This window comes from Vicia villosa, unplaced genomic scaffold (genome assembly GCF_029867415.1).
Source record: "Vicia villosa cultivar HV-30 ecotype Madison, WI unplaced genomic scaffold, Vvil1.0 ctg.001519F_1_1, whole genome shotgun sequence".
Taxonomy (NCBI): Eukaryota; Viridiplantae; Streptophyta; class Magnoliopsida; order Fabales; family Fabaceae; genus Vicia; species Vicia villosa.
Genome location: NW_026705649.1, coordinates 224678 through 296766, shown reverse-complemented (window position 1 = coordinate 296766; position 72089 = coordinate 224678). Strand labels below are relative to the sequence as shown.

At 34.0% G+C, this 72089-nt stretch overlaps 1 protein-coding gene and 4 pseudogenes across 1 annotated transcript; all 5 read right to left on the bottom strand.

The window, feature by feature from the left end:
- Nucleotides 1–17426: 17426 nt before the first annotated feature.
- LOC131635629 (uncharacterized) lies at nt 17427–18107 on the bottom strand. Its single transcript, XM_058906264.1, has one exon. The coding sequence runs from the start codon at nt 18105–18107 to the stop codon at nt 17427–17429; it is 681 nt and encodes a 226-aa protein (XP_058762247.1).
- Nucleotides 18108–18394: 287 nt separating this feature from the next.
- On the bottom strand, nt 18395–38764 carry LOC131635628 (uncharacterized; annotated as a pseudogene).
- A 5011-nt stretch (nt 38765–43775) lies between these two features.
- On the bottom strand, nt 43776–51392 carry LOC131635627 (uncharacterized; annotated as a pseudogene).
- A 152-nt stretch (nt 51393–51544) lies between these two features.
- Nucleotides 51545–54908, bottom strand: LOC131635626 (uncharacterized; annotated as a pseudogene).
- Nucleotides 54909–55060: 152 nt separating this feature from the next.
- LOC131635625 (uncharacterized) lies at nt 55061–57972 on the bottom strand (annotated as a pseudogene).
- Nucleotides 57973–72089: the final 14117 nt, after the last annotated feature.

Sequence of the window (72089 nt, the reverse complement as noted above, 5' to 3'; positions counted from 1 at the left end):
TGAAACATACATTAACATACTTATACCATCATCATCATCATCATCATCAATCTCATCATCATCATCAATATCATCATCATCATCAAGTATGTTCATATATATTAGCATCATTCAATTACAACTCAATCATCATCATCCTCATTAAAGAATATACATGTATTCGCATCAATCATAATCATCAATAATAATTAACGTACATGTATCCACATCATTCCAAAACAAATCAATCATCAAATAGATCATTTTATAAGTTTCATTTAGCTCGAAACGGCACATCAAACGGACCAACGGTTAAAAAGTTATGCATCTTTGAACTTTTTAAAATATCCCAAACACTAACAGCACGCGGCGCCATCTTAGTTCGCGGCACGAACTGAGCGTCTCAAAAATCCTTGGCTCTCTGCCAAGCTGTTCACGGCGCAAACATATGCACGCGGCGCGAAACGAGAAAAAGTTACGCCTTCCTGGCGCCAACACTGGTACGCGGCGCGACCTGTGCGTATCACAACTTCATGGCTTTCTGCCCATCTGTTCGCGGCGCGAACCGGTAATTTTCAGAAACCCCAACCTGCAGAAAACAACATTTTATACCTCCCAAATGCCCTCAAAATCATACCAGTACGAGTTTCAGAAAATGAACCAGACATACAACACAAATTGCACATTAGAGTACACGATTCAAGCATCAATTAACATCATAACATCATACAATACACATCATGGATTCAACAAAGGGATCAAACATCACACAATTCAACCCAATCCCTAAACCTATCATATGACTCAATTGATACAAATTCCACATCTATTATATTCTATTAACTCCTAACCCGATAATAGATGCTAATCAGATAAGTCCCCCCTTACCTTAGCCAAATTCTTGAACTCTTCCTCTTTCTCTGCTTCTGCACTTTCACGTTCTTGCTCTCTTCTCCTCTTTTGCTCTTTTCACGTTCCTTTTCCCAATTTTCTTCTTTTTCCTTCTTTTATGAAAAACAATATAATTTCAGTAAGAAGGCCTTGTGACTCACACCCCTCTTTTTACTAACACTACCTCGGCCCAATTCTATTATTTTCCATAATTTTTAGAGAAAAGCCAAGATAATTCCAATAAAATAATTTAAATTCTAACTAAATTAATTTAAGGAAAATTACGGATGTTACAACTCTCCCCCACTAAAAGAGTTTTCGTCCTCGAAAACATACCTCAAGCAAATAGTTCCGGATAGGAATCTTTCATCTGGCTTTCTAACTCCCAGGTAACGTTCCCTACAGCTAGTCCTCCCCAAGCTACTCTGACTAAAGCTATTTCCTTGCCCCGCAATTGCTTCAGTATTCTATCTTCAATCCTCACAGGCAACGTTTCAACCGTTAAGTTGTCTTTCACTTGCACATCATCCACTTGGATCACGTGAGACGGATCCGAAATGTATTTCCTCAATTGAGACACATGAAATAGGTCATGCAAGTTTGCAAGCATCGGCGGTAAAGCGACACGGTATGCCACTTCCCCCACTCTTTCAGAAATTTGAAGCGGCCCAATAAAGCGCAGAGTCAACTTCTTTGACTTCAAAGCTCGACCAATACCTGTCATAGGAGTAACCTTCATAAACACATGATCTCCCTCTTGAAACTCAAGTGTCTTCCTCCTTTTGTCATAATAACTCTTTTGACGACTCTGAGAAGCTTTCATCTTCTCTTAGATCATCTTAATCTTCTCCGTAGTCTGTTGTACAGTTTCTGGTCCAATCACAGCACTCTCACCAGCTTCATACCAACATAATGGAGTTCTACATCTCCTACCATACAATGCCTCAAACGGAGCCATACCGATACTCGAATGAAAACTATTGTTGTAGGTAAATTCAATCAAAGGCAGATAACTATCCCAAGCACCTCCTTTTTCCAACACACAAGCACGTAACAAATCTTCCAACGACTGAATCGTCCTCTCAGTCTGCCCATCCGTCTGCGGATGATAAGCAGAACTCAATCTCACCTTAGTACCCAAAGCCTTCTGCAAACCTTCCCAGAACTTAGACGTAAATCTTGGATCTCTGTCTGACACGATACTTGAAGGAATACCATGTAGACTAACTATCTTCTCAATGTACAATTGAGCCAGCTTTTCCATCGGATAATCCATCCTTACCGGTATGAAATGAGGAGACTTTGTTAACCTGTCCACAACAACCCAGATAGCTTCACAATTCTAAACCGTCCTTGGCAAACCAGAAACAAAATCCATTGATATGCTATCCCACTTCCATTCAGGAATAAACATCGGTTGCATAAACCCAGATGGAATCTGATGTTCAACCTTTGACTTTTGACACGTCAAACAAGAATACACAAACTCGACAATTTCTTTCTTCATTCCAGGCCACCAAGATAGCTTCCTCAAATCATGATACATCTTGGTAGCACCAGGATGAATACTTAATCCACTACGGTGTCCTTCTTCCAAAATGCTTCTTCGAAGTTCAGCAACATCAGGAAAACAAACTCTGTCACCAAACCTCAGTATACCATTCTCGTCAACTCTGAATTCACCACTCTTGTCTTGGTTAATCAAAGTCAACTTGTCAACCAATTCGACATCAGCCTTCTGACCCTCTCTGATCTCTTTAAGAATACCGATGGTCAGCTTCAGCATACCCAACTTAACACTAGTAGGAGTACCTTCACATACCAAACTCAAGTCTCTGAATTGTTCAATCAAATCCAATTCCTTCACCATTAACATAGACATATGCAAAGTCTTCCTACTTAAAGCATCAGCAACCACGTTTGCCTTACCCGGATGGTAATTCAAACTAAAATCATAGTCTTTAAGGAATTCCAACCTCCTTCTCTGCCTCATATTCAGTTCTTTCTGATCAAAGAGATACTTCAGACTCTTATGATCACTGAACACCTCAAATTTCGAACCATACAAATAATGTCGCCACAACTTCAAAACAAAAACCACCGCTGCCAACTCTAAATCATGAGTCGGATAATTCCTTTCATGCACTTTGAGTTGTCTCGACGCATACGCAACCACTTGTTGATTTTGCATCAATACACCACCCAGACCCATCAATGAAGCATCACAATAAACCACAAATGATTCTATTGGATTCGGCAAAATCAAAATAGGAGCTCTAGTCAACCTCTTCTTCAGCTCTTGGAATCCTTCCTCACATTTCGAATCCCAGATGAACGATTGACCCTTCCTAGTCAACTAAGTTAACGATAATGCTAACTTTGAAAAACCTTTAATGAACTTCCTGTAATAACCCGCAAGACCAAGAAAACTACGGATTTCGGAAAATGACTTCGGAGCTTCCCACTGAGACACAGCTTCTACCTTCGTAGGATCAACAACAATACCATTCTTAGAAATCACGTGTCCATAAAACTGACTTCCTCTAACCAAAATTCACACTTCGACAGTTTGGCAAAAAGTTGCTTCTCTTTTAACAGCTCTAACACAGTTCTGAGATGTTCTGCATGTTCTTCCTCGCTCTTGGAATATATTAGGATATCATCTATAAACACCACCACGAACTTATCGAGATAAGGATGAAAGATCCTGTTCATATACTCCAAAAAGACACCAGGTGCATTAGTAACTCCAAACGGCATTACCGAATACTCATAATGCCCATACCTTGTCCTGAAAGCAGTCTTCTGAATATCGTCATCTTTCACACGAATTTGGTGATACCCAGACCTCAGATCAATCTTACTAAACACACATGCTCTAATAAGTTGATCCTTCAAATCATCAATCCTCGGCAAGGGATACCGATTCTTGATAGTAACCTTGTTCAATTGTCTGTAATCCACACACAACCTCATTGAACCCTCTTTCTTCTTCACTAGCAACACAGGCGCACCCCATGGAGAAACACTAGGACGAATGAATTTCTTCTCAAGTAATTCTTCTAACTGCTTCTTCAGTTCAGTCAACTCGGACGGCGACATACGATACGGTGCCATTGACACTGGACTAGTTCCCGGAATCAATTCAATGGAAAACTCTACTTCCCTTTCTGGTGGTAATTCATTCACTTCTTCCGAAAAAACTTTTGGAAAGTCACATACCACTGGTAGTTCGCTACTCACTACTTTTTCCTTCGAATTCACCAATGCCAACAACATAAACACCGTTGCACCACCTTTGATAGCTTCATCCACCTGTCTAGCTGTCATTTCCAGATCATCAGAATTAACTTCTTCAGGAAAAATTACCGTCTTCGCAAAACAGTTGATGTGAACACGGTTAAATTCTAACCAGTTCATTCCCAGGATTACATCGAGTTGTTTCAACGGAAGGCACACTAAGTCCATCCCGAATTCTCTACCAAAAATGTCAACCGGACAATTCAAACATGCAGACGAAGTAGTTACTGAACCCGACGCAGGAGTATCAATAACCATACTTCCATTTATTTCAGATATTTCTAAATTCAACCTCTTAGCTAAATCCAAAGAAATAAAAGATGTTAGAACAAGATTTGCTCTGATCAATATTCTTAGTTTTGATGATAACAAGGATATGAATTTCGTGTGAGATAATGTGGTACTCTAATACATTGCAATTTCCATTTCAGGAAATATATAAAGAGTATGCACAAATCAGCGCTCAGAAGCTTTGTCTCAGAAGGTTCAGCATGCAACATCAAAACATGGTCTGGCAAGACATCAGAAGATGGTCAAGGCAGAATCAGAACATGGGTCTATGGAAGCATCAGAAGAACTTGAGGTCAGAAGCAGAAGCACTGAAGTTCTCATGGTATCACGCTCAGAAGCACTTCAAGGCCAGAAGACAAGAAGATGCTATGCACCAAGCTGTTTGACTCTGATGATATTCAAATATTATATTCAAACATCAGATCAGAAGAAAGTACAGGTGGCAGGCTACGCTGATTGACAAAAGGAACGTTGGAAGCTATTAAAGGCAACGTCAGTAGACACAGCGTGAACAAGGCTCGAGGTAGTTGACAAAAGCGTGAAACATTAAATGCAAAGCTGTACGGAACACGCAAAGCATTAAATGCGCTCAACGGTCATATTCTCAAACGCCTATAAATATGAAGTTCTGATGAGAAGCAAGGTTGACGATTTGCTAACAATTAACTTGCTGAAACGCTGTTCAATCCAAAGCTCAGAAACTTCATCTTCATCAAAGCTCACTACATTGCTGTTGTAATATATTAGTGAGATTAAGCTTAAACGTTAAGAGAAATATCACTGTTGTGATTATAGCTTTTCATAAGCATTTGTAATACTCTTAGAATTGATTACATTAATTTGTAAGTAACTAGAGTGATCAAGTGTTGATCAGGATACTCTAGGAAGTCTTAGCTTGTGTCTAAGCAGTTGTAATTAGAGTGATCACGTGGTGGTCAGGATACTCTAAGAAAGTCTTAGCTTGTGTCTAAGCATTTGTTCCTGGAGTGATCAGGTTGTGATCAGGATACTCTAGAAGACTTAGTCGCAGACTAAGTGGAAAACCATTGTAATCTGTTGCGGTTAGTGGATTAAATCCTCAGGTGAGGTAAATCACTCCGTGGGGGTGGACTGGAGTAGTTTAGTTAACAACGAACCAGGATAAAAATAACTGTGCATATTGTTTTTATCGTTCAAGTTTTTAGACTACACTTATTCAAACCCCCCCTTTCTAAGTGTTTTTCTATCCTTCAATTGGCATCAGAGTGTCGGTTCTAAGGTGCAAGCACTTAACCGTGTTTAGAAAAGATTCAGGAAGAGAAAAACGCTTCAGTAAAAGATGGCTGGTGAAATTCCAACAAATACAGCTGCATCTACATCTGGCTCTTCTGAGCAATACAATGGTAACAATGGTTATACTAGACCACCAGTATTTGATGGTGAAAACTTTGAATACTGGAAAGATAAACTGGAAAGTTACTTTCTTGGTCTAGATGCTGATCTATGGGATCTTCTGCTGGATGGTTACAAACATTCTGTTAAAACTACTGGTGTAAGGCTCACGAGAAGTGAAATGACTGATGATCAAAAGAAAGATTTCAAGAATCATCATAAATGCAGGACTGTTTTGCTGAATGCTATCTCTCATGCTGAGTATGAGAAGATATCTAACAGGGAAACTGCCCATGATATATATGAGTCATTGAAAATGACCCATGAGGGAAATGCTCAAGTCAAGGAGACTAAAGCTCTTGCTCTAATCCAGAAATATGAAGCCTTCAAGATGGAGGATGATGAATACATTGAAAAGATGTTTTCAAGATTTCAAACTCTGACTGCTAGATTGAGAGTTCTCGACAAAGGCTACACCAAGGCTGATCACGTAAAGAAGATCATCAGAAGCTTACCCAGAAGATGGGGCCCAATGGTGACTGCATTCAAGATTGCGAAGAATCTGAATGAAGTTTCTTTGGAAGAGCTTATCAGTGCCTTGAGAAGCCATGAAATTGAGCTGGACGCAAACGAGCCTCAGAAGAAAGGTAAGTCTATTGCATTAAAATCTAATATTAAAAAATGCACTAACGCTTTTCAGGCTAGAGAAGAAGATCCTGAAGAATCAGAATCTGAAGAAGAAGATGAATTGTCCATGATCTCCAGAAGGGTGAACCAACTCTGGAAGAGCAAGCAAAGGAAGTTCAGAGGCTTCAGAAGTTCAAAGAAATTTGGACGTGGACAATCTTCTGGTGACAGAAGATCTGACAAGAAGAAGGCTGTCTGCTATGAGTGCAATGAGCCTGGACATCACAAGAATGAGTGTCCGAAACTTCAGAAGGAGAATCCCAAGAAGAAGTTTCATAAGAAGAAAGGTCTTATGGCAACATGGGATGATTCTGAATCAGAATCAGGATCTGACTCTGAAGGAGAGCAGGCAAACTTTGCGCTGATGGCGACATAAGATGATGGATCAGAATCTACATCAGAATCAGATTCTGAAGAGGTATTTTCTGAACTATCTAGAGAAGAGTTAGTTTCCAGTCTAACAGAGCTTCTTGAATTAAAAGCTCATCTTAGTATCAAATACAAAAAGCTGAAAAAGCAATTTGAATTTGAAACTAAGAAGCTTGAGTTGGAAAATTCTGAATTAAAAGAAAAAGTTTTAAAATTATCCATAATGTTGGATCTCCTTCTAATTCAGAAAAATCCACTCCCAGTCTGAATCATATTCTGAAAGAATATGATTTAAGTTTCAGGAAGTTCTTATATAGAAGTATTGGCAGAAGTCAGCTAGCTTCTATGATATATGTTGTGTCTGGAAACAAGAGAGTTGGCATTGGTTATGAGGTTGAAATCCCATACAAGCTTGAATTTGTGGATGATATGAAAATATGATACAAGCCTCTGTATAACCAATTTAAATTTGGCCACTCTCATGATATTAAGCACACATCACATGCACAAAGTTTTCACATAACACACACCAAGAAGCATGTGACACAACCTAAGAAATATCATGGAACTCAGAATAAGAAATATCATGCTGTTCCTCCTGTTAAATATTTTGCTAAACCCAAGTTCAATCAGAACTTGAGGAGAACTAACAAGAAAGGACCCAAGAAATTGTGGGTACCTAAGGAGAAGATAATTTCTGTTGCAGATATCCTTGGCGGCAAAAAGGACAGAAAGCAAGATGTCATGGTACCTGGACTCTGGGTGCTCGCGACACATGACGGGAAGAAAGTCTACATTCCAAGACCTGGTGCTTAAACCAGGTGGAGAAGTCAAGTTTGGAGGAGATCAGAAGGGCAAAATCATTGGCTCTGGAACCATAAGTCTTGGTAACTCTCCTTCCATAACTAATGTACTTCTTGTAGAAGGATTAACGCATAACTTATTGTCCATAAGTCAATTAAGTGACAATGGTTATGATATAATCTTCAATCAAAAGTCTTGCAAGGCTGTAAGTCAGAAGGATGGCTCAATCCTATTTACAGGCAAGAGGAAGAACAACATTTATAAGATTGATCTTTCTGATCTTGAGAAGTAGAAGGTGACTTGTCTTATGTCTGTTTCTAAAGAGCAATGGGTCTGGCACAGAAGATTAGGACATGCTAGTTTGAGAAAGATTTCTCAGATTAACAAACTAAATCTGGTCAGAGGACTCCCAAATCTGAAATACAAATCAGATGCTCTTTGTGAAGCATGTCAGAAGGGCAAGTTCTCCAGACCTGCATTCAAGTCTAAGAATGTTGTTTCTACCTCAAGGCCGTTAGAACTCTTGCACATTGATCTGTTTGGCCCAGTCAAAACAGCATCTGTCAGAGGGAAGAAATATGGATTAGTCATCGTTGATGATTATAGCCGATGGACATGGGTAAAGTTCTTGAAACACAAGGATGAGTCTCATTCAGTGTTCTTTGAATTCTGCACTCAGATCCAATCTGAGAAGGAGTGCAAAATCATAAAGGTCAGAAGTGATCATGGTGGCGAATTTGAGAACAAAATCTTTGAGGAGTTCTTCAAAGAAAATGGTATTGCCCATGATTTCTCCTGTCCTAGAACTCCACAGCAAAATGGAGTTGTAGAGCGAAAGAATAGGACTCTACAAGAAATGGCCAGAACCATGATCAATGAAACCAATATGGCTAAGCATTTCTGGGCAGAAGCAATAAACACTGCGTGCTATATTCAGAATAGAATCTCTATCAGACCTATTCTAAATAAGACTCCTTATGAATTGTGGAAGAACAGAAAGCCCAACATTTCATATTTCCATCCTTTTGGATGTGTATGTTTTATTCTGAATACTAAAGATCATCTTGGTAAGTTTGATTCTAAAGCACAAAAGTGTTTCCTTCTTGGATATTCTGAACGCTCTAAAGGCTACAGAGTATACAATACTGAAACATTGGTTGTAGAAGAATCAATCAATATCAGGTTTGATGATAAGCTTGGTCTTGAAAAACCAAAGCAGTTTGAGAATTTTGCAGATTTTGATATCGATATATCAGAAGCAGTAGAACCAAGAAGCAAAACTGCAGAAGCTGGCAGTCTCAGAAGCAATGGATCAGAAGATCAAGTTGCTGCATCTTTAGAGAATCTGAGAATTTCTGAAGAACCTACAGTCAGAAGATCACCTAGACTTGCCTCAGCTCATTCAGAAGATGTGATCCTTGGGAAGAAAGATGATCCCATCAGAACAAGGGCATTCCTTAAGAACAATGCAGAATGTCAATTAGGTCTTGTTTCTTTGATCGAGCCAACTTCTGTTGATCAAGCTCTAGAAGATCCAGACTGGATAATTGCCATGCAAGAAGAACTAAATCAGTTTACAAGGAATGATGTATGGGACTTGGTTCCTAGACCAAAAGGATTTAACATCATAGGTACTAAGTGGGTTTTCAGAAATAAGCTAAGTGAGAAAGGTGAAGTGGTAAGAAACAAAGCCAGACTGGTTGCTCAGGGTTATAGTCAGCAAGAAGGGATTGATTATACAGAAACCTTTGCACCAGTGGCCAGGTTAGAATCTATTCGTCTATTAATTTCTTTTGCCACTCAACACAACATCACTCTTTATCAGATGGATGTCAAGAGTGCCTTCTTAAATGGTTATATAGATGAAGAAGTTTATGTTCACCAACCTCCTGGTTTTGAAGACTCCATGTCTCCAAATCATGTTTTTAAATTAAAGAAATCATTATACGGATTGAAACAAGCTCCCAGAGCTTGGTATGAACGTTTGAGTTCTTTCCTTCTGGAAAATGGTTTTACTAGAGGAAAAGTGGACACTACTCTCTTTTGTAAGACATTTAAAAAGGATATTTTAATTTGTCAAATATATGTTGATGATATTATCTTTGGAACATCTAATGCTACACTTGGAAAGGAGTTTGCTGAGTCTATGCAGGCTGAATTCGAAATGAGCATGATGGGAGAACTCAAGTATTTCCTTGGGATTCAAATCAACCAAACTTCCGATGGAACCTATGTTCATCAAACGAAGTATGTGAAAGAACTTCTGAAGAAGTTTAATTTTCTGAAAGCAAAGAAGCCAAAACTCCTATGCATCCAACATGTGTACTGGGTAAGGATGAGGTAAGTAAGAAGGTAGATCAGAAGTTGTACAGAGGTATGATTGGATCTCTTCTATATCTAACTGCTTCTAGACCTGACATTCTCTTTAGTGTTTGTTTGTGTGCTCGATTCCAATCAGATCCAAGAGAATCTCATTTAACTGCGGTTAAGAGAATTCTAAGGTATCTGAAAGGTACTACTAATGTTGGTTTAGTCTATAGAAGATCTAAAGATTACAACTTAGTAGGATTCTGTGATGTTGACTATGCTGGAGATAGAATAGAAAGAAAGAGCACTTCTGGAAGTTGTCAATTTCTTGGAAGTCATCTGATAACATGGTACAGCAAGAAGCAAGCTACTATTGCCCTCTCAACAACAAAAGCAGAATATGTTGCTGCTGCTGGTTGTAGCACACAAATGCTCTGGATGAGAAGTCAGCTGGAAGATTATCAGATATATGAGAGTAACATTCCTATTTTCTGTGATAATACTTCTGCTATATGTTTATCTAAGAATCCTATTTTACATTCAAAAGCTAAACATATTGAGATTAAACATCATTTCATAAGGGACTATGTTCAGAAGTGTGTTATATCTTTAAACTTTGTGGATACAGACCATCAATGGGCTGATATCTTTACAAAACCCCTTGCTGAAGATAGGTTTAAGTTCATTCTGAAGAATATCAGTATGGATTTATGCCCAGAATGAGAAGATGAGAAGATCTTATGTATGAGTATCTTCTGAAATGAAATTGGATTTTTGTTTATAAGAAGTTCTGATTGAAATCAATTAGAAATTATGATTCAGTTATTACTAACGTTTCATTGTCTAAGTTGATTCAGAATCTCTTTTAAAGCAAAACAGCTGTAACTGGCTATCCAGATGGTAAACACGTGTTCACTATTTCTGGACAAGCGTGCGTGCAGTTGAGGGGACGTCCACTTAGGTAACTGTGCAAATCACGTCTTTTGTCATTATTATCTCTCCTCACGTCAAATAACATTAAATGCCATTCATCATTTCTTTTATTGTCCTTTATGTTTTTATATCCGTCAAACGTTTCCCTTCCCTAGAACGTTTTCCTTCCCCACATTCCCTCTATTTATTTCTCCATTTCTTTGCATTCTTCAATCAATCTTTATGCTCTCGCTTTCGTTCTCTCACTTTTCTATGAATATCTTTTGCATAAACCCTAGTTCATTCTTCATCGATCTAGCGTTTATCATGAATTCTTCGCCTAGTTCTCTTCATCAAAACTTTAAACCAGTTGAAGAAACTAAGTCTCAACAGTGGCTGATCTATTTGAATAGAACGGATGGAAGGGTTAATAGGCTACAGGATGAGAAACATATCTCGGGATGGCATTCCAAATTTTTCTCAAGTCAGATCTCTTCTTTGATGCTGTTATCAACATCTATCCAAAGGAAGAAGACTTTCTTGAGATATTGGATGAAGTTAGGTTCCAATAAGGACTTAACTTCTATGTTAAGGGAAAGCCCATCTGAGAATACGCTCTCTCCTGGTGAACTGTTCTCGGTTCCTCTTTTGTATTCATTTACTTCTTTCTCTGGGAGCTGCTCAAGCATGCAGAGTTTCAAGATTTGATGACCAAGCAAGAGCAAGAACATCGCTGGGATTCATGATATGCTGGCTTAGATTAGGACTAGGCTAGGGTTGTAGTCTTTGTGTCCTTGTAGTTTTCTTTGCTTGTTGCATCTGTGTATCAGCATACATCTTTTGTAATCCTACTTGGTTAATCAATGATAAGCTTATTCTGCATAACTCTTGTACTTCTGCTTTTTATAAATGATTATATGTTTCTTTCCTTTTGTCTCTTGCTTTACATCTGAATCTTTTATGCTTTTTGATGTTATGACAAAAAGGGGGAGAAAATATATGATAAATGATCTGATTAATATTATCAGTTACCGAGTAAAAAGACCCCACATTTACTAACAGAAGCTGCAAGCTTCATATGTTTCTAAGTTGTGTTGTTGCAGGAATCAAAGATTCAAGATCAACATAAGAAGCAACAAGATGAATCAAGTTCTTGGATTCTTGAAGCAAGTTGAGTGCTAGGAAGCTTCAGAATCAGAAGCAAGAAGGAAGAATGATCAGAAATATCTCTTGGATTCTTGAAGCAAGCTGAGTGTTAGGAAGCTTCAGAATCAGAAGCAAGAAGGAAGAATGATCAAAAATTCTGATAATAGAATATGATCCAAATCATTGTCTATTTGCTCTGATACATTGTCAATTGGATCTGATATATTCTATATGGCTTATATGGCTCTGATACATATTTTGTGTTCTGATACACACTTTATGTTCTAACTCATTCATGCTGACTTTTGTCGTTTAGTTTTGTTCTCTGTAACATTTCAGGATGTAGAGATGCTCTGATGATGCTCTGGTACATTCAACAATGTTCTGATACAATCTAGCATGAAGTGATGTAAGAAGAAATTCAAAGCTCTAAAGCTATCCGAGGGAAGCAGAAATCAGAAGCTGTGAATGTTCTAAAGATCCAGAAAACTCAAGTTCTGAAGCTGTCCTAAATGGAAGCATGAATCAGAAGCTGTGAATGTTCTGAAGATCAAAGAAATTCAAGTTCTGAAGCTGTCCTAAATGGAAGCAGGAATCAGAAGCTGTGAATGTTCTGAAGATCAAAGAAATTCAAGTTCTGAAGCTGTCCTAAATGGAAGCAGGAATCAGAAGCTGTGAGTATTCTAGGGATCTAAAGAAATTCAAGTTCTGAAGCTTTCCAATGGAAGCAGAAGTCAGAAGCTATGAATTATCAGAAGCAAGAAGCTTATGTGATCGTCTCTACCGAAATAATCAGGGAAGTCTTTTATTATTAAAGTTCTTCGAGTATTTATTTCAGGGGGAGATTATTCATCTCAGGGGGAGATTGTTAATCTCAGGGGGAGACATATTCACATGCTTATGCTATAGCTGTGTAATTTGTCTTTAGCCGTCTGCTCTTTCTGATCGCAAATTCATATCATTTATATATGTTTTTGTCATCATCAAAAAGGGGGAGATTGTTAGAACAAGATTTGTTCTGATCAATATTCTTAGTTTTGATGATAACAAGGATATGAATTTTGTGTGAGATAATGTGGTACTCTAATACATTGCAATTTCCATTTCAGGAAATATATAAAGAGTATGCACAAATCAGCGCTCAGAAGCTTTGTCTCAGAAGGTTCAGCATGCAACATCAGAACATGGTCTGGCAAGACATCAGAAGATGGTCAAGGCAGAATCAGAACATGGGTCTATGGAAGCATCAGAAGAACTTGAGGTCAGAAGCAGAAGCACCGAAGTTCTCATGGTATCACGCTCAGAAGCACTTCAAGGTCAGAAGACAAGAAGATGCTATGCACCAAGCTGTTTGACTCTGATGATATTCAAATATTATATTCAAACATCAGATCAGAAGAAAGTACAGGTGGCAGGCTAAGCTGACTGACAAAAGGAACGTTGGAAGCTATTAAAGGCAACGTCAGTAGACACAGCGTGAACAAGGCTCGAGGTAGTTGACAAAAGCGTGAAACATTAAATGCAAAGCTGTACGGAACACACAAAGCATTAAATGCGCTCAACGGTCATCTTCTCAAACGCCTATAAATATGAAGTTCTGATGAGAAGCAAGGTTGACGATTTGCTAACAATTAACTTGCTGAAACGCTGTTCAATCCAAAGCTCAGAAACTTCATCTTCATCAAAGCTCACTACATTGCTGTTGTAATATATTAGTGAGATTAAGCTTAAACGTTAAGAGAAATATCACTGTTGTGATTATAGCTTTTCAGAAGCATTTGTAATACTCTTAGAATTGATTACATTAATTTGTAAGTAACTAGAGTGATCAAGTGTTGATCAGGATACTCTAGGAAGTCTTAGCTTGTGTCTAAGCAGTTGTAATTAGAGTGATCACGTGGTGGTCAGGATACTCTAAGAAAGTCTTAGCTTGTGTCTAAGCATTTGTTCCTGGAGTGATTAGGTTGTGATCAGGATACTCTAGAAGACTTAGTCGCGGACTAAGTGGAAAACCATTGTAATCTGTTGCGATTAGTGGATTAAATCCTCAGGTGAGGTAAATCACTCCGTGGGGGTGGACTGGAGTAGTTTAGTTAACAACGAACCAGGATAAAAATAACTGTGCATATTGTTTTTATCGTTCAAGTTTTTAGACTACACTTATTCAAACCCCCCCTTTCTAAGTGTTTTTCTATCCTTCAAAAGAATGAGTTGCTCTAGTATCAATAATCGCAACTAAAGGTGTGCCATGAATAAAACACGTACCTCTAATTAGCCTATCCTCTGGAGTACTCTCTGATCCAGACAAAGCAAAAACCCTTCCTCCCGCTTGGTTCTTCTTCGATTTAGGACATTGTGGGCTAATGTGACCTTCTTCACCATAATTGAAACAAGTCACAACCTTCTTCTTATAATAGCGGCAACATGACCCACTTCTTCACACTTGAAGCACTTCTTCTGGTTCAGTTTGCATTCATTCCTACGGTGCCCGACCTCACCACAGTTATAGCACCTGACAAAAGCACCGGAGTCTCCCCCACTAGGCTTCTTCCAACTACCAGTCTTTGAATTACCTCTACCATATGGCTTACTCTTATCCATAGGCTTCTTCCCTTTTCTGTCAACTAACTCGCGAGAGTGAGATGACTTCAGCTTAAAATTATCTTCTTCAAAGATCCTACTACAGTCCACCAAATCTACAAATCTCCGAATCCTCTGGTACCTGATTCCTTGCTTAATATCATCACGGAGACTGTTCTCAAACTTGACGCATTTCGAGAATTCACTAGCTTCATCAATGTTGTAGTGAACGTAGTACTTAGCCAACTCAACAAACTTCGAAGCATACTCTGGTACTGTCATACTACCTTGAAATAGTTCCAGAAATTCAATTTCCTTTCGACCTCGTACGTCTTCAGGAAAGTAACTTCTCAAAAATTCTCTCTTGAACACAGCCCAAGAAATAGCTACACCGTCAGTTTCCAGTTCAGCCCTGGTAGCCATCTACCAGTCATCAGCCTCTTCTGACAACATGTGAGTACCATATCTCACCTTCAGATTCTCAGCATAATCGATGACTCTGAAGATCCTCTCAATTTCCTTAATCCACTTCTGAGCACCTTCGGGATCATGCGTGCCTTTGAACAACGGAGGATTGTTCCTCTGAAAACTGTTCAGCTGTCTGTCAGCACCAATCACAACTCCATTTGCATTCCCTCCCAGCACACCAGCAATCATGCCCAGAGCCTCAGCGATAGCATCGTCGTTTCTTCCTCCTCTTCCAGCCATTGCTCTGCTTAAATCACAACCAATTTAATCAGAACAGAAGTATCGACAGTTAACTCATACTAGTAGCATACACAGGAAAAACTTACACTAAGACTCTGGTCATAACGACTAACTATGCTCTGATACCACTATTGTAACACCCCTTAATAACCCCGCGGCAATTAAAACAAATCATTCAGAGTACATGAAATAAGGGTGCCACAATTCATAATAAAATAAACATCATTCAATCATGTCATGCATTCACTGAGGTAATCATCATTAATTAAAAATGTTTCATGTTAACACAACGGAAATTAAATCAAACGGACTAAGTTTAACACCTTTAAAACTTATCCTTCTACACATCAAAACATAACTAGAGTTATAAAACATAAACTCTAAACATCGCGTCCCCAGTGCTACAACTATCAGAGCATGACACCTGACGCTAACTAAATAACTGACTCATGAGCTAATCCTCACCGAGTCGAACAGCCGCTATCCTCAATCTGAAAATGACAACATGTAAGGGTGAGTCTCATCATAATTAAAAAATGTTATAAGGTTATAAAGCAATAACACATCACAGTTGCATCGTCCACCCAATTGCATCATAAACAGACATTCAAACAAGATTCACCATCACAACAAACAACCAACACATCATCAATATTTACAACACTGGAATACATCCAACCATGTTATAAAGATATGCATATGTATGAACTGACACTATGCATGTGGTACCAACATCATCAAATGGGAATAACCCATGACCGATACAACATCATCAAGATACGGCCCTGCCAGCACAGATTCCACACAATAGGAATCATGCCCTTCACTGATCCAACACATCATCATGGATACAGCCTCATCAATGAATATGAATGAATGCAACATACATTAACATACTTATACCATCATCATCATCATCAATATCATCATCATCATCATCAAGTATGTTCATATATATTAGCGTCATTCAATTACAACTCAATCATCATCATCATCATTAAAGAATATACATGTATTCGCATCAATCATCATCATCAATAAGAATTAACGTACATGTATCCACATCATTCCAAAACAAATCAATCATCAAATAGATCATTTTATAAGGTTCGTTTAGCTCGAAACGGCACATCAAACGGACCAACGGTTAAAAAGTTATGCATCTTTGAACTTTTTAAAATATCCCAAACACTAACAGCACGCGGCGCCATCTTAGTTCGCGGCGCGAACTGAGCGTCTCAAAAATCCTTGGCTCTCTGCCAAGCTGTTCGCGGCGCAAACATATGCACGCGGCGTGAAACGAGAAAAAGTTACGCCTTCGCGGCGCCAACAATGATACGCGGCGCGACCTGTGCGTATCACAACTTCCTGGCTTTCTGCCCATCTGTTCGCGGCGCCATCCCAGGTGCGCGGCGCGAACCGGTAATTTTCAGAAACCCCAACCTGCAGAAAAACAACATTCTATACCTCCAAAATGCCCTCAAAATCATACCAGTACGAGTTTCAGAAAATGAACCACACATACAACACAAATTGCACATTAGAGTACACGATTCAAGCATCAATTAACACCATAACATCATACACATCATAGATTCAACAAAGGGATCAAACATCACACAATTCAACCCAATCCTTAAACCTATCATATGACTCAATTGATACGAACTCCACATCTATTCTATGCTATTAACTCCTAACCCGATAATAGATGCTAATCAGATAAGTCCCCCCTTACCTTAGCCAAATTCTTGAACTCTTCCTCTTTCTGTGCTTCTGCACTTTCACGTTCTTGCTCCCTTCTCCTCTTTTGCTCTTTTCACGTTCTTTTTCCCAATTTTTTTCTTTTTCCTTCTTTTAAGAAAAACAATATAATTTCAGTAAAAAGGCCTTGTGACTCACACCCCTCTTTTTACTAACACTACCTCGGCCCAATTCTATTATTTTCCATAATTTTTAGAGAAAAGCCAAGATAATTCCAATAAAATAATTTAAATTCTAACTAAATTAATTTAAGGAAAATTACGGATGTTACACCAACAATGTTTGGACATGTGACCCCATTTTTCGCAGTTATAGCACTACACACCTTTAACTTTTTTATCTTCTTTGTACTTTCGATAGTTTCCTCCTCCCTCTTTTTTGACTCTTCTCCTTTCAACAATCCTAATCTCATGCGCCTCCAACGAGCCAACCAGATTCTCTAATTTTAGATCTTCTACTTTGTTGGATTCTTGAATAGCTACGATAACATGATCAAAGTGAGAGGTCAACGTATGCATTACCTTCTCAAATATCATCTTATCTGTTAGGGTTTCACCACAACTCTTCATGAGATGGACGAGTTTCTGCACCTTCGACACATACTCTGCAACCTTTTCGTCTTTTCCCATCGACAGCAATTCATATTGTCGACGCAAGGTCTGCAACTTGACAACCTTGACTTTCTCACCTCCTTTATAATACTTCGCCAGAATATCCCATGCCTCCTTCGCCAATTCAGCATGAGAAATCTTGTCGAAGTTCGCTGAATCTACTGCCGTCTGAACGCAATACGCAGCCTTGCAATCTTTCTTCTTGACTTCGTTGTGGATTGTTCTTTGTGCTTCGGTTGTATCTGCAGCCAACACAAGTACGCCGCCTGTAACCACTTCTAGGGTTTCATGGAAGCCAAACAAGGATTGCATTTGTTTCTTCCATCGAATCCAATTATTGCCGTCAAGAGGTGGAAGAGAATTCGGAATGCCATTAGTACCATTCATCTTTGCAGCAATTGATTCACGTTCCCTGGAACAATAACCGGAAGCTCTGGATACCAATTTGCTAGTGCGTGAGGCACTTTTAGTGAGGAGAGAAAGAAAGAATAATAAAGGAAATAAGGATTATATTATTCACTTGAATTGTACAAATAAGAATACAACCTATGACTATTTATATATAACCCTAATTAGGCTTGGACTTATATAACTTAGATTATATTTGATATTATTATATTAGATTATATTTGATATTATATTAATAATATCAATCCCACTAATATCTCAACAAATCAATAATAATATCTCAACAAAGGGCAGCTGATAAGAGTGGATGTTGTTGGACCTTCAAAGCTAAGTTGGATCTCCGATACATGAGTATCCTGATAACCATCATAAACACACACTAGTCTTGATTCCACTGAAGTATGTGTTCTGATAGCATCAATAATTACACTAACATGATAAGGGACTCCTTTTGCATGGATACCTTCTGCAGCAAGAATCGTCTTGATATCGTACTGGGAAGGTAGATCCATGGCACGAGAGAAGTAGTTGAACTGTGTGAATGCGGTGCAGCTGCCATGACTATTCCATTGATCACTCCAGAAGCCTCTGTCAGTGTTTCCTAGCACTACATTAGGCCAGGCAGAGGTCAACCTGTTTTCCAAGCTTTGAATCTGTGAAGTAATATCATCAACAAACATGAATATTAATGAACAAAACAAAAAATCAAAATGGATAATTAGATATTTTAACTCACATTTCTCCTAGCAAAGTTATTGTTACAGTCTGTTGAACCATAACTGGTGTAGTTAGAGGGCCAGAGCCCATGTATGTTAAAGGTTGATGGGAGATTTGAGACACATCTCACTTAAGGATCCATGCATACCCGTTTTGTCCACTGTTTAGAAAAAGTAAAGTAGTCAAATGGAACATTTTGGTTAGACTGAGGTAGATTATATTTGATATTATATTAATAATATCAATCCCACTAATATCTCAACAAATCTAATAATATCTCAACATTAGTAACCGGGTAGTTTGGAGGCTGATAGTATTCAACTACATCGGCATACATGTGTTCTAGATAGCTTGACAACTCTTAAGAGTTGCTCAAGGGGCTGCAGGAAATAATAACATCAATATATTTTATTTTTATAAGCTAAACTAAAATTAGGCAAAAAGAAAAAGATCTTTGTACCTGCGAGTGATGAATTTTTCATAGCAAGTCTCATTGGCTTCCTGAAGAAAAAAACAAAATGGGTACTTATAAAGAAATATCGAAATTATCTAATGTTTGTTTGTAATAAAATGTTTAAACACCTTTTATATTGGTTGAAACCTAAGACGAAAGATGGTGTAGCCTAGTTATTTTCCAAATAAAGGAAACAATTAAGGATGGTACCAAAAATAACTATTAAGGGACACAAAAAGTTACCAATGTATTAGTCATGACTTGGTTTATATATATATATATATATATATATATATATATATATATATATATATATATATATATTGTAGCAACCTGCCTTAAAATTGAAGGTTTAGAGTCGCCACCTATTCTGAAGGGCGAATAGAAAACCCTACGCAGATATGAGATTCAGGGTAAGTTATTATAATCAGGTTGAGGGAAGGTGTTAGGCACCCTCAACCCTTTCCTAAAGGCTAACATTGTAAAGATAAGGTTTATGGCATTATAAGGTTTATAGCTAATGAATTGAAAAGGGTAAAAAATAAGATTTAAAATGAATTGAAATTTTAAGGGGGGAGACTCGCCTTGTTACCAAGTGCCTACGTACCTCCTTATGGAGGATCAGAGTCAACGTAGTTCGGGCACATGATTGTACGCCTTAGAACTGATTATGAAGGTGTTTGAAGTTGTTTCAAAGGCTTTCTGAGTGGCCTTATCGCAGTTGTTGAAATACGAAGTTCGAAGGTATTTTGAATTACCTTGTCGTAGTTGTGAACATCGCAGTATTTGAAGGGATGTAAATCCGTGGTATCGTGGTTTAGTGTTTTAAGTTTTTGGGCGTACAACCCTGATTTGATATGACACTGTTAGATGCGGTGATCAATAGATTTGATCAGTATAGCTAACAGATTAATAGGCATTGCTGGTTACTCAGATCGATAGATTGATCGTCGCGGGCAGCAAATTAAATGTGTTTTGAATTTTATGTATTTTTTATCTCTCGTCTAATGCGACTAATAGATTTAGTCGGGTCGAGGAGAGAATGAATTTTATATTTTTATCTCTTGTCTAATGCGACTAATAGATTTAGTCGGGTCGAGAAGAGAATTCATTAAGGGTTAATGTTCTGCCAAATGGCAATGGGATTGGGCAAACCCTATTACTAACACCTTTATAGGTTTTTTGTGATTTAATATAACAATTAAAATTAATTAAATAAATTAAATCGAATAAATCGAAATAATCGGGGAATGTAATTCTACATAATCATAGTCTAATCCTAATTTAATTTCTAACCTTAATTAAAATAAATTAGTTGAATTAATCATAATTACTTAATATTTAATCTAAATAACTAAATAATAAAGTAAATAAATAAAACCTGGTTTAGATCCTATGTGAGTGATCCTTGGAGCCCCATGGTACTCCTTCAAACCTGATGCGTTGGATCTGCTTCCATGATGATCCAGTGGTTGATGATTGGAGGCGCATGGTAGTCTTCAGGAGGGGGTGTGCCTAGGATCTGCAGTTGAAAGGAGAAAGAAGAAAAAATACAAGTAATGTCTGGGGGCAGAATCGAACCTGCGTTTGTGTGCATGAGAGTCTCAATACGCACCCCCTTTCCACCAAGCCACTTCTCATTTGTTGATAATAATATCAACGCAAACATTAATATACAAATATCATTCACCCAAAATTTGAAACGGAAACAAGTTACGCGCCCAGGTTTCTTCATCTTCAACCTTGGGTTTTTTTTCTGAAAAAACAGACTTTTGCCTACAGTTTTACCTATGTAGCCATAGCTCCTGCGGATTATAAGTAATGCAACACACAAGGAAATCACATTGCAAGACCATGGATCGATTGGGTCCACCCCTCTGAACACCATCGTGGCACTATTTTAGGCTAATTTCAACCGTAACTCAGTGTCCCTAATTTGTAGTTCACCAAACCTAACAATGGCGTACTATCATACACGCAGCTAAGCTTCAATTAAATGGTACCAACAGCTTGCAAACATCATGGTAAACAATATTTTGCAGTCGAATTTCACTTATGACGAGTAAAACTTTAAAATCGATAATCACAAAAATAAAAGCAAACCGTGATGAACAGTGGGGTATTCTTGATGCTTTAAGCCTGGGACCTGATCTGAATCGCTCCACTACTTCCCAAAGATTTTGTTTTGACGATCAAAAGTCCTTTAATTCTCTTGCAATTGTAAAAACGATTTTGTATTTCTTAGACATAATTCAAGCATAGGCTCAAGTTTCTGCTCCACCCGAAAATCCCCCCTATGCATCTGCAATTGTTCTGTTTATATAGGACTGAATTAGGTCACAATCCTTGGGCTGAATCTTGTTAATTTGTCAAATTAGTGTTTGATTGATTCTTGAATAACAACTTTCCAAAATTATCTCAATTTACATATTTCTCTCCAAATCTCTTTGCCCATGAATTTGCACCATATATTTGACATATTTGATTAATTGGAAGATCAATCCTTGATTTTTTTTTAACAAATTATCTCATATTTTTATGTGAATTATTAATATTTAATTGAATTAAAATTCAAATAAATAAAAGTAAATATTATAAAAATAAGAATAATCATTTAAAAAATCATTATAAGGCTCATAGTCCAGTTGGAAATCCATATCTTAGACCCATTTAATCACAAACTTAAAATTCATCACTTTGTTTTTTTTTTTATGAGTTTCTTGAATTTTAACCGTTGAGCCTTGAACCCTTGAAGATGAAATAAGACGGGCAAATTTTGGGGTATGACATATATATATATATATATATATATATATATATATATATATATATATATATATATATATATATATATATATATATATATATATATATATATATAACTTGTGCGTGCGCGCGTAAATATAAAATTTGTTTTTGGTGTGTTTTTACCAAGTTAACAAAAATGTTCAATAATAAAAAGAGAAAATAAACATAAGGAAAGAAAAAGACATACCATTGATGTAAAGATGACGACCATTGTACTATCTGATATGTCCTTTAGAATTTTGAAATATACTAAAACAATATGGGATTTAGTTTTTTACTTTTTGTATGGCATCACCATTTCAGTGTATGTTTAAATTGTAAAAAAAATCATATTAGTTATAATTTCAAATAGAAATATGCAAGAGAATATTAAAAGTATTAATATATTTAAACATCATATACAATAAAAATAACTAATGAGTTAAAAAAAATTAAATTAAGTTTGGTTACTTCGATAAAATATATTTATTACACATGAATATAAGATTATATATACTTGTCATTCCCAACTTACAATAGACTCAGTGTTTCCTAGCACTACATTAGGCCAGGAAGAGGTCAACCTGTTTTCCAAGCTTTGAATCTGTGAAGTAATATCATAAACAAACATGCATATTGGTGAACAAAACAAAAAATCAAAATGGATAATTACATATTTTAACTCACATCTCTCCTAGCAAAGTTATTTTTACAGTCTGTTGGACCATAACTGGTGTAGTTAGAGGGCCAGAGCCTATGTATGCTAAAGGTTGATGGGAGATTTGAGACACATCTCACTTAAGGATCCATGCATACCCCTTTTGCCCACTATTGAGAGAAAGTAAAGTAGTCAAATGGAATATTTTGGTTAGGATGAGGTAGATTATATTTGATATTATATTAATAATATCAATCCCAGTAATATCTCAACAAATTTAATAATATCTCAACATTAGTAACCGAATAGTTTGGAGGCTGATAGTATTCAGTTGCATCGGCATACATGTGTTTTAGATAGCTTGACAACTTTGAAGAGTTGCTCGGATGCAGGAAAGAATAACATCAATACATTTTATTTTAGGCAAAAAGAAAAAGATCTTTGTACCTGCGAGTGATGAATTTTTCACTAAGAGTGAAAAGACCGTTGGGCAGAGAAGCTATTTTGTCAATTTCATATCAGGATTTTTGTATTGTTTCATAGCAAGTCTCACTGGCTTCTTGAAGAAAAAAACAAAATGGGTACTTATAAAGAAATATCGAAATTATCTAATGTTTGTTTGTAAAAAAATGTTTGAACACCTTTTATATTAGTTGAAACCTAAGACGAAAGATGGTGTAGCCTAGTTATTTTCCAAATAAAGTAAACAACTAAGGATGGTACCATAAATAACTATTAAGGGAGACAAAAAGTTACCATTGTATTAGTCATGACTTGGTTTATATATATATATATATATATATATATATATATATATATATATATATATATATATATATATATATATATATATATATATATATATATATATATATATATATATAGACTGTACGTGCGCGCGTAAATATAAAATTTGTTTTTTATGTGCTTTTATCAATTTAACAAAAATGATCAATAATAAAAAGAGAAAATAAACATAAGGAAATAAAAAAACATACCATTGATGTAAAGATGACGACCATAGTACTATCTGATATGTCCTATAGCATTTTGAAATATACTAAAACAATATGGGATTTAATTTATACTTTTTGTATGGCATCGCCATTTCAGTGTATGTTTAAATTGTAAAAAAAAATCGTATTAGTTATAATATCAATTAGAAATATGCGAGAAAAGTATTAATATATTTAAACATAATATACAATTAAAATTACTAATGATTTTAAAAAAATAATTTAAATTAAGTTTGGTTACTTCAATAAAATATATTTATTAAACATGAAAATGAGACTATATATACCTGCCATTCCGAACTTACAATAGACTCAGATATATGTGTAGAGCGGTGAATTTGACATTTTCCATCATCATGATAAGCCACAACGCCTATATATATCTTATCAAGAATATTATTTCCAAAAGAAGCTTCATTGATTCTATTACATATCTTGTAACTAGATAGTTAGGAGGCTGATTGTATTCAGTTGCATCGGCATACATGTGTTCCAGATAGCTTGACAACTCTGAAGAGTTGCTCAAAGGGCTGCAAGAAAGAATAACATCAATACATTTATTTTTATAAGCTAAACTAAATTTAGGCATAAAAAATATCTTTGTACCTGCGAGTGTTGAATTTTTCACTAGGAGTGAAAAGACCGTTGGGCAAGGAAGCTATTTTGTCAATTTCAAATCAAAATTTTTGTATTATTTCATAGCAAAATTCATTGGCTTCCTGAAGAAAAAAACAAAATGGATACTTATAAAGCAATATCCTAATTATTGTTTTTTTAAAAAAAAACACATGACCAAAAAATCTTATTTAAATAAAAAATAAATACTGGTAAATTACTTTGAAATCTCTTGAAACAACATCCTTATAAGCTTTTGGCTGTATAATATCATCAATGTAGAGGATTGGTGCTGATGAAGCCAAAACACCAATAAGCAAATGCGAATACAGTAGTCTAAACCATGAAGCAAGCACTACGTATAAGATATTTCAATAAGAGTGCAATATAAAGATATGAGAACAAAATGGAGTACTAAAAGAGTTTTAAGAGAAATGTCCACACTTACAATTTTAATCCTGAAATAAATGTTTTTTTATTTTATATTTGGAGGACTATAATGCAACCACAATCATACATACCATGTTTGAGGTTATATGTATTGGTTACATCTATTGTATTTCTCTACATTATTATTAAGTGTTTGACATTGCTACAATGGTAAATTTAAAATTTTGATAAATATTTTGAGATCTAACTTCCACCATATGATCCTCCAATCACAACTACTGGAGAATTTTGGACTTGTAATGTTTCATTAATGTGTATGAGCACTTCTGAACAATCTGCAAGTGCATGAGCCGAATCAAAATATCTCAGAGTACTTGCATTCTTGAATGCTTCTTCCTTCGATCCAAATCGTATTGATTTCCCATATTATCTATGCTAGTTGAAATTATTAAAAAATGTTAAATATAAATATAATAGTTGAATTAGATATTTCAATACTAAAATAAACCTTTAATACCTTTATGTATATTAGGAGAGCTTTACACGAATCTGCGTTGTCCGTCATAAATTATACATCATGAGGACTACGATTTATTGCATCTTCCGCACCCAGGTAGGCAAATATGGGAGCACTAGAATTTGCTCCACTCCAATACTCGAAGTTGATCAAATATCTTTGATCAAATTTAATAAAGCTTTATAGTCTATGATTGAAATTATCTAATGTTTATATGTAATAAAATGTTTGAAAACTTTTATATTGGTTGAAACCAAAGACGAAAGATGGTGTAGCCTACTTATTTTCCAAATAAAGGAAACAATTAATGATGGTACCATAAATAACTATTAAGGGACATAAAAAGTTACCAATGTATTATTCATGACTTGGTTTATATATAAATATATATATATATATATATATATATATATATATATATATATATATATATATATATATATATATATATATATATATATATATATATATATATATATATATATATATATATATTATGCGTGCGCGCGTAAATATAAAATTTGTTTTTGGTGTGCTTTTACCAAGTTAACAAAAATGTTCAATAATAAAAAGAGAAAATAAACATAAGGAAAGAAAAAGACATACCATTGATGTAAAGATGACGACCATAGTACTATCTGATATGTCCTATAGCATTTTGAAATATACTAAAACAATATGGGATTTAATTTATACTTTTTGTATGGCATCGCCATTTCAGTGTATGTTTAAATTGTAAAAAAAAATCGTATTAGTTATAATATCAATTAGAAATATGCGAGAAAAGTATTAATATATTTAAACATAATATACAATTAAAATTACTAATGATTTTAAAAAAATAATTTAAATTAAGTTTGGTTACTTCAATAAAATATATTTATTACACATGAAAATGAGACTATATATACCTGCCATTCCGAACTTACAATAGACTCAGATATATGTGTAGAGCGGTGAATTTGACATTTTCCATCATCATGATAAGCCACAACGCCTGTATATATCTTATCAAGAATATTATTTCCAAAAGAAGCTTCATTGATTCTATTACATATCTTGTAACTAGATAGTTAGGAGGCTGATTGTATTCAGTTGCATCGGCATACATGTGTTCCAGATAGCTTGACAACTCTGAAGAGTTGCTCAAAGGGCTGCAAGAAAGAATAACATCAATACATTTATTTTTATAAGCTAAACTAAATTTAGGCATAAAAAATATCTTTGTACCTGCGAGTGTTGAATTTTTCACTAGGAGTGAAAAGACCGTTGGGCAAGGAAGCTATTTTGTCAATTTCAAATCAAAATTTTTGTATTATTTCATAGCAAAATTCATTGGCTTCCTGAAGAAAAAAACAAAATGATACTTATAAAGCAATATCCTAATTATTGTTTTTTAAAAAAAAACACATGACCAAAAAATCTTATTTAAATAAAAAATAAATACTGGTAAATTACTTTGAAATCTCTTGAAACAACATCCTTATAAGCTTTTGGCTGTATAATATCATCAATGTAGAGGATTGGTGCTGATGAAGCCAAAACACCAATAAGCAAATGCGAATACAGTAGTCTAAACCATGAAGCAAGCACTACGTATAAGATATTTCAATAAGAGTGCAATATAAAGATATGAGAACAAAATGGAGTACTAAAAGAGTTTTAAGAGAAATGTCCACACTTACAATTTTAATCCTGAAATAAATGTTTTTTTATTTTATATTTGGAGGACTATAATGCAACCACAATCATACATACCATGTTTGAGGTTATATGTATTGGTTACATCTATTGTATTTCTCTACATTATTATTAAGTGTTTGACATTGCTACAATGGTAAATTTAAAATTTTGATAAATATTTTGAGATCTAACTTCCACCATATGATCCTCCAATCACAACTACTGGAGAATTTTGGACTTGTAATGTTTCATTAATGTGTATGAGCACTTCTGAACAATCTGCAAGTGCATGAGCCGAATCAAAATATCTCAGAGTACTTGCATTCTTGAATGCTTCTTCCTTCGATCCAAATCGTATTGATTTCCCATATTATCTATGCTAGTTGAAATTATTAAAAAATGTTAAATATAAATATAATAGTTGAATTAGATATTTCAATACTAAAATAAACCTTTAATACCTTTATGTATATTAGGAGAGCTTTACACGAATCTGCGTTGTCCGTCATAAATTATACATCATGAGGACTACGATTTATTGCATCTTCCGCACCCAGGTAGGCAAATATGGGAGCACTAGAATTTGCTCCACTCCAATACTCGAAGTTGATCAAATATCTTTGATCAAATTTAATAAAGCTTTATAGTCTATGATTGAAATTATCTAATGTTTATATGTAATAAAATGTTTGAAAACTTTTATATTGGTTGAAACCAAAGACGAAAGATGGTGTAGCCTACTTATTTTCCAAATAAAGGAAACAATTAATGATGGTACCATAAATAACTATTAAGGGACATAAAAAGTTACCAATGTATTATTCATGACTTGGTTTATATATAAATATATATATATATATATATATATATATATATATATATATATATATATATATATATATATATATATATATATATATTGTGCGTGCGCGCGTAAATATAAAATTTGTTTTTGGTGTGCTTTTACCAAGTTAACAAAAATGTTCAATAATAAAAAGAGAAAATAAACATAAGGAAAGAAAAAGACATACCATTGATGTAAAGATGACGACCATAGTACTATCTGATATGTCCTATAGCATTTTGAAATATACTAAAACAATATGGGATTTAATTTATACTTTTTGTATGGCATCGCCATTTCAGTGTATGTTTAAATTGTAAAAAAAAATCGTATTAGTTATAATATCAATTAGAAATATGCGAGAAAAGTATTAATATATTTAAACATAATATACAATTAAAATTACTAATGATTTTAAAAAAATAATTTAAATTAAGTTTGGTTACTTCAATAAAATATATTTATTACACATGAAAATGAGACTATATATACCTGCCATTCCGAACTTACAATAGACTCAGATATATGTGTAGAGCGGTGAATTTGACATTTTCCATCATCATGATAAGCCACAACGCCTGTATATATCTTATCAAGAATATTATTTCCAAAAGAAGCTTCATTGATTCTATTACATATCTTGTAACTAGATAGTTAGGAGGCTGATTGTATTCAGTTGCATCGGCATACATGTGTTCCAGATAGCTTGACAACTCTGAAGAGTTGCTCAAAGGGCTGCAAGAAAGAATAACATCAATACATTTATTTTTATAAGCTAAACTAAATTTAGGCATAAAAAATATCTTTTTACCTGCGAGTGTTGAATTTTTCACTAGGAGTGAAAAGACCGTTGGGCAAGGAAGCTATTTTGTCAATTTCAAATCAAAATTTTTGTATTATTTCATAGCAAAATTCATTGGCTTCCTGAAGAACAAAACAAAATGGATACTTATAAAGCAATATCCTAATTATTGTTTTAAAAAAAAAACACATGACCAAAAAATCTTATTTAAATAAAAAATAAATACTGGTAAATTACTTTGAAATCTCTTGAAACAACATCCTTATAAGCTTTTGGCTGTATAATATCATCAATGTAGAGGATTGGTGCTGATGAAGCCAAAACACCAATAAGCAAATGCGAATACAGTAGTCTAAACCATGAAGCAAGCACTACGTATAAGATATTTCAATAAGAGTGCAATATAAAGATATGAGAACAAAATGGAGTACTAAAAGAGTTTTAAGAGAAATGTCCACACTTACAATTTTAATCCTGAAATAAATGTTTTTTTTATTTTATATTTGGAGGACTATAATGCAACCACAATCATACATACCATGTTTGAGGTTATATGTATTGGTTACATCTATTGTATTTCTCTACATTATTATTAAGTGTTTGACATTGCTACAATGGTAAATTTAAAATTTTGATAAATATTTTGAGATCTAACTTCCACCATATGATCCTCCAATCACAACTACTGGAGAATTTTGGACTTGTAATGTTTCATTAATGTGTATGAGCACTTCTGAACAATCTGCAAGTGCATGAGCCGAATCAAAATATCTCAGAGTACTTGCATTCTTGAATGCTTCTTCCTTCGATCCGAATCGTATTGATTTCCCATATTATCTATGCTAGTTGAAATTATTAAAAAATGTTAAATATAAATATAATAGTTGAATTAGATATTTCAATACTAAAATAAACCTTTAATACCTTTATGTATATTAGGAGAGCTTTACACGAATCTGCGTTGTTCGTCATAAATTATACATCATGAGGACTACGATTTATTGCATCTTCCGCACCCAGGTAGGCAAATATGGGAGCACTAGAATTTGCTCCACTCCAATACTCGAAGTTGATCAAATATCTTTGATCAAATTTAATAAAGCTTTATAGTCTATGATTGAAATTATCTAATGTTTATATGTAATAAAATGTTTGAAAACTTTTATATTGGTTGAAACCAAAGACGAAAGATGGTGTAGCCTACTTATTTTCCAAATAAAGGAAACAATTAATGATGGTACCATAAATAACTATTAAGGGACATAAAAAGTTACCAATGTATTATTCATGACTTGGTTTATATATAAATATATATATATATATATATATATATATATATATATATATATATATATATATATATATATATATATATATATATATATATATTGTGCGTGCGCGCGTAAATATAAAATTTGTTTTTGGTGTGTTTTTACCAAGTTAACAAAAATGTTCAATAATAAAAAGAGAAAATAAACATAAGGAAAGAAAAAGACATACCATTGATGTAAAGATGACGACCATAGTACTATCTGATATGTCCTATAGCATTTTGAAATATACTAAAACAATATGGGATTTAATTTATACTTTTTGTATGGCATCGCCATTTCAGTGTATGTTTAAATTGTAAAAAAATATCGTATTAGTTATAATATCAATTAGAAATATGCGAGAAAAGTATTAATATATTTAAACATAATATACAATTAAAATTACTAATGATTTTAAAAAAATAATTTAAATTAAGTTTGGTTACTTCAATAAAATATATTTATTACACATGAAAATGAGACTATATATACCTGCCATTCCGAACTTACAATAGACTCAGATATATGTGTAGAGCGGTGAATTTGACATTTTCCATCATCATGATAAGCCACAACGCCTGTATATATCTTATCAAGAATATTATTTCCAAAAGAAGCTTCATTGATTCTATTACATATCTTGTAACTAGATAGTTAGGAGGCTGATTGTATTCAGTTGCATCGGCATACATGTGTTCCAGATAGCTTGACAACTCTGAAGAGTTGCTCAAAGGGCTGCAAGAAAGAATAACATCAATACATTTATTTTTATAAGCTAAACTAAATTTGGGCATAAAAAATATCTTTGTACCTGCGAGTGTTGAATTTTTCACTAGGAGTGAAAAGACCGTTGGGCAAGGAAGCTATTTTGTCAATTTCAAATCAAAATTTTTGTATTATTTCATAGCAAAATTCATTGGCTTCCTGAAGAAAAAAACAAAATGGATACTTATAAAGCAATATCCTAATTATTGTTTTTAAAAAAAAACACATGACCAAAAAATCTTATTTAAATAAAAAATAAATACTGGTAAATTACTTTGAAATCTCTTGAAACAACATCCTTATAAGCTTTTGGCTGTATAATATCATCAATGTAGAGGATTGGTGCTGATGAAGCCAAAACACCAATAAGCAAATGCGAATACAGTAGTCTAAACCATGAAGCAAGCACTACGTATAAGATATTTCAATAAGAGTGCAATATAAAGATATGAGAACAAAATGGAGTACTAAAAGAGTTTTAAGAGAAATGTCCACACTTACAATTTTAATCCTGAAATAAATGTTTTTTTATTTTATATTTGGAGGACTATAATGCAACCACAATCATACATACCATGTTTGAGGTTATATGTATTGGTTACATCTATTGTATTTCTCTACATTATTATTAAGTGTTTGACATTGCTACAATGGTAAATTTAAAATTTTGATAAATATTTTGAGATCTAACTTCCACCATATGATCCTCCAATCACAACTACTGGAGAATTTTGGACTTGTAATGTTTCATTAATGTGTATGAGCACTTCTGAACAATCTGCAAGTGCATGAGCCGAATCAAAATATCTCAGAGTACTTGCATTCTTGAATGCTTCTTCCTTCGATCCAAATCGTATTGATTTCCCATATTATCTATGCTAGTTGAAATTATTAAAAAATGTTAAATATAAATATAATAGTTGAATTAGATATTTCAATACTAAAATAAACCTTTAATACCTTTATGTATATTAGGAGAGCTTTACACGAATCTGCGTTGTCCGTCATAAATTATACATCATGAGGACTACGATTTATTGCATCTTCCGCACCCAGGTAGGCAAATATGGGAGCACTAGAATTTGCTCCACTCCAATACTCGAAGTTGATCAAATATCTTTGATCAAATTTAATAAAGCTTTATAGTCTATGATTGAAATTATCTAATGTTTATATGTAATAAAATGTTTGAAAACTTTTATATTGGTTGAAACCAAAGACGAAAGATGGTGTAGCCTACTTATTTACCAAATAAAGGAAACAATTAATGATGGTACCATAAATAACTATTAAGGGACATAAAAAGTTACCAATGTATTATTCATGACTTGGTTTATATATAAATATATATATATATATATATATATATATATATATATATATATATATATATATATATATATATATATATATATATATATATATATATATATATATATTGTGCGTGCGCGCGTAAATATAAAATTTGTTTTTGGTGTGCTTTTACCAAGTTAACAAAAATGTTCAATAATAAAAAGAGAAAATAAACATAAGGAAAGAAAAAGACATACCATTGATGTAAAGATGACGACCATAGTACTATCTGATATGTTCTATAGCATTTTGAAATATACTAGAACAATATGGGATTTAATTTATACTTTTTGTATGCCATCGCCATTTCAGTGTATGTTTAAATTGTAAAAAAAAATCGTATTAGTTATAATATCAATTAGAAATATGCGAGAAAAGTATTAATATATTTAAACATAATATACAATTAAAATTACTAATTATTTTAAAAAAATAATTTAAATTAAGTTTGGTTACTTCAATAAAATATATTTATTACACATGAAAATGAGACTATATATACCTGCCATTCCGAACTTACAATAGACTCAGATATATGTGTAGAGCGGTGAATTTGACATTTTCCATCATCATGATAAGCCACAACGCCTGTATATATCTTATCAAGAATATTATTTCCAAAAGAAGCTTCATTGATTCTATTACATATCTTGTAACTAGATAGTTAGGAGGCTGATTGTATTCAGTTGCATCGGCATACATGTGTTCCAGATAGCTTGACAACTCTGAAGAGTTGCTCAAAGGGCTGCAAGAAAGAATAACATCAATACATTTATTTTTATAAGCTAAACTAAATTTAGGCATAAAAAATATCTTTGTACCTGCGAGTGTTGAATTTTTCACTAGGAGTGAAAAGACCGTTGGGCAAGGAAGCTATTTTGTCAATTTCAAATCAAAATTTTTGTATTATTTCATAGCAAAATTCATTGGCTTCCTGAAGAAAAAAACAAAATGGATACTTATAAAGCAATATCCTAATTATTGTTTTTAAAAAAAAAACACATGACCAAAAAATCTTATTTAAATAAAAAATAAATACTGGTAAATTACTTTGAAATCTCTTGAAACAACATCCTTATAAGCTTTTGGCTGTATAATATCATCAATGTAGAGGATTGGTGCTGATGAAGCCAAAACACCAATAAGCAAATGCGAATACAGTAGTCTAAACCATGAAGCAAGCACTACGTATAAGATATTTCAATAAGAGTGCAATATAAAGATATGAGAACAAAATGGAGTACTAAAAGAGTTTTAAGAGAAATGTCCACACTTACAATTTTAATCCTGAAATAAATGTTTTTTTATTTTATATTTGGAGGACTATAATGCAACCACAATCATACATACCATGTTTGAGGTTATATGTATTGGTTACATCTATTGTATTTCTCTACATTATTATTAAGTGTTTGACATTGCTACAATGGTAAATTTAAAATTTTGCTAAATATTTTGGGATCTAACTTCCACCATATGATCCTCCAATCACAACTACTGGAGAATTTTGGACTTGTAATGTTTCATTAATGTGTATGAGCACTTCTGAACAATCTGCAAGTGCATGAGCCGAATCAAAATATCTCAGAGTACTTGCATTCTTGAATGCTTCTTCCTTCGATCCAAATCGTATTGATTTCCCATATTATCTATGCTAGTTGAAATTATTAAAAAATGTTAAATATAAATATAATAGTTGAATTAGATATTTCAATACTAAAATAAACCTTTAATACCTTTATGTATATTAGGAGAGCTTTACACGAATCTGCGTTGTCCGTCATAAATTATACATCATGAGGACTACGATTTATTGCATCTTCCGCACCCAGGTAGGCAAATATGGGAGCACTAGAATTTGCTCTACTCCAATACTCGAAGTTGATCAAATATCTTTGATCAAATTTAATAAAGCTTTATAGTCTATGATTGAAATTATCTAATGTTTATATGTAATAAAATGTTTGAAAACTTTTATATTGGTTGAAACCAAAGACGAAAGATGGTGTAGCCTACTTATTTTCCAAATAAAGGAAACAATTAATGATGGTACCATAAATAACTATTAAGGGACATAAAAAGTTACCAATGTATTATTCATGACTTGGTTTATATATATATATATATATATATATATATATATATATATATATATATATATATATATATATATATATATATATATATTGTGCGTGCGCGCGTAAATATAAAATTTGTTTTTGGTGTGCTTTTACCAAGTTAACAAAAATGTTCAATAATAAAAAGAGAAAATAAACATAAGGAAAGAAAAAGACATACCATTGATGTAAAGATAACGACCATAGTACTATCTGATATGTCCTATAGCATTTTGAAATATACTAAAACAATTTGGGATTTAATTTATACTTTTTGTATGGCATCGCCATTTCAGTGTATGTTTAAATTGTAAAAAAATCGTATTAGTTATAATATCAATTAGAAATATGCGAGAAAAGTATTAATATATTTAAACATAATATACAATTAAAATTACTAATGATTTTAAAAAAATAATTTAAATTAAGTTTGGTTACTTCAATAAAATATATTTATTACACATGAAAATGAGATTATATATACCTGCCATTCCGAACTTACAATAGACTCAGATATATGTGTAGAGCGGTGAATTTGACATTTTCCATCATCATGATAAGCCACAACGCCTGTATATATCTTATCAAGAATATTATTTCCAAAAGAAGCTTCATTGATTCTATTACATATCTTGTAACTAGATAGTTAGGAGGCTGATTGTATTCAGCTGCATCGGCATACATGTGTTCCAGATAGCTTGACAACTCTGAAGAGTTGCTCAAAGGGCTGCAAGAAAGAATAACATCAATACATTTATTTTTATAAGCTAAACTAAATTTAGGCATAAAAAATATCTTTGTACCTGCGAGTGTTGAATTTTTCACTAGGAGTGAAAAGACCGTTGGGCAAGGAAGCTATTTTGTCAATTTCAAATCAAAATTTTTGTATTATTTCATAGCAAAATTCATTGGCTTCCTGAAGAAAAAAACAAAATGGGTACTTATAAAGCAATATCCTAATTATTCTTTTTAAAAAAAAACACATGACCAAAAAATCTTATTTAAATAAAAAATAAATACTGGTAAATTACTTTGAAATCTCTTGAAACAACATCCTTATAAGCTTTTGGCTGTATAATATCATCAATGAAGAGGATTGGTGCTGATGAAGCCAAAACACCAATAAGCAAATGCGAATATAGTAGTCTAAACCATGAAGCAAGCACTGCGTATAAGATATTTCAATAAGAGTGCAATATAAAGATATGAGAACAAAATGGAGTACTAAAAGAGTTTTAAGAGAAATGTCCACACTTACAATTTTAATCCTGAAATAAATGATTTTTTATTTTATATTTGGAGGACTATAATGCAACCACAATCATACATACCATGTTTGAGGTTATATGCATTGGTTACATCTATTGTATTTCTTTACATTATTAAGTGTTTGACATTGCTACAATGGTAAATTTAAAATTTTGATAAATATTTTGAGATCTAACTTCCACCATATGATCCTCCAATCACAACTACTGGAGAATTTTGGACTTATAATGTTTCATTAATGTGTATGAGCACTTCTGAACAATCTGCAAGTGCTTGAGCCGAATCAAAATATCCCAGAGTACTTGCATTCTTGAATGCTTCTTCCTTCGATCCAAATAGTATTGATTTCCCATATTATCTATGCTAGTTGAAATTATTAAAAAATGTTAAATATAAATATAATAGTTGAATTAGATATCTCAATACTAAAATAAACCTTTAATACCTTTATGTATATTAGGAGAGCTTTACACGAAGCTGCGTTGTCCGTCATAAATTATACATCATGAGGACTACGATTTATTGTATCTTCCGCACCCAGGTAGGCAAATATGGGAGCACTAGAATTTGCTCCACTCCAATACTCGAAGTTGATCAAATATCTTTGATCAAATTTAATAAAGCTTTATAGTCGATCACCTTTGTGTTGGGCCGAAGTAGGGGAGAAGAGTATTCTTGGACCGGAGATTATACAAGAAACCACCGAGAAAGTTAAGATGATCCGAGATAATCTCAAGAAAGCCCAAGACCGACAAAAGAACTATGCGGACAAGCGAAGGAGACCCTTAGAATTTGAAGTTGGTGATCATGTGTATTTGAAGGTCACTCCAAGATTGAGGTTGGGAGGACCGTTCAAAACGCGAAAACTCAGTCCGAGGTATGTGGGACCATATCAGATTATGAGCCGGATAGGTGAGGTGGCTTATCAGTTGGCATTACCACCTTCACTATCCGGGCTGCATGACGTATTCCACGTATCTCAGCTCCGAAAGTTCGTACCCGATACCTTTCATCCTATCCTTCCGGATTCTGTGGAGGTAGAACCAGATCTTTCCTATGATCCTCAACCTTACCGTATCCTGGAGCGTGCGAGCAAGTCTCTACGGAGTAAGGAGATACCTATCGTGAAGGTGATGTGGGATGAGACGCGTCCTGAGGAAGCTACGTGGGAGCTTGAGTCAGAGATGCGGGAATCCTACCCTCACTTATTTTGGTAAGATTCTGAATTCGAGGACGAATTCTATTTAAGGGGGGGAGAATGTAATGCCCGGTATTATATTTATTCGATCATCCTTCTTACTAATGTAATTAGTATAAAGTAAGATGGATAAATATGATGTATATTTCACTAATTGATCTTTAGTGTTAACTAAACCTATTGGTGGTAATAGGAAGAGTGTAATGGTATTTTCACCCTTAAGTAGAATAGAGACATGTTTGGTTGATCATTCTTTTCTTTTCCAAAAAAAAAAACCAGAATTTTGTGAAAGAGAGAAAGAGAGGAGAACGTGGGAAGACAGGAAGAGAAGAGGAAGTCTCAAACTTGGTCCCATTGTTCAACCTTGCATGCAACCAATTCTTCCCCAAATCTTGCTCTTTCCATCATCTTCATCTTGCTTCAGCACCATCAGCATCATTATCATCTGATTTCATCTCTGAGGTGAGTCCATAGTTAGAGAACTTGGGGTTTGCATGTGAGGGTTTTCAATTGGGGATTTGGGAATGTGAGTAATGTATGAATCAATAATGCTAATTATGTTAGTCCTGATATAATCCTTACCTACTGATGATTCTGATTGTGCTTGTATATCACAAATTCGTTAGAACTGAGTTGGAGATGCATGGGATTGATTGTTGGACATTTGGGACTGGTTTAGAACTCTTAAAATGCAGATTTTTGGGTCTGTCAGTCATGTAACCGGTTACATGGTTGACGTAACCGGTTACATGTGTGAAAAAGGGTGAAAAACGCAGTTTCACAGTGATGTAACCGGTTACATGATTCATGTAACCCGTTACATTGCTGTTTGGGGCAGATTTTCCAAAACTTCGGAAATTCATAACTTTTGCGTCGTAAGTCCGTTTCGCGCAAACTTTATACCGTTGGAAAGCTAATTAAATATACTATCTAGGAAAATTAGCCTCGGTGTTTGAATATTATTTTTCGGCATATCAGACGTACCTTTAGTAAAGAGCGACATGAATAATATTTGGATAATATGCTGTTATAATGAATTTTTTCTCTTCAAATACTATGCTATATTATTGTATGCTATGCTGGAAGTATGAAAACTCCGTCGTTTTGGTTGAACGATCGGATTGCTTGTCTTGTTTGTGACCTTGACTTTATGTCATATTTTTGTATGCTTGAATCGAAGTGGCCGGCAGGCTAGATTGGGACGTTGCTCTGACCGTGTAGTCTATGAGCCCTCCCGGACCGTGTAGTCCAATGGAATAACCCGTTCATGTGTATTGTTCGATATGGTGTGCATCTGAGCTACCGTTGCAGTGTGCTCGTGAGTTTCCGTACGGGTTTTTACTCACCTGGCATTAACACACGTGCGTGCTCGGTATGGTGGGGTTATGCGGCTATGTAGGCTAATGCATAATGTGATAACTCACCTCTAGTGAAGTCACGTAGACTAACACTAGGCTTTCGCCCGATGGGCTCAGGCGTCAAGGTGGCGGTTTGTACTCGGCGTAACTCACTAGCGTGAAGGAGGTTAACGGGATGATGACGCCAATTAGGCCAGGTCATCGCACGGCCATTTAGGCTTGTGTGGACTCGTTTAACCATCCTGCAGTGTGCTTGTACAAGTCCCTTGACAAATAGGCAGGAGGTTACTCATCGAGGATGCATTTATTCCATAATCCTAGCCGGGGTTATTTACACTTCTGGATTCCCCGTATGTGGATGCGGGTTTGCATACTTGTTTGTTATACAATGTGCATTTGCTTGAGACAAGTCCAATGGTGGATAAGTCGCCTTGTTTATTCCATATTTGTACCGGAAGCGAGAATAACCCCGAATCCATGGTGGATTCGCTTATTTTGTATGTTCCCTTTAGATCCGAGCGGACTAATAGGATAGGTGGACTCACTGAGATTTAGTAATCTCATCCCATTCCAATTATTATTTTTCAGGTGGTTCGAGGAAAGATCGCGGTAAGGGAAAGATGGATTAGATCTCTTGGCGATGCTTGGATATTTCTTTTAGCTCTTATCGTGCTTTCTAGTTTATGTATTTTGGATATGTACCGTTGTGATGTACCTGTATTTTGGCCATGATACATTCGGCTTTTGTATTCGTGTACTTCTATTTTCCGCTGCAAACATTATGTAACTGTTGTCTCATGAACCATATTTAATACTTTATGCATATTATTCTAGACAAATATGTGTGGGGTGTTACAGTTGGTATCAGAGCAGGTCGATCCTCGACTTTGCTTAGACACATCATAATGCAGTACAATTCTGCCTCATATGTGTATAATCAGTATGATTCCTTATGTCTTATTTATGGTATTGAGCCTGATCAACTTGATTCCATGCGTAGGACAGACAGGGAGATGGCTGAGCAACGCAGAGGTCCCGGAAGGCCCAGAACTAGGCATGTGGAGCCCGAGCAAGAAGCCGGAGGTGCAGGCGTGCGTTGGCAACAGATGATGCAGCAGATGATGCAACAGAACCAGATGATGGCTCAAATGATGCAAGGCATGCAGGGACAACAACCTCCTACTCAAGCTCCCGTTCCTCAAGCTGCAGCTGGACCAGATTTTCGTGCCTTCTTCAGGATGGATCCTCCAGAGTTTGTTGGCGGACATGATTCACTTTTGGCTCATGATTGGTTAGCTGGTATGGAGAGGGTGTTTCAAGCTATTCAGTGTACTGAAGAAGAGAAGGTGATTTTTGCTACTCAGAAGATGAAGGGACCAGCTCTTAGGTGGTGGAACACTGCATCGACTTATTTCACCACACAGGAGATTCCTAAGGATTGGCAACACTTCAAGGTGGCATTCTTGGAGAAGTATTTTCCTAATAGTGTGATAACTCAGAAGGAGCGAGAATTCCAGAACTTCAAGCAAGGTGACATGTCTGTTTCAGAATATGCAGAGAAGTTCGAGGACTTGGCAGACTACTCCAGACAGGCTGTTTATGCTCCAGATGAACTATGGAAGATCGATCAGTTTATGATGGGTTTGAGGGCCGACATTGCCCATAGTGTTTCCCAAAGAGAGTTCACCACTTATGCTGAATGTCTAAGACAATGCTATGTTGCTGAAAACAGTTTGAAGAGGGTTCAGGAAGAGAGGAACCAGAACAGAGCTAATTTCAGAGAGCAAGGAAGGTCTACTCAACACTTGAGGCCCCGTAATCCTCCACCAAAGAAGAAGCAGGTTTATGGTGATCAGTCGACTCAACCGCCACAGTGTCGCAAGTGTGGAAGAAAGCATGCGGGGGAGTGCAAGTATGTATCTGTGACTTGTTATAGATGTGGCGAGCAAGGCCATATAGCTCCACAGTGTCCACAAAGGAGGATTCCTGAGAAGACTGCAGGTCGTGTTTACACTTTGGATTCGAGGAAGGCCAAGGGAAACAACAATCTCATTGCGGGTACGTGTTATGTTAACAATCAACCATTATGTGTTTTAGTTGATTGTGGAGCCACTCATTCTTTTGTCTCTACCGAGTGTGTTTACCGACTTGGGTTGGGAGCTACTCCATTACCCAATCCTATGATTATTTCTTCGGCAACGGACGATACCGTGGAAGCTCGACTAATTTGTAAAGATTGTTTAGTCTCTTTTAACGGTCGTGACTTCCCGATTGATCTAATTTGCTTACCCCTCAAGAAGCTAGATGTTATTCTAGGGATGGATTAGTTGTCTCTTAACTCGGTGTACATTGGTTGCAAGGAGAAGGCCATATTCATTCCTGCTGAAGAGACTTCTTCCGATGATGCAATTACCAAGTTGATAGAAGGTACAATCAGCACGGTTAATTATCTCTTTTCTCAAGAAAGATCCTTTCTTTTAGTTCTTTCCAAGGAGCCTTCTGTGAGAGTTGAATTGTCGGAGATTCCGATGGTGTGCGAATTTTCTGATGTATTTCCTGAGGATATCACTTCTCTTCCTCCGAAAAGGGAAGCGGAATTCTCCATCGATCTTGTTCCTGGGACAGCCCCAGTTTCCATCACTCCTTATAGAATGTCTCCTATTGAACTCAGAGAACTGAAGCGTCAGTTGGAAGAGCTTCTTGCTAAGCATTTTATCCAACCCAGTGTTTCTCCATGGGGAGCTCCTGTTCTTTTGGTGAAGAAGAAAGACGGAAGTATGCGCTTGTGCATCGATTATCGTCAGCTGAACAAAGTCACCATAAAGAACAAATATCCTTTACCACGGATTGATGACCTCCTAGATCAGTTGAAAGGAGCCAGTGTGTTCTCGAAGATTGATCTTAGGTAAGGATACCATCAAATCCGAGTGAAGAGCTCAGATGTACCTAAGACTGCATTCAGGACCCGATATGGTCACTACGAGTTTTTAGTTATGCCTTTTGGTGTGACTAATGCTCCAGCAGTTTTCATGGATTACATGAATCGGATCTTTCAACCATACCTGGACCAGTTTGTAGTGATCTTTATTGATGACATTCTTGTGTATTCTCGTACCCCTGAGGATCATGAAGAACATTTGCGGATTGTGTTATCTACTCTTCGATAGAAACAATGGTATGCCAAGTTCAGTAAGTGTGAATTTTGGCTATCCGAAGTAAGTTTTCTTGGTCACGTCATCTCTGGAGGAGGCGTGGCGGTGGATCCTTCTAAAGTAGAAGCGGTGGTGAATTGGGAGAGGCCAAGGAGTGTGGCTGAGGTCAGAAGCTTCTTAGGTTTGGCAGGTTATTACCGGAGATTTATCATGGGGTTTGCTAAGTTAGCCTTGCCATTGACAAAGCTTACGCGAAAGGAGGTTGCTTTTGAATGGGACTCCGAGTGTGAACAGAGTTTCCAAAAACTTAAGAAGAAGTTGACTACTGCACCCGTGTTAGTAATTCCGGATCCAAACCGATCCTATGAGGTGTTCTGCGACGCTTCTAAGAAAGGTTTAGGCGGAGTATTGATGCAGGATGGCCAGGTGGTAGCTTATGCCTCTCGGCAGTTGAGATCTCATGAAGAGAATTACCCGACCCATGATCTTGAGCTTGCTGCAATAGTTTTTGCACTCAAGGTGTGGCGACATTACCTATATGGCGTTCACTTTGAGATGTTTAGTGACCATAAGAGCTTGAGATATCTCTTTGACCAGAAGGAGTTGAATATGCGACAAAGGAGATGGATGGAGTACCTTAAAGATTATGATTTTGAATTGAAGTATCATCCAGGAAAGGCCAACAAAGTGGCAGATGCGTTAAGTAGGAAGGAATTTCGAGTTGCTGAGTTGATGATGTTAGAGCATGACTTATTGGAAAAGTTTCGAAATCTTAACCTTCAGTTTGAATGGACACCCAATGGTGTGTTGATCAGTAATTTGAGCGTCCAAAATGAGCTACGAGAAAGAATTCGGATATCCCAAGGGTATGATGAGCAATTGCAAGCAAGCGAAGGTATGCCTGATTTTGTGAGAGCACCTGATGGGGTAATCTTGTTTCAACAACGGATGTGTGTACCGAATGATTCGGAGTTGAAGCGTTTGATTCTGGATGAAGCACACAAGAGTAGATTTTATATTCATCCTGGATCGACCAAAATGTATCAAGACTTGAAGAAGGACTTTTGGTGGCCAAGTATGAAGAAGGAGATTGCAGAATATGTAGCACAGTGTCCCATTTGCCAATAGGTTAAGATTGAACACCAGAGGCCAGGAGGAATGTTGCAACCACTAGAGGTGCCAACGTGGAAATGGGATTCTATCTCTATGGATTTCATTGTGGGTTTACCTCGTGCCCGAGGCGGACATGACTCTATATGGGTAATAGTGGACAGGTTGACTAAGTCTGCTCACTTTTTACCTGTAAAGACCACTCACAAGGTGATTCATCTCGCAAGGCTTTTCATAGCAGAGATTGTACGGTTGCATGGCGTGCCGTCCAGTATAGTGTCTGATCGTGATCCAAAATTCACTTTGAGATTTTGGAAGATGTTTCATAAGGAATTAGGGACTAGATTGGATATGAGTACGTCTAACCATCCTCAATCTGATGGGCAGACGGAGAGGACGATCCAGACGATAGAGGATATGTTGAGAGCTTGCATTCTAGAAGAAGGTGGGAGTTGGAAGGATCATTTGCCATTGATAGAGTTCGCATACAATAACAGTTACCATGCTAGTTTGGGTATGGCTCCCTATGAAGCTCTATACGGGAGAAAATGTCGATCACCTTTGTGTTGGGCCGAAGTAGGGGAGAAGAGTATTCTTGGACCGGAGATTATACAAGAAACCACCGAGAAAGTTAAGATGATCCGAGATAATCTCAAGAAAGCCCAAGACCGACAAAAGAACTATGCGGACAAGCGAAGGAGACCCTTAGAATTTGAAGTTGGTGATCATGTGTATTTGAAGGTCACTCCAAGATTGAGGTTGGGAGGACCGTTCAAAACGCGAAAACTCAGTCCGAGGTATGTGGGACCATATCAGATTATGAGCCGGATAGGTGAGGTGGCTTATCAGTTGGCATTACCACCTTCACTATCCGGGCTGCATGACGTATTCCACGTATCTCAGCTCCGAAAGTTCGTACCCGATACCTTTCATCCTATCCTTCCGGATTCTGTGGAGGTAGAACCAGATCTTTCCTATGATCCTCAACCTTACCGTATCCTGGAGCGTGCGAGCAAGTCTCTACGGAGTAAGGAGATACCTATCGTGAAGGTGATGTGGGATGAGACGCGTCCTGAGGAAGCTACGTGGGAGCTTGAGTCAGAGATGCGGGAATCCTACCCTCACTTATTTTGGTAAGATTCTGAATTCGAGGACGAATTCTATTTAAGGGGGGGAGAATGTAATGCCCGGTATTATATTTATTCGATCATCCTTCTTACTAATGTAATTAGTATAAAGTAAGATGGATAAATATGATGTATATTTCACTAATTGATCTTTAGTGCTAACTAAACCTATTGGTGGTAATAGGAAGAGTATAATGGTATTTTCACCCTTAAGTAGAATAGAGACATGTTTGGTTGATCATTCTTTTCTTTTCCAAAAAAAAAAAACCAGAATTTTGTGAAAGAGAGAAAGAGAGGAGAACGTGGGAAGACAGGAAGAGAAGAGGAAGTCTCAAACTTGGTCCCATTGTTCAACCTTGCATGCAACCAATTCTTCCCCAAATCTTGCTCTTTCCATCATCTTCATCTTGCTTCAGCACCATCAGCATCATCATCATCTGATTTCATCTCTGAGGTGAGTCCATAGTTAGAGAACTTGGGGTTTGCATGTGAGGGTTTTCAATTGGGGATTTGGGAATGTGAGTAATGTATGAATCAATAATGCTAATTATGTTAGTCCTGATATAATCCGTACCTACTGATGATTCTGATTGTGCTTGTATATCACAAATTCGTTAGAACTGAGTTGGAGATGCATGGGATTGATTGTTGGACATTTGGGACTGGTTTAGAACTCTTAAAATGCAGATTTTTGGGTCTGTCAGTCATGTAACCGGTTACATGGTTGACGTAACCGGTTACATGTGTGAAAAAGGGTGAAAAACGCAGTTTCACAGTGATGTAACCGGTTACATGATTCATGTAACCCGTTACATTGCTGTTTGGGGCAGATTTTCCAAAACTTCGGAAATTCATAACTTTTGCGTCGTAAGTCCGTTTCGCGCAAACTTTATACCGTTGGAAAGCTAATTAAATATACTATCTAGGAAAATTAGCCTCGGTGTTTGAATATTATTTTTCGGCATATCAGACGTACCTTTAGTAAAGAGCGACATGAATAATATTTGGATAATATGCTGTTATAATGAATTTTTTCTCTTCAAATACTATGCTATATTATTGTATGCTATGCTGGAAGTATGAAAACTCCGTCGTTTTGGTTGAACGATCGGATTGCTTGTCTTGTTTGTGACCTTGACTTTATGTCATATTTTTGTATGCTTGAATCGAAGTGGCCGGCAGGCTAGATTGGGACGTTGCTCTGACCGTGTAGTCTATGAGCCCTCCCGGACCGTGTAGTCCAATGGAATAACCCGTTCATGTGTATTGTTCGATATGGTGTGCATCTGAGCTACCGTTGCAGTGTGCTCGTGAGTTTCCGTACGGGTTTTTACTCACCTGGCATTAACACACGTGCGTGCTCGGTATGGTGGGGTTATGCGGCTATGTAGGCTAATGCATAATGTGATAACTCACCTCTAGTGAAGTCACGTAGACTAACACTAGGCTTTCGCCCGATGGGCTCAGGCGTCAAGGTGGCAGTTTGTACTCGGCGTAACTCACTAGCGTGAAGGAGCTTAACGGGATGATGACGCCAATTAGGCCAGGTCATCGCACGACCATTTAGGCTTGTGTGGACTCGTTTAACCATCCTGCAGTGTGCTTGTACAAGTCCCTTGACAAATAGGCAGGAGGTTACTCATCGAGGATGCATTTATTCCATAATCCTAGCCGGGGTTATTTACACTTCTGGATTCCCCGTATGTGGATGCGGGTTTGCATACTTGTTTGTTATACAATGTGCATTTGCTTGAGACAAGTCCAATGGTGGATAAGTCGCCTTGTTTATTCCGTATTTGTACCGGACGCGAGAATAACCCCGAATCCATGGTGGATTCGCTTATTTTGTATGTTCCCTTTTGATCCGAGCGGACTAATAGGATAGGTGGACTCACTGAGATTTAGTAATCTCATCCCATTCCAATTATTATTTTTCAGGTGGTTCGAGGCAAGATCGCGGTAAGGGAAAGATGGATTAGATCTCTTGGCGATGCTTGGATATTTCTTTTAGCTCTTATCGTGCTTGCTAGTTTATGTATTTCGGATATGTACCGTTGTGATGTACCTGTATTTTGGCCATGATACATTCGGCTTTTGTATTCGTGTACTTCTATTTTCCGCTGCAAACATTATGTAACTGTTGTCTCATGAACCATATTTAATACTTTATGCATATTATTCTAGACAAATATGTGTGGGGTGTTACAAAGACATACCATTGATGTAAAGATGACGACCATAGTACTATCTGATATGTCTTATAGCATTTTGATATATACTAAAACAATATGGGATTTAATTTATACTTTTTTTATGGCATCGCAATTTCAGTGTATGTTTAAATTGTAAAAAAAAATCGTATTAGTTATAATATCAATTAGAAATATGCGAGAAAAGTATTAATATATTTAAACAGAATATACAATTAAAATTACTAATGAGTTTAAAAAAATAATTTAAATTAAGTTTGGTTACTTCAATAAAATACATTTATTACACATGAAAATGAGATTATATATACCTGCCATTCCGAACTTACAATAGACTCAGATATATGTGTAGAGCGATGAATTTGACATTTTCCATCATCATGATAAGCCACAACGCCTGTATATATCGTATCAAGAATATTATTTCCAAAAGAAGCTTCATTGATTCTATTACATATCTTGTAACTTGATAGTTTGGAGGCTGATTGTATTCAGCTGCATCGGCATACATATGTTCCAGATAGCTTGACAACTCTGAAGAGTTGCTCAAAGGGCTGTGTAGCAACCTGCCTAAAAATTATAACTTAGAGAGTCGCCACCTATTCTACCAAGGCGAATAGGAAACCTTACGTAGTTGAGAGATCGGGGTAAGATACTATATTCGGGTCGAGGGAAGGTGTTAGGCACCCTCAACCCTTTCCTAAAGGCTAACATTTAAAGATAAAGGTTTATGGCTAACTGTTAAGGTTTTATAGCTAAAGAATCGAACAGGGGGAAAATTGAGATTTTGAGGAGGGGGACTCGCCTTGTTGCCAAGTGCCTACGTACCTCCTTAGGGAGGATCAGAGTCTACGTAGTTCGGGAAAGGTTGTACGCCATTTAGAGTTTGAATTTGATTTGATATGGTTTTTTTTAGAGGCTTTTTAGTTAGCCTATCGCAGTTTGTTTGTATTGTTTATTTGTATGGATTTTAGAATTATTAGGGTTTGGGGCGTACAACCCTGATTTGGCACAATTAACCGCAACGATCAATAGGTTTGATCACCATAGTTAAAAGATTAAGGATTTGCATTGTTACCAATTCAAATCGATTAATTCGATTATCACTAATAACAACTTATTGTATTTTATTATTTTATGAATTTTCACTTTTTATACTGTCACCTCTCATAACCGGTTGATACGGTTACAAATAATAACAGATTAAATTTAGAATGAGGCAAGATTAATCACCACAATCAATAAGATGATTGCAGCCATTTAATCGAATTTAGTTTGATTTTTATTTTAATTTAACAGTATTTTAATTAAAATTATTGTTAACCATAGCGATCAATCGATTTAATCGGCACGAATAACAAATTAAAAATTTTAGTATAATTATCATGTATTTATTTTATTAAAAAAATAATCATAACATAATTAATATATATTAAAATAAGTATTTTAATTAAAATAAACAAAATAATTAAAGTTTTATTTAATTTATTAAGGTTTTAATTCAGTGTGGTTCTAATTAGGGTGTAGGGTATGGTCACAGAATCAGAGGCGTCAGATCTGGTCAGTGGTAGAATCAAAGGATTAGATCATGAGGGTACATGGTGGAGGTTAGAGATTAAGACGCACCAGATTACATTAGAAAATTCAGAAAAATAAATGCTGGAGGGAGGGCTCGAACCTGCGACCCTCCACTCCCAGACGCAATCATTAACCAACTCAACCAAACGAATCACTTGTTTAATATACGCGCTCGGTTCAATAAATAAAATAATGCCTCTAAACAGAAATTCAAGCGCGCGAAATTTAAACTAACGAACCAGACGATGCCAGCTCATCGTCTTCCACCCCCAGACCTGCAATTCTTTGTTAATTTAGCTACGATTTTGCTACGGTTTTGTCTGTAGCCTTTTGACCTGGAAAACAGCGAATAGAACACCTTGGCATAAAAATATTTCGCGACTCCTTTGATCCACTCGTTTTCATCACCCGAACCTAACCATGCTATTATCTTGCCCCAATTTCACCCCTACTGGAAAACCCCAATTAAAACCCTAGAAAACCTCACTTGGTCGTTAATGGCAACTCACGAACAAACCAAACAAACTTCAATTCAATCATAAAAAACGTTCACAGCAATAAGACAACAGCAAATATGCAATCAAAACATCATGAAAATGTGTATATCATGCTAATCGATCAAGGTTCTGAAGCGACTTACTTGGACTGAATGGAGAGAAATCTGGGGGTGCTGATGTAGTGCTATGATCCAGATGCGTTCAGAATCCTCCCACAAACCTTTTGCAACCTTTAATTCTTCTTGGAAGCCTCACAATTGCCAAAATCGAATTTGTATTTTCTTGGTGATTTTTTCGTTCTTGCAAGTGTCTCTTTCTCCAGATTTTCCGTCCCCTAGTCTCTTGGCTAGTGTTTACTACTTATAGGAGAATAGAATTAGGGTAAATCTTTGTCCAAAACCTCACTTAAATCCAATCTTCCTAATTTGAGAAATTGATTTTATTTTCTTGAATAAAATCTTGCTATTTTGGTCATAATTTGTATTAACTTCCTTCTCCAATCACTATGCACGAAATTACATCATATTTGGTCATTAATTCTGATTGGAAATCAAATAAAAATATAATTTTAACAAAATATTTGATTTTTAGTCTTTATTAAATCATAAAAATGAAATAAAAAAACATTAATTCAAATATAATGCCAATTTTCGTGGCAAGTGGTTTTTGGGCATGCTAATAGCTTGTGGACCAAGTTTGTATGAAAATATTATGGGCCCTTTTGCAAAGTTTTTTCCATTTGAACCCTCCTTTTTCACTTTTGGTCCCTGAAAATCACCTAACTTTGATCAAGCATATCTCCTTCAATATTTGGGCTATGAAGGAGTTCTAATACTTTTTGGAAACCTCAAGAGGTCCTCTACAAGCCACTTTGGAACATATTTTTCATTTGAAGCTTTTATCTTGATCATATTCTCTTTGGGAAAAAACTGCTTTTGAAGGATGCCTGAAAATGACCTGTAATCTTTTGCCTTGTATCTCTTAAATGAAGCATTTCTAGCCCTGGCTTGTGAGACACAAAGTTGTAGAGAATTCAATTTCCTTCAAAATAGGCTTTGAGTGGGGAATTTCTGATGTTCCATGTGAAAGTTATGCCCAGTCAAAGTTGGGTTGACTTTCTCCTAAGAAACCCTAATTTGAACCTTTTTATACTTGTTCATCTCTGAGTTTCTATTAATGGAATCATGATCAATTCTTGATCAAATGATGGTTATGCACCCTATACTTGATGTTTGCCCAATGATTATGGTTTGAATCATGCCTTGATTATGATTGACCTTTCAATTTGGATCAGTTGACTGTGAATCATCTGGATTATTTGGATGAGCCATGCCTTGAGATTTGAACCTTGCTTTTGTTATGAGAACAGTGTGGGAGGTAAATTTTGGGGTATGACAGGCTGCAAGAAAGAATAACATCAATACATTTATTTTTATAAGCTAAACTAAATTTAGGCATAAAAAATATCTTTGTACCTGCGAGTGTTGAATTTTTCACTAGGAGTGAAAAGACCGTTGGGCAAGGAATCTATTTTGTCAATTTCAGATCAGAATTTTTGTATTGTTTCATAGCAAAATTCACTGGTTTCCTGAAGAAAAAAACAAAATGGGTACTTATAAAGCAATATCCTAATTATTCTTTTAAAAAAAACACATGACCAAAAAATCTTATTTAAATAAAAAATAAATACTGGTAAATTACTTTGAAATCTCTTGAAACAACATCCTTATAAGCTTTTGGCTGTATAATATCATCAATGTAGAGGATTGGTGCTGATGAAGCCAAAACACCAATAAACAAATGCGAATATAGTAGTCTAAACCATGAAGCAAGCACTGCGTATAAGATATTTCAATAAGAGTGCAATATAAAGATATGAGAACAAAATGGAGTACTAAAAGAGTTTTAAGAGAAATGTCCACACTTACAATTTTAATCCTGAAATAAATGTTTTTTTATTTTATATTTGGAGGACTATAATGCAACCACAATCATACATACCATGTTTGAGGTTATATATATTGGTTACATCTATTGTATTTCTCTACATTATTAAGTGTTTGACATTGCTACAATGGTAAATTTAAAATTTTGATAAATATTTTGAGATCTAACTTCCACCATATGATCCTCCAATCACAACTACTGGAGAATTTTGGACTTGTAATGTTTCATTAATGTGTATGAGCACTTCTGAACAATCTGCAAGTGCTTGAGCCGAATCAAAATATCCCAGAGTACTTGCATTCTTGAATGCTTCTTCCTTCGATCCAAATAGTATTGATTTCCCATATTATCTATGCTAGTTGAAATTATTAAAAAATGTTAAATATAAATATAATAGTTGAATTAGATATCTCAATACTAAAATAAACCTATAATACCTTTATGTATATTAGGAGAGCTTTACACGAAGCTGCGTTGTCCGTCATAAATTTTACATCATGAGGACTACGATTTATTGCATCTTCCGCACCCAGGTAGGCAAATATGGGAGCACTAGAATTTGCTCCACTCCAATACTCGAAGTTGATCAAATATCTTTGATCAAATTTAATAAAGCTTTATAGTCTATGATTGAAATTATCTAATGTTTGTATGTAATAAAATGTTTGAACACTTTTATATTGGTTGAAACCAAAGACGAAAGATGGTGTAGCCTACTTATTTTCCAAATAAAGGAAACAATTAAGGATGGTACCATAAATAACTATTAAGGGACACAAAAAGTTACCAATGTATTAGTCATGACTTGGTTTATATATATATATATATATATATATATATATATATATATATATATATATATATATATATATATATATATATATTGTGCATGCGCGCGTAAATATAAAATTTGTTTTTGGTGTGCTTTTACCAAGTTAACAAAAATGTTCAATAATAAAAAGAGTAAATAAACATAAGGAAAGAAAAAGACATACCATTGATGTAAAGATGACGACCATAGTACTATCTGATATGTCCTTTAGAATTTTGAAATATACTAAAACAATATGGGATTTAGTTTTTTACTTTTTGTATGGCATCACCATTTCAGTGTATGTTTAAATTGTAAAAAAAATCATATTAGTTATAATATCAATTAGAAATATGCGAGAGAATATTAAAAGTATTAATATATTTAAACATCATATACAATAAAAATAACTAATGAGTTAAAAAAAATTAAGTTTGGTTATTTCGATAAAATATATTTATTACACATGAAAATGAGATTATATATACCTGCCATTCCCAACTTACAATAGACTTAGTGTTTCCTAGCACTACATTAGGCCATGAAGAGGTCAACCTGTTTTCCAAGCTTTGAATCTATGAAGTAATATCATAAACAAACATGCATATTAGTGAACAAAACAAAAAATCAAAATGGATAATTACATATTTTAACTCACATTTCTCCTAGCAAAGTTAGTTTTACAGTCTGTTGGACCATAACTGGTGTAGTTAGAGGGCTAGAGCCTATGTATGCTAAAGGTTGATGGGAGATTCGAGACACATCTCACTTAAGGATCCATGCATACCCCTTTTTCCCACTATTGAGAGAAAGTAAAGTAGTCAAATGGAACATTTTGGTTAGGATGAGGTAGATTATATTTGATATTATATTAATAATATCAATCTCATTAATATCTCAACAAATCTAATAATATCTCAACATTAGTAACCGAATAGTTTGGAGGCTGATAGTATTTAGCTGCATCGGCATACATGTGTTTTAGATAGCTTGACAACTCTGAAGAGTTGCTCGGATGCAGGAAAGAATAACAACAATACATTTTAATTTAGGCAAAAAGAAAAAGATATTTGTACCTGCAAGTGATGAACTTTTCACTAAGAGTGAAAAGACCGTTGGGCATAGAAGCTATTTTGTCAATTTCATATCAGGATTTTTGTATTGTTTCATAGCAAGTCTCACTGGCTTCTTGAAGAAAAAAACAAAATGGGTACTTATAAAGAAATATCGAAATTATCTAATGTTTGTTTGTAAAAAAATGTTTGAACAGCTTTTATATTAGTTGAAACCTAAGACGAAAGATGGTGTAGCCTAGTTATTTTCCAAATAAAGAAAACAATTAAGGATGGTACCATAAATAACTATTAAGGGAGATAAAAAGTTACCAATGTATTAGTCATGACTTGGTTTATATATATATATATATATATATATATATATATATATATATATATATATATATATATATATATATATATATATATTTATATATATATATATACACACACACTGTGCGTGCGCGCGTAAATATAAAATTTGTTTTTTATGTGCTTTTATCAATTTAACAAAAATGATCAATAATAAAAAGAGAAAATAAACATAAGGAAAGAAAAAGACATACCATTGATGTAAAGATGACGACAATAGTACTATCTGATATGTCTTATAGCATTTTGATATATACTAAAACAATATGGGATTTAATTTATACTTTTTTTATGGCATCGCAATTTCAGTGTATGTTTAAATTGTAAAAAAAAATCGTATTAGTTATAATATCAATTAGAAATATGCGAGAAAAGTATTAATATATTTAAACATAATATAAAATTAAAATTACTAATGAGTTTAAAAAAATAATTTAAATTAAGTTTGGTTACTTCAATAAAATACATTTATTACACATGAAAATGAGATTATATATACCTGCCATTCCGAACTTACAATAGACTCAGATATATGTGTAGAGCGATGAATTTGACATTTTCCATCATCATGATAAGCCACAACGCCTGTATATATCTTATCAAGAATATTATTTCCAAAAGAAGCTTCATTGATTCTATTACATATCTTGTAACTAGATAGTTTGGAGGCTGATTGTATTCAGCTGCATCGGCATACATATGTTCCAGATAGCTTGACAACTCTAAAGAGTTGCTCAAAGGGCTGCAAGAAAGAATAACATCAATACATTTATTTTTATAAGCTAAACTAAATTTAGGCATAAAAAATATCTTTGTACCTGCGAGTGTTGAATTTTTCACTAGGAATGAAAAGACCGTTGGGCAAGGAATCTATTTTGTCAATTTCAGATCAGAATTTTTGTATTGTTTCATAGCAAAATTCACTGGTTTCCTGAAGAAAAAAACAAAATGGGTACTTATAAAGCAATATCCTAATTATTCTTTTAAAAAAAACACATGACCAAAAAATCTTATTTAAATAAAAAATAAATACTGGTAAATTACTTTGAAATCTCTTGAAACAACATCCTTATAATCTTTTGGCTGTATAATATCATCAATGTAGAGGATTGGTGCTGATGAAGCCAAAACACCAATAAACAAATGTGAATATAGTAGTCTAAACCATGAAGCAAGCACTGCGTATAAGATATTTCAATAAGAGTGCAATATAAAGATATGAGAACAAAATGGAGTACTAAAAGAGTTTTAAGAGAAATGTCCACACTTACAATTTTAATCCTGAAATAAATGTTTTTTTATTTTATATTTGGAGGACTATAATGCAACCACAATCATACATACCATGTTTGAGGTTATATATATTGGTTACATCTATTGTATTTCTCTACATTATTAAGTGTTTGACATTGCTACAATGGTAAATTTAAAATTTTGATAAATATTTTGAGATCTAACTTCCACCATATGATCCTCCAATCACAACTACTGGAGAATTTTGGACTTGTAATGTTTCATTAATGTGTATGAGCACTTCTGAACAATCTGCAAGTGCTTGAGCCGAATCAAAATATCCCAGAGTACTTGCATTCTTGAATGCTTCTTCCTTCGATCCAAATAGTATTGATTTCCCATATTATCTATGCTAGTTGAAATTATTAAAAAATGTTAAATATAAATATAATAGTTGAATTAGATATCTCAATACTAAAATAAACCTATAATACCTTTATGTATATTAGGAGAGCTTTACACGAAGCTGCGTTGTCCGTCATAAATTTTACATCATGAGGACTACGATTTATTGCATCTTCCGCACCCAGGTAGGCAAATATGGGAGCACTAGAATTTGCTCCACTCCAATACTCGAAGTTGATCAAATATCTTTGATCAAATTTAATAAAGCTTTATAGTCTATGATTGAAATTATCTAATGTTTGTATGTAATAAAATGTTTGAACACTTTTATATTGGTTGAAACCAAAGACGAAAGATGGTGTAGCCTACTTATTTTCCAAATAAAGGAAACAATTAAGGATGGTACCATAAATAACTATTAAGGGACACAAAAAGTTACCAATGTATTAGTCATGACTTGGTTTATATATATATATATATATATATATATATATATATATATATATATATATATATATATATTGTGCGTCCGCGCGTAAATATAAAATTTGTTTTTGGTGTGCTTTTACCAAGTTAACAAAAATGTTCAATAATAAAAAGAGTAAATAAACATAAGGAAAGAAAAAGACATACCATTGATGTAAAGATGACGACCATAGTACTATCTGATATGTCCTTTAGAATTTTGAAATATACTAAAATAATATGGGATTTAGTTTTTTACTTTTTGTATGGCATCACCATTTCAGTGTATGTTTAAATTGTAAAAAAAAATCATATTAGTTATAATATCAATTAGAAATATGCGAGAGAATATTAAAAGTATTAATATATTTAAACATCATATACAATAAAAATAACTAATGAGTTAAAAAAAAATTAAGTTTGGTTACTTCGATAAAATATATTTATTACACATGAAAATGAGATTATATATACCTGCCATTCCCAACTTACAATAGACTTAGTGTTTCCTAGCACTACAGTAGGCCATGAAGAGGTCAACCTGTTTTCCAAGCTTTGAATCTGTGAAGTAATATCATAAACAAACATGCATATTAGTGAACAAAACAAAAAATCAAAATGGATAATTACATATTTTAACTCACATTTCTCCTAGCAAAGTTATTTTTACAGTCTGTTGGACCATAACTGGTGTAGTTAGAGGGCTAGAGCCTATGTATGCTAAAGGTTGATGGGAGATTCGAGACACATCTCACTTAAGGATCCATGCATACCCCTTTTGCCCACTATTGAGAGAAAGTAAAGTAGTCAAATGGAACATTTTGGTTAGGATGAGGTAGATTATATTTGATATTATATTAATAATATCAATCTCATTAATATCTCAACAAATCTAATAATATCTCAACATTAGTAACCGAATAGTTTGGAGGCTGATAGTATTCAGCTGCATCGGGATACATGTGTTTTAGATAGCTTGACAACTCTGAAGAGTTGCTCGGATGCAGGAAAGAATAACATCAATACATTTTATTTTAGGCAAAAAGAAAAAGATCTTTGTACCTGCGAGTGATGAATTTTTCACTAAGAGTGAAAAGACCGTTGGGCAGAGAAGCTATTTTGTCAATTTCATATCAGGATTTTTGTATTGTTTCATAGCAAGTCTCACTGGCTTCTTGAAGAAAAAAACAAAATGGGTACTTATAAAGAAATATCAAAATTATCTAATGTTTGTTTGTAAAAAAATGTTTGAACACCTTTTATATTAGTTGAAACCTAAGACGAAAGATGGTGTAGCCTAGTTATTTTCCAAATAAAGAAAACAATTAAGGATGGTACCATAAATAACTATTAAGGGAGATAAAAAGTTACCAATGTATTAGTCATGACTTGGTTTATATATATATATATATATATATATATATATATATATATACACTGTGCGTGCGCGCGTAAATATAAAATTTGTTTTTTTATGTGCTTTTATCAATTTAACAAAAATGATCAATAATAAAAAGAGAAAATAAACATAAGGAAAGAAAAAGACATACCATTGATGTAAAGATGACGACCATAGTACTATCTGATATGTCCTATAGCATTTTGAAATATACTAAAACAATATTGGATTTAATTTATACTTTTTGTATGGCATCGCCATTTCAGTGTATGTTTAAATTGTAAAAAAAAATCGTATTAGTTATAATATCAATTAGAAATATGCGAGAAAAGTATTAATATATTTAAACATAATATATCATTAAACTTACTAATGAGTTTAAAAAAATAAATTTAAATTAAGTTTGGTTACTTCAATAAAATATATTTATTACACATGAAAATGAGATTATATATACCTGCCATTCCGAACTTACAATAGACTCAGATATATGTGTAGAGCGGTGAATTTGACATTTTCCATCATCATGATAAGCCACAACGCCTGTATATATCTTATCAAGAATATTATTTCCAAAAGAAGCTCATTGATTCTATTACATATCTTGTAACTAGATAGTTTGGAGGCTGATTGTATTCAGCTGCATCGGCATACATGTGTTGCAGATAGCTTGACAACTCTGAAGAGTTGCTCAAAGGGCTGCAACAAAGAATAACATCAATACATTTATTTTTATAAGCTAAACTAAATTTAGGCATAAAAAATATCTTTGTACTTGCGAGTGTTGAATTTTTCACTAGGAGTGAAAAGACCGTTGGGCAAGGAAGCTATTTTGTCAATTTCAGATCAGAATTTTTGTATTGTTTCATAGCAAAATTCACTGGTTTCCTGAAGAAAAAACCAAAATTGGTACTTATAAAGCAATATCCTAATTATTCTTTTAAAAAAAACACATGACCAAAAAATCTTATTTAAATAAAAAATAAATACTGGTAAATTACTTTGAAATCTCTTGAAACAACATCCTTATAAGCTTTTGGCTGTATAATATCATCAATGTAGAGGATTGGTGCTGATGAAGCCAAAACACCAATAAGCAAATGCGAATATAGTAGTCTAAACCATGAAGCAAGCACTGCGTATAAGATATTTCAATAAGAGTGCAATATAAAGATATGAGAACAAAATGGAGTACTAAAAGAGTTTTAAGAGAAATGTCCACACTTACAATTTTAATCCTGAAATAAATGTTTTTTTATTTTATATTTGGAGGACTATAATGCAACCACAATCATACATACCATGTTTGAGGTTATATATATTGGTTACATCTATTGTATTTCTCTACATTATTAAGTGTTTGACATTGCTACAATGGTAAATTTAAAATTTTGATAAATATTTTGAGATCTAACTTCCACCATATGATCCTCCAATCACAACTACTGGAGAATTTTGGACTTGTAATGTTTCATTAATGTGTATGAGCACTTCTGAACAATCTGCAAGTGCTTGAGCCGAATCAAAATATCCCAGAGTACTTGCATTCTTGAATGCTTCTTCCTTCGATCCAAATAGTATTGATTTCCCATATTATCTATGCTAGTTGAAATTATTAAAAAATGTTAAATATAAATATAATAGTTGAATTAGATATCTCAATACTAAAATAAACCTTTAATACCTTTATGTATATTAGGAGAGCTTTACACGAAGCTGCGTTGTCCGTCATAAATTATACATCATGAGGACTACGATTTATTGCATCTTCCGCACCCAGGTAGGAAAATATGGGAGCACTAGAATTTGCTCCACTCCAATACTCGAAGTTGATCAAATATCTTTGATCAAATTTAATAAAGCTTTATAGTCTATGATTGAAATTATCTAATGTTTGTATGTAATAAAATGTTTGAACACTTTTATATTGGTTGAAACCAAAGACGAAAGATGGTGTAGCCTACTTATTTTCCAAATAAAGGAAACAATTAAGGATGGTACCATAAATAACTATTAAGGGACACAAAAAGTTACCAATGTATTAGTCATGACTTGGTTTATATATATATATATATATATATATATATATATATATATTGTGCGTGCGCGCATAAATATAAAATTTGTTTTTGGTGTGCTTTTACCAAGTTAACAAAAATGTTCAATAATAAAAAGAGAAAATAAACATAAGGAAAGAAAAAGACATACCATTGATGTTAAGATGACGACCATAGTACTATCTGATATGTCCTATAGCATTTTGAAATATACTAAAACAATATGGGATTTAGTTTTTTACTTTTTGTATGGCATCACCATTTCAGTGTATGTTTAAATTGTAAAAAAAAGTCATATTAGTTATAATATCAATTAGAAATATGCGAGAGAATATTAAAAGTATTAATATATTTAAACATCATATACAATAAAAATAACTAATGAGTTAAAAAAAATTAAGTTTGGTTACTTCGATAAAATATATTTATTACACATGAAAATGAGATTATATATACCTGCCATTCCCAACTTACAATAGACTTAGTGTTTCCTAGCACTACATTAGGCCATGAAGAGGTCAACCTGTTTTCCAAGCTTTGAATCTGTGAAGTAATATCATAAACAAACATGCATATTAGTGAACAAAACAAAAAATCAAAATGGATAATTACATATTTTAACTCACATTTCTCCTAGCAAAGTTATTTTTACAGTCTGTTGGACCATAACTGGTGTAGTTAGAGGGCTAGAGCCTATGTATGCTAAAGGTTGATGGGAGATTCGAGACACATCAAGAATATTATTTTCAAAAGAAGCTTCATTGATTCTATTACATATCTTGTAACTAGATAGTTTGGAGGCTGATTGTATTCAGCTGCATCGGCATACATGTGTTCCAGATAGCTTGACAACTCTGAAGAGTTGCTCAAAGGGCTGCAAGAAAGAATAACATCAATACATTTATTTTTATAAGCTAAACTAAATTTAGGCATAAAAAATATTTTTGTACCTGCGGGTGTTGAATTTTTCACTAGGAGTGAAAAGACCGTTGGGCAGGGAAGCTATTTTGTCAATTTCAGATCGGAATTTTTGTATTGTTGCATAGCAAAATTCACTGGCTTCCTGAAGAAAAAAAAATGGGTACTTATAAAGCAATATCCTAATTATTCTTTTAAAAAAAAACACATGACCAAAAAATCTTATTTAAATAAAAAATAAATACTGGAAAATTACTTTGAAATCTCTTGAAACAACATCCTTATAAGCTTTTGGCTGTATAATATCATCAATGTAGAGGATTGGTGCTGATGAAGCCAAAACACCAATAAGCAAATGCGAATATAGTAGTCTAAACCATGAAGCAAGCACTGCGTATAAGATATTTCAATAAGAGTGCAATATAATGATATGAGAACAAAATGGAGTACTAAAAGAGTTTTAAGAGAAATGTCCACACTTACAATTTAAATCCTGAAATAAATGTTTTTTTATTTTATATTTGGAGGACTATAATGCAACCACAATCATACATACCATGTTTGAGGTTATATGTATTGGTTACATCTATTGTATTTCTCTACATTATTAAGTGTTTGACATTGCTACAGTGGTAAATTTAAAATTTCGATAAATATTTTGAGATCTAACTTCCACCATATGATCCTCCAATCATAACTACTGGAGAATTTTGGACTTGTAATGTTTCATTAATGTGTATGAGCACTTCTGAACAATCTGCAAGTGCTTGAGCCGAATCAAAATATCCCAGAGTACTTGCATTCTTGAATGCTTCTTCCTTCGATCCAAATAGTATTGATTTCCCATATTATCTATGCTAGTTGAAATTATTAAAAAATGTTAAATATAAATATAATAGTTGAATTAGATATTTCAATACTAAAATAAACCTTTAATACCTTTATGTATATTAGGAGAGCTTTACACAAAGCTGCGTTGTCCGTCATAAATTATACATCATGAGGACTACGATTTATTGCATCTTCCGCATCCAGGTAGGCAAATATGGGAGCACTAGAATTTGCTCCACTCCAATACTCGAAGTTGATCAAATATCTTTGATCAAATTTAATAAAGCTTTATAGTCTATGATTGAAATTATCTAATGTTTGTATGTAATAAAATGTTTGAACACCTTTTATATTGGTTGAAACAAAAGACGAAAGATGGTGTAGCCTACTTATTTTCCAAATAAAGGAAACAATTAAGGATGGTACCATAAATAACTATTAAGGGACATAAAAAGTTACCAATGTATTATTCATGACTTGGTTTATATATAAATATATATATATATATATATATATATATATATATATATATATATATATATATATATATATATATATATATATTGTGCGTGCGCGCGTAAATATAAAATTTGTTTTTGGTGTGCTTTTACCAAGTTAAGAAAAATGTTCAATAATAAAAAGAGAAAATAAACCTAAGGAAAGAAAAAGACATACCATTGATGTAAAGATGACGACCATAGTACTATCTGATATGTCCTTTAGAATTTTGAAATATACTAAAACAATATGGGATTTAGTTTTTTACTTTTTGTATGGCATCACCATTTCAGTGTATGTTTAAATTGTAAAAAAAAATCATATTAGTTATAATATCAATTAGAAATATGCGAGAGAATATTAAAAGTATTAATATATTTAAACATCATATACAATAAAAATAACTAATGAGTTAAAAAAATTAAATTAAGTTTGGTTACTTCGATAAAATAAAAAGAGAGAATAAACATAAGGAAAGTAAAATACATACCATTGATGTATAGATGACGACCATAGTACTATCTGATATGTCCTTTAGAATTTTGAAATATATAAAAATAATATGGAATTCAGTTTTATACTTTTTATTCAAAAATTTAAAATCAATTAAATATATATTTTATGGTGCTTACCCGCCACTACTGTGAGGGTGTTTTAGTCTTTTGAAAAAAGTAATTATGTTATAGCACCTTTAAAGAACCAGTCTGATACTCTGCCATTAGTTAAACCACGTCAAAATTTAATGGTATTATTTATCAAATACTTTTGAAATGATATTTAAACTATTATGAAAGTTAGGACTGAGTTTAGGAAATATGACTTAGTTAGTACTTGTTCATGACTTCAATTAATTTAACGACTATCGTGTTCTCCAGGGACAATTTTATGTTAAATTTAGATTTGATTTATAATCACATGGTAAGAGACATGTGCATAAATAAAATAAGTTTTTTTTCCCGCAAAAGAGTCATTGTCTACCTCTTGATTATAATGTTTTGACGGTCTCACTAAAAACACTGAGCTTATCATCTAACACCTTTATAGCCCCGTGTTTTGAACTCTTAGCTAAGCATTTATTTCTCCATGGCGACCATATTCATATTTTTATGGTATTACCTAATGTTAATTTCTATACTGTTCTCTCTCTCAGTGATTAATGGCCATTTACTTATGAGAAACTTATTTTTTTGGCTACCCTATTTGCAAGAATGTTGTTTGGTAGAAGATGAAGATTCTAAAGAACAAATTTTTCTATCTTTGACATGGTTTTAAATTACAGAAAATAATTTTAAAGAACTATTTTTATTAACTAACATAATGGGATGAAAAGAAGGTACTAACTTTGTAACACCCCAATTCTACCCAAAGCATTTAGGCAATAAATATCAGAGTATAAAAATTTCTTACAACTTAATCAGGATGTTACATTATGTAACCAAACAAACACATAACTTGCTCATAAAATAATACGTTACACAATAATAATTGAAATAGGGATAATTCATAAACACACATATTTTATAACTCAAACTTGGTTATAATTAACATACAGCAGATTCATAAGAATTCCTCAAAGTACAAAGTATTGTGAAACCACCAAATTGCAACAACATATCTAGATACATAGAGTACATCAAAACATCCTATATACATCGTATAAAAAATAAGTGTTCAATCCCCCCATAGGTGCTACGTATTAGAGCGGACGACACCATAAGACAACTAAGAGTAGAAACAGCTACTCCTCTGGTTTACCTGCATGTTACCCATGTAGATGTAACATTCAAACAGAAGGGTGAGAATACAATTAATTATGAAAAAGTATAATAAATATAGTAATTTGCACAATCACAAATCAAAACATCTCAACAGGTATTCTCATCATCACATCACTACAAATATCCCATCATCACGTCGCAACAACATCATTTAATCATGTCACAACAAACATCTCATCAATTCAAACAAAATTCAAAGCAAATCAAATACAAACCAAATGTGACACGACTTATGAAAATGCATGTGGTACCATTGGAGTATAACTCCCATCGTCTCAAAATTGGCATTGGGCACATCGTCGTTATTTGCCATTAAGGCCGTCGTTGCTGCCATTTCAGGCTAATTGCCATTTTCAGGCCATCGTCGTTTTTATGCAATGGATGTGACTCAATGAATGTGACATCCACACAAACACAACATAAAAAAACACGTCACAACATCGTCTAAACATCATCATCTCCATGCCAAGGTTCTATGACAATAACCATATCATTACTATTATAGTAATTCATCACATCTCAATCACGTCGTTATGGCGTATCATCATACAACAATTCATTCATTTCACAATACATAATAATATAATACGGTCACATATCAACATCACTCCATTTATATTTAGTCCAAAAGGTTACAACACCAATCAATAACAACGTTATCAATTATTCACAATCATACTTACCACATCGGCATAATCAATCTCATGAATAAACGAAGCATCATAGATTATTAAGAATCATTTCACAAAATCATTTATGAAAATTAATAAACAATTACCCATTCATATATCATCATATAGAATATAAAAATAGCTTTCCAACGCTTCGAACGGCGCATCAAACAGACACCCGAGTCAAAAGTTATGAATTTTTCAAATTGCTGCCAAACAGCGTGAAATCGATTTCACCAAAAGGCAAATCGATTTCATGCTGAACCAGAACCAAAAATCTGCATTTTAAAGTTCTAAACCACAAACCAACTTCACCCAAACCAATTCTAACATACCACAACAATCTAAATCATTTCTAAGCTTCATTTTATCACCAATATAACACAAAATATGCCATTAAACAACCATATATCATCATCAAACATGGTTCATTCAAAACATGTCAGAAAAACCTAATATTTTTCCAAATTTCAAGAACAAGAAAGAATAAGAATCACAAAGATATCACTACATGTATTTATTCAACACAATAACACAAAGAAACATGGTTAGATCATTCAAATCCACCAAAAACATAATATTTCCAACTTCAAGAACAAGAAAGAACAAGGATTCACAAACTCTATTACTACACAAATTATACAAACTCACAATAAATCACACTCTCCCCCTTACCTTGGATTTGTTCTTGATCTTAGGTTTTGTTTGGATTTTCTTCACGATTTCTCTTCCTCTTTTTCTTCTTCTTCTCTTTTCTTTTCTCTCTTTTTATTCTTTCTTTTCTTTTCTCTCTTACTAGTCTTCCGTATGTGCATCTACGGAACAAAACAACGTTAAAACAGAAAAAGGGGTGCTTCCGGAGATGCATCTATGGAAGCACGAGAGTATGTTGGTCAATTCGTTGGTGCGTAAGAAGGTCATGGGGTGGGATGAGAAATTGTCTAATAATATTGACAAATATTATTGAAATTTTGTGGTTATTTTTTAATATAAAAATAATTCATATTTAAATATTAATTATGATATAAATTTTTTAATAACTAATATAATTATTATGAAATACATATAAAATACATATTAAAAAAAAATTATTTTTAATCTAAAAAAAAAAGTTTATGGATGAATAGTCACAACAAGAAAATCTTCTGTTAGCTACGACAAATACACTAGTTAATTTGTAGCTAATCTCTATCAAGCCGAATTAGTTGGAGTTTTAATTGAGATTAACTACGATATATGTTGTAGCATGGATTGAGTGGCTAATTATCCTGGCAAAATTTTCCTAGTAAAATTCAAACTAATATTAAAAATGATTGTTAGTCCAAACAATATCAGTGTTCGTAAGAGTCGTGATCTTGTGCGACCACCTTAGTCCTTCTTTGTGACTCCAAAACTCATGGGTGTCAGGCAGATGAGAGATGTACCACTTGTATAGCAAAGGAGTACAACAAGTAACCATTCCCTTTCCATAGGAATTTCTTAGATGAATGGAGTAGTATGTGTCCCCAAGCAAGGTAAGAACAGGGTTCCTCTTCAAAAAGATCTTAATGGCATTCATATCAACAAAGTTATCAATATTTGGGAACAAGAACAATCTATAGACCAATATAGTAAGCACAACTTCAAAGTCATCTTGTTTCCCTTCTTGTGATAAGGTGACAGCTTTTTCAATCAAGAACTCAGCAGGCAATCCAGATAATCCTCCCTTAGTAACCATGTTCTTCTCAATCTCATCCTTTCTTAAGTGGGTATACTTTGCAATTTCATGAGACTTGGGATTGTTTTCCAAACCAGTGAAGGGAATCCTTCCAGTGATGGGCAACCCAATGATGCTTGAATATTTTTCCAAGGTTGGCAACAATTGATAATCAGGAAAGGTGAAACAATGATACAAGGCATCATAGAATTGGATCAATGTAGAAAGGATCCCTTCTTCAATCTTGAGGATTATAAAGTTCTAAAAGTTCTCAAACTCAAGCAGCTCAACTTGGGGATTATAAAGTTCGCAACATACAAGCTTGTTTGAATAATATCCCAAGAGAACCTCATCTGAGTGTAGTATCGTGTAACAACCATTCTGGAATTGAATCCAAACACAGTTTCCACACTACTTCCTAATGGCCAAGATTGGTTGAGGTGTTTTAAGGTCCCTGGCTTCTACAACCTAGGTAAACGCAACGATGTATTCCCAACTACATGGTCAACAAAGTTACATCCAAAAAGATATCCACTGAGCAATGTATCTCAAATTGACTTCTTTGGCACTACTCCCGCGAGATCAAAATGACTATACCATCTCTTATCATAAGTTGCACTCAAATTCGGGTTAGGATTTATCTCACCACAAGGGGAGTCAAGCCCTTTCCCAATACAACCAAATAAAATAACAAGTATACACATATGAAAATAAATATAAATGTATGTACAAAAACAAAAACATTAGTATAAACAAAGATAGGGTCAACCCTTCTAAAGATACACCAATAATTTGATCTGTATCCCCAGCAGAGTCGCCACTTTTTTATAACGGTGAAATTTGTGAGACTAAAGCCATGGGAAAGACTTAGTTCATTTGTTTAAAACAGAGTCGTCACTGCGCTTTATTGTTTCCAAAAGGAATGGGAGAAAGATCGAATAAAATCTACAGAATTTTTTTATATCAAAACTGATGAACTTATCAGAGATTTGGGTACGGAGGGTTTGTTATACAATGGGAAGGTTTTAAGCACCCCTCATAACTATGGTATCCCATAGAAACCTCTTTGAAAATATTATTGTTTTTGTGTACATTCATTTGAAAAAACATATGTGAACTTGTTTAAATAGAGTGTGGGGATGGGAAAAGAAGTTCGATAAGACATTGCATCTTAGGCCTACATACCCCTTTTAAGAAAAGGGAAGTCAAAGCTTTTGTGGTTCCTCTTAAAATGAAAATAAAAGGGCCAAAGTGGCCAAAATATTTTTGGGTGTTGAGCTTTAACAATACTCAACGAGTTTTTAAAAGGTTAAGCTTTAACAATACTTAACAAGTTTAATAAAAAGGGGATAATATTTAACAATACAAGGTCAATGGACCAAGAGTTGTTTCATAGGGAATAATTCTTCTCTTAGTACCAAGGTTTCAAAAAAAAAGGTTGGTTGAGCTTTAACAATACAAAACCAAGGGTGAGTTTAAAAAGGTTGAGCTTTAACAGTACAAAACCATATTTTAGTTTGAAAAGGTCGAGCTTTAACAATACAAAACCATTTAAGACAAGTGAAAAGCTTTAACAATACTTTAACACAAAATAAAAGAGATTTGGAAAAGAGTTTTAGTACCTTGACAATTGTAGTCAATACCATTCCCATTCCTTTGGATTTTCAACAAACAACTTAAGCAATCAATCAATGGATACCTCAAGTGTGTGTGTGTGTGTGTGTGTGTGTGTGTGTGTGTGTGTGTATGTGTGTGTGAGAGAGAGAGAACATGTGTCACAAAAGACAAACGAGTAAGTATGATAATCATCAATAATAATGGGCAAGGATGTTTATACCTTTGGATTAATTTCATGTAAGAATGAATGATGGATGATAGATGTGAATCTCATGCATATGGTTAGATAAAAAAGATATATACAAAGATAACATAATGGATACAAGTCCAAAAAAATAAGGATGGAAATCTACAAGTATATGTACATGTACAAAGATAATGATCAAGATAAACAAGTTCATGGATAAACAATGATCAAGATATTTTTTGAATTAGAGTTTTTGAAAATAGGGTTTTGAAATCACACCAAAATCTAATTGATTTATTAATGATTAAATACCAAATTCTAAAAGAGAATTGGTCTAAGGGTGCATGGTATATTCAAGGAGACACTAACCTAATCCTAAAAATATATTCACAAAACTATTCATAGTTGATTTGAAGAAAACATTCAAAAGGAAATGATTTTTTTTTGTTTGTATTTTTTAAACACTTAAAAAGACTTATTTTTGATTAATTTTTTAATGATAAAATAATAAATATTTTTGATTTTTTTTAATCATATTCCTAAAATAGGTAGGTTAAATAAGAAGTGTGCAAAAAATCACTTAAAAATAAGTTGATTTGCTATTTTAAATAATTAATTAAACTTGCAAAAAAAAATTAGTGGTAAAAAAGAAGGGATTGCTGCCAATGGGGCTTGAACCCAAGCCCTCTTTTTCACATGTTAAAACCTTAGCCATTGAGCCAGGTGCATGTTGATCATTGAGCGCATTCAGCAAGTAATATATGAAGAGAAGTTCTAAATGAAAAACGCAAAAATAATTCACAAAAGTCTGGGGCGAGGGGGAATCGAACCCCGGACCTTAGGGATAACGCATTGCATAAACACTTTACTAACTGAGATGAAACGATGTAGTCGTTACTAAAAAAACTACCACTCAATATAATATAAACTAAGTTTTAAAAATTTGAAAGAAGATCTTCATCTTCTTCGTTGCACAACAACAACATTCATTTTCAGAAAATTCCAACTCCATGATTACTCAACCAATTTCAAAAATGTAAAAGGGAAACTTGTTTAAAATTTAATCACAAATTCAGTCATGTATCTTTTGTAAACTAATGTGACCTATAACTCAAGAATTTCTGGAAACAAGTTAAGAACCATAATTTTTCAAAATCAAATTAAATGCTTAATCTAAACAATTGATCCCTAAAACCTTAGGGATTTTACTCCCTACATCTTGCTGAGTAGATTGGTATCGAATTTTGTTCAGAGAGATGCTTCTACCTATGAGCTCAAAGTTAGAGTTTTTACCTCTAAAAATGAGGATCGAATCCTTGCTTGGAGATGTTACAGAACTGCTGTGATGATCTGGAAAGCCTCAATGACCTCCAAGGATTGTGTTGGAATGCTTAGAATGCCTTAGGACTCTTTGCATCTCCAAACCCAATGGTGTTAGACGATGTCACGGATCTAGAAGGGGGGTTGAATAGATCCTCTGATTTTTAAAATTGTGCTTTTTAATTTTTCAAATAAAAATGCCCCGGATTATTGAATCGTCTATGAATGACCAGTTATTGGAAAAACGGATATGTGAACCATGTAAACGATGAAAAAGACCTTAATGCTTTGATGGATCAATGTGCTTACTTGTGACACTTTAGCGTTAACTACTTTGAATGAGCTGTTAAGAAAGTTTGACACTAGTTTGTAAGTTGGTAGTTTTGTCAAACACTTGGTGTGTGAAATTCCACCAACAATATTGCAGCACACAACAACACAAATAATGCCAATCAAAAGTAAAGTGCGAGAAAGATAAAATGACACACAATTTGTTTAGGCAGTTCCCCTTGTCGTCCTCGCGTAGAGTACGTCTGCCCCTAATTCTAAACTTAGAATTAGGATAACTTGTATTGAATGAAAAATGTTTACAAGAGAAGAAGTGTTACCCACAACCAACTACAAATGCAGAAAATTGAAACAGTCTTCTTCTCTTCCCTTGATTCGAGATGAACCAAGTGTGTCACCGATCTTTGATAAACCTCCGGTTGTAGCTACCTTGTTGAGAACCCAATTCGTTTCTCAAACCCTCTGCTCGGCTGATTTAATATCAACATGGTGACCCCAATTCTTCCTTCTTTATCCTCCTATTGTTGCTACCTTGTTGAGCGAACCCATGATTCCTCAATCCCTTAAGCACGGATGAATATTGATGAAGCAAAGAATTATGCAAAAAACCCCAAATCCCAATGATCTTGGAGGACAAAACCGTCAGATTTTATTCAAGAAAAACCCACAATCTCACAACCCGAACAAGAACTAAATCTACCGTCGAACGTTATCAACACACGCTCCTCACCTTGATTGACAAAAATTGTTATGTGTGGTTATCAATGGATGAGTGAGAGGTTGAAGATGATGAGAGACTTGTGTATATTTTCACTTTTCTTGTTGGAACCAAATGAAATAACCAATGAACCATTTATATGTCATCCAAAGCTAAAGCATTTAGAAAACATTAAAAATTAGTTTTTCACAGCGGCAGGTCAACCTAAGCAACTGAGAGGGTCGACCTGAGCAAATTCGTGGCTTCTGCAAAGAGGACTAAACAACCTATACGTCGACCTGAACAGACCATGAGTCGACCTGAGGGTCGACCTGAGCAAACCCATGGCTCATTCAAAGTTCCATGCGTCGACCTAAACAGGGCCATGAGTCGACCTAAGGGTCGACCTGAGCAAACTCGTAGCTCACTCAAAGTTCCATGCATCGACCTGAAGGATCTATAGGTTGACCTGAACAATTCAAATCTCCAAAAATACTATTTCTTGGACCTATGAGTCGACCTGAACCCTGTGTAGGTCGACCTATTTCCTTCTTTGTCTTGTCGATTTAACTTACATCCAAACTTGAATTGTAAGTTTTGACATCATTGAAAACTCTTCCTTGCCCTCACAGATGGTACCTACAAAATGAAAAATTTGAAGTGCAACAATGGATTCCAGGTGTTACAGATGCTAGTTAATGATCTGAACAACTTCAATATGGTATGTGGAAGGTGTTTGAATGATTAATTGGACCAATGTGCTTATGGAGTGAAGATTTGAAGGTTAAGGCTCTAATGGAGGCTTTAATGGAGGTTAAGTGATGATTTCTGGTTATAGGTGTTTTGGAGAGTGGTGGAGGTGATCAACGGCTCACAAATGGTGTATAGAAGCTATTATAATGATTGGTTTGCACTCAGAATTTCTCTAACTCAAAATTGCTATGAAAATGCAAATGACACAAAAAATGGACTTTGAACGAGGGGGTGACTTTGAGATTTCTTGTGTGTTTTGTTTCTAAAGCAAGGCCCTCTATTTATAGGCATAAATTAGGGTTTGTGGAGGGAAAAATCTGATCAATTGGAGCTCCCATGTGATACTTGTATCATCTTGCTTGTTTGTGAAGAAAAGAGAAAATTAGGTTTCCCATGTTGTTGTACAAGACTTTAGGCATGCTTGGAGACTTTGTTCTGAACATGGAGAGCTTGCTTGTTGGACTTGTGTTGCTTTTGCTGCAAAGGGAACCATGTAGTGGATCAAGAGAAGAGTGGTTGGTGATTAAAGCCACTTTACAAGAATGGAAATGTGATCTTTATGCTTGAAATGGAATGGTTCAATGGTTAATGGCTTAAGCACTTGGATCATAGCTCAAAATAGAGTGGCTGTAATTTGATGATTTTTCAAATTTGGATCAAGATTCATATTTGTTCTTCATGTTCATAACTTCAATTTCAAGTGTCATGGAACCATATTGACAAAATCATATCTCATAGCTCAAGTGATGAAATTTCATGCTAATGGTATCTTTGGAAAGCCCTTTCTACACACTTCATTCCACTTCTTAAAAGTTTTCTCAAACTCTTTTTAGATCATGGAGAAAAATGGCCACAAAGTTGGAAAAAATTCAAGTGAAAATACTTAAAAGTTTTCGAAGTTTTTTGAACATAAACTTCTTAATTCCATATCTCTCAAAATAATCATTTTTTGACGAATCTTGAGGAGAGACAAAGTTGTTTATTTGATCAAGAATTACAACTTTCATGTTGGGAGATTTTTTAGTTTGTAGGTGAAATTTGAAGTTCCCAAAATGAGGTCAAAATCACTTAAATTGAAGGATGTGATTGGATTATAATGTTGATTTGGAGGCCCTTGATTCATGGTTTGAGTCTTGGAGCCATGTCCTCATTAAAAGTCAACCCTCTAGTTGAATTAATTAGGTCAAAACCTTAATTTGGGCCTCAGGTGGTCTTGAAAGTGGTTGATCTTGAATTGGGCCATCCTTGGACTTTGATATTGATTGGAGAACCCTTTTTATCATAGGATAATGTTGAACTTCCTTGTGGGCCTCAAAACCCTAAATTGCTCAGTCTCATCTCTAGTCAGTCTCCTGTCTTAGGACACAAGTAACATGCAACAATTTTTTTGTATTTTTGGTTAGTAAATAATGTATGCATGATGATAATAATGATGATGATCCTACTATTTGGAACATGGTGGGATCTCAGTGGTCAAAAATTGGGGTACAACACCATATATGCTTCCTCGAACACAAACTCCAATATTTATTGGAGCTTTATTTTGACCATACTCCTTAGTGTGGAATTAATATTCGTTAACTATTATGCCATTATAGCATGTCACCGATTTAGATGGACCATAAATCATTGTTCAAATCACTTGATCGTCAACTTGACTGGTACTTACCTATGAATCATAATAGACATTGTAATATTTTGTAAAGTGACTGTAAATGTTACTATCTTATGTTTAATATAAGTGAGAAGACTCACTTGTTGTTTTATCCAGCCATTGAAGTGATTGTCTCGAAGTTCCAATATTTGATCATTGGTGATTCCAATGTATGTTTCCCTTAAGGAGTCTTCATATTTTCTAATCAATATAAATTAAATTAGTATCTAATTTAATTTAACCAAAAAATCAATAGAAAGTTACAGAGTTAGAGAGTAAGCTTACTGGAGAAAAGGTTCAACTTCTTTGAAAATTAACAAGCACATAAGTCTCGGAAATTTGAAGCTCATCCTTTGTTAGGAATCGATTTATACCTTTTCCAATAGGACGACAAGGGTATTTAAAAATAGACAAGCATTCATAAAATTTATAATGCCCACCATCATCATTTTGAGGAACTTTAGTACGCCTTGTTTGCAAATTGGGATCAAAGTACATGGAAGCGAAATTGAAAATCTCTTCTAAATTATATGTTTCACAAATAGATCCTCCAACTTTTGCCTTATTACGAATCTTTATTTTCAAATATAACATACACATCTCAAATGGATACATCCATCTATATTGCACAGGTCCTCTAACCTTGGCTTCATATGGGAGATGCACAACTAAATGCTCCATTACATCAAAGAATGCTGGAGGAAAATTTTTCTCTAACTTGCAAACTATTTCAATAATAGAAAGTTCTACTTTCTCCTTAACTGACTCACATAATTCAGTTGCACAAATTTCTTTAAAAAATAAGCTAAGTTCAATTAATGCTCTCCATATAGGTTTTGGCAACATGTCACGCAACACCAAAGGAATCAACCTTTCTATAAAAACATGAAAATCATGACTTTTCATTCCTTATATTTTCCCAACTTTGAAATCAACTATAAAAATAATTTGTAGTAAAATTTAGTAGCTAATCTATTATCTTCTTATAGTGTGTTTCTATTTTAAATTCAAACAATATTTGGTCCTCATATTTTAAATTCAAACAGTTTTAGTCTCTTTCACATTTTTTCATAGAAAATCAATGATATTTTGGTATTAGTTGCTTAGATCATGTAATAGGGTTGAAATTTAGAGACTATACCAATTTTTATTATTGGCGCAAGGCTCCTTTAACCTCTCTCAATTTGTCTTAACCTTTGTATTTGGGAGGAGTAGCCCTTATCCTCACTTTTTATTCAATTGCTTATAAAAAAATTACTTATACATAGAGATAGATAAATAAATATTTTTGTTGATAGTAAAATTGAAAAATGATTAACGATTTTTTAATGATAAATCTTAAATCTTATAAAAAATTAATATAATAATATTTATACTTAAAAAAATATAATTGATAAATTATTTGACAAATTAATATACGTCCCCCACACCTTAAAATTTCTAACTCCATTTATGATGTTTATTGGCTTGAGGTTTAATTAGATGAAAATATAGTAACTCTCTTCTGATCTTGAAATATTAGTTCATTGTTACTCCCGCTCTTCAAACTCTCCCAACAAAATAATAAAGGATGACAGTGAAACTCAACCAAATACTTCATCAATTTTTTATTATAACTCGCTTTAAAAATATATATATATTTAAATATAAGCTGTTTTACAATTTTAATGAATAATTAATTATATTTTTTTATTATATCCTTAAATATTTATTATTCTCTTTTCTTTTAGTTATGTAAATTTATCTTTAACATGTCACTAATGAAAAATAATTTTATAA

What these genes read in the sequence shown, in the direction of transcription:
- LOC131635629 (XM_058906264.1), bottom strand. Translation starts at nt 18,107, where the DNA reads ATGAATGGTACTAATGGCATTCCGAATTCTCTTCCACCTCTTGACGGC.